Source organism: Pholis gunnellus, assembly GCF_910591455.1.
Source record: "Pholis gunnellus genome assembly, chromosome: 12".
NCBI lineage: Eukaryota > Metazoa > Chordata > Actinopteri > Perciformes > Pholidae > Pholis > Pholis gunnellus.
Genome location: NC_136539.1, coordinates 16,589,539 through 16,661,444, shown reverse-complemented (window position 1 = coordinate 16,661,444; position 71,906 = coordinate 16,589,539). Strand labels below are relative to the sequence as shown.

The 71,906-nt window shown below is 41.3% G+C and overlaps 4 protein-coding genes across 6 annotated transcripts; 1 reads left to right on the top strand and 3 right to left on the bottom strand.

The window, feature by feature from the left end:
• Positions 1–35,648: 35,648 nt before the first annotated feature.
• cUnh3orf38 (chromosome Un C3orf38 homolog) lies at positions 35,649–37,591 on the bottom strand. Its single transcript, XM_079169762.1, has 4 exons — positions 37,418–37,591; positions 37,137–37,312; positions 36,737–36,954; positions 35,649–36,453 (listed from the first exon to the last, which is right to left on the bottom strand). Exons 1-4 carry the CDS (start codon positions 37,542–37,544, stop codon positions 36,090–36,092), a joined length of 885 nt encoding a protein of 294 aa, XP_079025888.1. The 5' UTR covers positions 37,545–37,591; the 3' UTR covers positions 35,649–36,089.
• A 493-nt stretch (positions 37,592–38,084) lies between these two features.
• On the top strand, positions 38,085–45,863 carry LOC306704466 (uncharacterized protein). Of its 3 annotated transcripts, XM_079170831.1 has the most exons (12): positions 38,085–38,121; positions 38,209–38,286; positions 39,614–39,853; positions 39,988–40,114; positions 40,995–41,147; positions 41,247–41,432; positions 42,385–42,458; positions 42,586–42,783; positions 42,998–43,135; positions 43,238–43,327; positions 43,442–43,585; positions 44,202–45,863. In XM_079170831.1, exons 3-12 carry the CDS (start codon positions 39,614–39,616, stop codon positions 44,328–44,330), a joined length of 1,479 nt encoding a protein of 492 aa, XP_079026957.1. In that variant the 5' UTR covers positions 38,085–38,121; positions 38,209–38,286; the 3' UTR covers positions 44,331–45,863. The 3 variants fall into 3 exon arrangements, with proteins under 3 accessions (XP_079026957.1, XP_079026956.1, XP_079026958.1); XM_079170830.1 differs by having other exon boundaries at positions 38,091–38,286; XM_079170832.1 differs by lacking the exons at positions 40,995–41,147; positions 41,247–41,432 and having other exon boundaries at positions 38,091–38,286.
• A 235-nt stretch (positions 45,864–46,098) lies between these two features.
• LOC306704380 (zinc finger protein 654-like) lies at positions 46,099–55,688 on the bottom strand. The gene is made up of 12 exons (XM_079170700.1): positions 55,527–55,688; positions 54,217–54,362; positions 53,687–53,768; positions 53,239–53,374; positions 52,408–52,610; positions 52,103–52,239; positions 51,737–51,878; positions 51,265–51,549; positions 49,989–51,152; positions 48,998–49,752; positions 47,810–48,891; positions 46,099–47,710 (listed from the first exon to the last, which is right to left on the bottom strand). The coding sequence occupies exons 1-12, from the start codon at positions 55,650–55,652 to the stop codon at positions 47,706–47,708; spliced, it is 4,263 nt and encodes a 1,420-aa protein (XP_079026826.1). The 5' UTR covers positions 55,653–55,688; the 3' UTR covers positions 46,099–47,705.
• Positions 55,689–58,653: 2,965 nt separating this feature from the next.
• htr1fa (5-hydroxytryptamine (serotonin) receptor 1Fa) lies at positions 58,654–60,459 on the bottom strand (the record flags this gene model as incomplete). The annotated part of the gene is made up of 2 exons (XM_079170505.1): positions 60,349–60,459; positions 58,654–59,875 (listed from the first exon to the last, which is right to left on the bottom strand). The coding sequence occupies exon 2, from the start codon at positions 59,872–59,874 to the stop codon at positions 58,654–58,656; it is 1,221 nt and encodes a 406-aa protein (XP_079026631.1). The 5' UTR covers position 59,875; positions 60,349–60,459.
• Positions 60,460–71,906: the final 11,447 nt, after the last annotated feature.

The window sequence follows — 71,906 nt, the reverse complement described above, 5'->3', positions numbered from 1 at the left end:
TGAGTAGGCTACTAAGGGATGTTGCTTCATCAGAACTGAATTTGTTTAAGGTAATCCTCAGCCTCCTTTTTTGTTGTGGTGTTTTGTTTGCGAGAAGCAAATTGTCCCACCCTCTGTCACAGTTGTGTCCAAACATCGCAATGATGCTACTAGATGAGAGACATTGTGTCTCTGCCAACTTTTATTCAAAGAAAATGAATTCAATAAGAGGTGATTTGTGGTAGAACAAGCACCCAGATTCACCCCTGCCAACGAGTGGGATCATTCTCTCCCAGTTTTAATGTAATCACATCCAATTAGGGGAATGACAAAGCGGTCTTCAGCATTTTGACAAGAGGGGAAGTGTCATCTTACTGCCTGTCTGTTCATGGGGATAAGCTATTTCCATCGTCCTGTCTGCATTTTCCTTTTCACCCCCCCCCCCCCCCAAAAAAAGAAGTTGTAATTTCCAATTTTCCACTGGCTGTATGGCTAGATCATCAGAGAGCCCAGCAAGGGAAGCAAAAGTTCTTCCAGAGGAGGAAAAAGGCACTAAAACCTGGTAGTGAGCATGGATCTCTTTTTATAATAAGAAGGTGGAGCATTCTTTAGTTTTGATCATTTTAATTCTCAGGAAAACGGTAAAAACATATTGCCTAAATGTTCCACAAACTAACCATTTAATTACCCAGACTAAATCATTTTCAACGGCCATATCTCATTTTTGTCCTCAGAATTTCCCTTTACTTTGTAAATATGACTTTATATGTTTGTTTGAAGGTGTTCACGGTAAATAATAGGATGCAGGGACTTCCTCAGAGAAATCTAACACAAATGTTTCTTCCAACCTTCAACGGTTTCCATGAAGGTCAATCTGGTGTTCCCTTTAACTCTGAAGGTTTCAGTACAATACAAAAGCAACACAGATATTAAAGAATGGGGGGGGGGGTATGAAAGAGAAGGCCAGTTATGGAAATCAATCATAATGGTCAATGGAAATCAATGTTATCTTCATCAGGAAAATAATGGCAATAATTCCTTTGCATTGGAGCATACATATGATTTAAATAATGAGGGAGAGCCACAAAACTATAACCAGAAAATCTCATCCAAAGTAAAAGTGGAATATTGACTTCAAAAAGAGCAGTATAGCATTTGCTGAGGCTTTGATGAGCGGTTCACAAAAAGAGCCTTGAAAGCATGAGATTCCTTTTTAGACGGAGAACTGGCGCACAAAGAAGGGAGAGATGGGCAGCCAACATACACCGTCTGGTTCCAGCACCGGGTAGGCAATGAGCAGGCCAGGCAAGCAACAAAAAAGGAATGTGGATTATTCATGAGTCTACAATATTACTGAAAAGTTGGATTCGAAATATATAGAACGGAACACAAACACACACACAGCACAGGCCCGGAAGTTGTGTTATTGATGTCATTCATTGTTCTCCTCTCAGCACCACTACCTATGAACAACCCCGGCCAACAGGGGTGCTGGTGGTGAGAATCGACTGACCCCCATCTGGCAGGGGATTGGTCGAAGCTCAGAGCCAAAGAGAGAGGAGTATGAAAAGAGACAGACCACCCACCAGCAACAGCAGATCCGATTGGTTAATCCAATGCTCGGCCCAATTGTTAGTCATCTTTGTCAGTCAAAGAAGTTGGCCTTTTGTTGTTGTGGAGTGTCTCGGAAATGTGTGGGCTTAAGCATGCGGCAAGGAGGAAATTGAAAATTGCTGATCTCTGTCTGGTGAATAAAGAGCAGCAGCCCACAGCAGGCTGTCAGCTTGGTTATGCCACCCACTCTGACAGCTCTGCCTCTTCAGCGGAGCGCAGGAGTTTCACTGAGACTGAATTGGAGGCCGCCCGCTGGATCTGATGTAAGATTTCCGACCGCTTTGTTGCGTAGTCACGTGCCGCCATGTGTGCTTGCGAGGAAGCCCGACATGTACTGTATGTGCCTGTTTATATTCATATACTTATGTGAATGTCTGCTGATGTGAATTGAAACACTTCAGGGGTTCTTTGGTTTGAATAGTGGCTTTGAGAAAGCTTTACTCACATAATTGTATGACTTCTAGGATAAAATGCAAAATCAACACAAATAACCCATGTGATGCCGAAAAAGTTAATACTGCTCGTATAGAATATTTCAATGTTTTCCAGAGATCATAAATCCCTTTGTAGATCCATTTAAGCACACTGCTCCCAAACCACAAGATAAATCTGAAGTGTGGAACAAATTAATAAAAAAAAAAGGGGGAAAGAAGAAAATAAATGAAAATTAACTTTCTGCAACACAAAATCGTATTTAAATTATGTCTTTTCGATATATTTTGAAATAACAGCTTAATTGAACTTCAGGCCTCAAAAATATAAAAAGAAAAAAACCTTTTGATTTATAAATGGGGACAATTTTTAAAGGTGTCACAAGACATACATTCTGCTCGTTGCTAGGTGATATTATTAAAAATACAATCCCAAACAGCCATTTATTCATATTGTACACAGCTAAACTTCTCTCGTTGTTTCTTCGTGGTAATGTGCTGTTACGTGCATGTTTCACTGTAATGGTGTGTAAACATGTACGCTCTCTCAAGTACATGCATACTCTTATGTATGTGTGTGTGTGTGAAGGTGAGCGGTATGGACCATCCTGCCTGTGCAGTTAGCTGGCACTGTGACTCTGCTGTGGATCAGGAGAGGTTGTCTGAAGGTAGAGGAAGGATTAGAGCACTTCAAAGCAACGCTCACTTCTAAGCTGGCTGATGCAAAATCCGCTTTGTGTAAATGGACAGCCGGCACTCCAGAAAGAAATCCAAGCCCGGAGTCGAGGACGACTCGACCGTACTGTCCATACAGATATTACTTGAAACAGACTCAACTCAAACACTTCCAAGGAGGACGAGTGAGTATATGCTCTCCAACTTCAAATGAATAGACTCTGACAGAAATGATAAAAAAATGATTATCTATGACGACATTCACACACTTTTGCACACAGATTAGTTTTAAATAGCTGTTATTTCATACTATTTACAATGCAAACTTAGACTTATGTCGTGTTTGCTTGTTGCAAGAGAGCTTCTCAAATGTTTGTCAGGAAGCAGGATGGTAACTCGCGGTTATGCAACACATTAAATCCCATAAAAAATACTTAAGCATTGAAAAATAACATACTGCATCATATTCATCACATCAGACTGGACCAGATTGAGTTTTGGCCAATATCAGTCTTACTGTATATCAGTTTATTTTTACTTCAGAGATTTATATTTATCAGTATTGCTGATAAAACATACACATACACACACATCGAGAGAGAGAGAGAGAGAGAGAGGTAGAGGAATGGACTGAGCTCCCGGCCGTCTGTGTTAAGACTAAGAGGTGGGAGGGTGATGGAATGGCTGTGGTCAGAGTACAGCGGCTAGCAGGGCCGCTTCAGTAAGTCCTAAATCACCAGGAAACCAGACCGCCACTCTGATGGATGTACGTGGCCCGCCCCGGATCAGGAAACCTCCAATCCGTCTCTTTAGAAGAAACGTTTCAATACGGACACACTGGGCTGGGTCAAACACTTACTCTCTGCACAAATAACACAAAACAACACACTAAAATGCATGCATGCAAATATACATGAATAAAAACCACACAGCGTGACGCACGCCCCGATAAAAAGAGCCAGCAGAGCAGTCCAACAGATTTATGTGAGCAGAGGTGCTGTGGTCAGGTGAATAGATTGGTTAGCTGGCAAGGTGGGTGGGTTGTGTAGCCTTAGTGGCCAAGACAAACCTTCTAATCATATGTATTGCTGATTTATGCTGATCAATTCTATCTGGAAAGAAAAATCCATCCGCAATAGCAGTTCTGCCCGACCAGGAGATATCCACACTGAGGTTTCAAATCTTCTTGGAGGTAAAGGAAAAATAATCGGACCGCGAGAAGCCGTTTTTATGTCAAGGAGAAATCACAGTCTCCCTCATTGATTAGCAGCTGAGAATAACTTTACCTCATTTATTTGTCACCTTATATTTGTTTTTGTGAACAAATATTTAATTGCACGAAAATATTTCTCAAAATAGTGATGTTTTTTTTTCTTTTATGATTTTGAGTAGACAATGAATTGCAGGAAACTGACGAGTCACTGAACATCTAAAACATAATTATTATAAGTGAAATCTTTTTCGGATGCTCTTTGAAAAAAAAAGAAACCACAAAAACAAGAAAAGGGAGAGCTTTTAAATCTAGCCCTTAAATAGAACTGACCTTTTTCTGCATTGTTTGTGGCAACATTCCGGCAGTCCTTTATTGCAACTCGCTTGATGTGGTACAACGGGAATGTGTCTCAGAATATGGAGTCAGCTGTTACTGAATGTTAAAGATGAGGCACGAAAAAGCTGGACGTTGACCAGGCCCTCGAGAATATGTGTTGTATCGTATGGAGTCAATATGGAGGCGCTCTTGGCATTGTCCCCACTTGGTGCATGTTATGTTTATCCAAACAGATTAAATTTCTGCCAGAGGATCCGTGCCAGCTCCTCTCCTCTTATTCCACACTTTGCTTCTCCAGCCACAATAACTGGAAACTTCTTTGTGCACTAAATTATCCCCTCCGACTCAGTAAAGCTCCCATAATTAGTGTCGAGCCACAACAGAAAAGGTTCTCCAGTGCCCCAGAAAATGTGTCTTTAGGTCTGTACCATAAGTGAATCATCTTTGTGAACCATTAAACAGTTCTCTACAGCACCATTAGAACTATTTTGGTGATAAGTAAATTAAACATTGCTAAACTAGATTTTTCTTAATCCTAAAAAAAATGGACAAAATGTAACTCTTCCGCATAGAGTGGTTAGTGTGAAAATGGTTAAATATGCAACTATAATGACTCAAGAATAAAAAAAGAAGAGGAATTTCTCACAAACTTCTTGAGCGAGAGCAGCCATGCTGAGTCAGACCACAGTGGACTGAGCGGGAGCAGAACACGACAGCTGACCGAATAAAGAGAAAAGATGTCGGCACTACGGACTTATCACTCGACAATAACGTCACATAGCATGAAGATGACCACACAGCCTTTCAATTAGGAGCAATCGTTTTTGCAATGTTCCCCTAATCTGTGTTTAGCCCTGATGAATGATTAGTACAAGAGGAATGGAAATGAACATGTGTGTGTGTGTGTGCAAGAGTTTGGCATTAATACAGTCATTGGATGCACTTTTCTACAGTCAAAAATTGTATCATCCATAAAACAAGCTTCAACAATAGTGGATCTCATAATCGGGTATACAACAGAAACGGAGAACCATCTGCATTTCAGAAATATTTTAAACTCTGGATTCATTTACTTTTGTGTCACAGTAAATATTTTAGATTTCAGGTTGTCTTGGTGGTTGTTTGTCTGGGATTATCACCAAGTAGGCCGCAGTTTACCAACTCTTTAAGTCCTCTCTAAACTGTGTGTAGGTGTAAGTTTGTTTTTCTAAAAGTGCGTGTCTGGTTGTAGAGCCTGTTTGTCCCACCCGTCTGAACCGTCTGAGACAGCTGGCCTCTCTGAAGCAATCTGAGAGATCACTGGCCGTGTAGCCCTATTTTTCTTCATGTCAGGCCGCAGAATGAAGAAATCCTCGGGATTAGTGCTTGGTTTGTATTCGCTGACAGACTGGTGACAGGCCAGATCGAGAGGCAGGGTTTCACATTCAGTGTACCACGCCCGGCAGACGTGCACTATATTTGGGCTTTTAAAGCATTAACAACTGTATTTTTCGAAGGGAATACACTTTAAGACTTACTGGTTTTTCTTTCCCAAAATGATTAGAAACCCCATCATTCTCAGTTATATGAGCTCTTCATGACCAGATGGCGAGAGAGCTATGACAGCATTGTAGGAGCTGGGGACTAGGTTTCACTAAGATATATAATTCAGTTATGAGTAACCAAATCTATACCACACACTGACACTAAATGATTCAAGCTTCATTTATTTATTTATTTTTTAGTAATGAGACATTGTTTCCTGTAGTGGATAGTTTGAGTTTTAGGTTATTTTTAGTTTATTTTTTGGCACTCGGTTCTTCTTTGGAAAGTTTTACGGTAAAGAAATACAGAAAGGAGAAAGGGGTACGACATATTTAAAGGTACCCTGCGTGTGTTCATATAGTTAGCATGTTTACCACGAGGACGGAAAGACGCTCCTAACAGGGAACAAAATAAACACAACTACACCGTGGTCACAGGGAATGTGATCGGCCTTCTAAGGCCTTCCTTTGCCGTTGTTATTATTTTTTTTATTGTATGAATTGACACCTTTCCTGTTCCACTCAATGCTAGTAATATTGAGATATATAAGATTACAATGAGTAGGGCTGGAACTGTATGCTCATACAGTATGTACTGGACCATAGGCTGAGCACGGGTGCACTTTCCCATTGGTTTATTAAGGACTCCAAAAATCCTTAGCAGAGTAGGGAACCACTTAAAACACATTTTTGAGATGCCGCATGTCACGTTGATGACAACATAACAAAGACTAATTCCACTAAATGTGATTCTAAATGGTTGCAGATGTCACTTTGTATGATATTGATCCGCGGTGCCGCTCTGTGCTCTGCGTCTCAACCAGCAGGTAGGCAGCACCAACCTTTCCCCGAGCAAGTTTGTGCATGGCTGCATTGATTAGGTGTGACTACTCAGGTCAGGGGCCAATTTGGGGTTGCCAGAGGGTCAAGCGTGTTGTCCAATAAAACAGCGGGACCTCCAAAATGGATCCGGCCAGTATCCAGGCAACAGGAACCCCCCCCACCCCGTACCCCGAGAGCACCCGCCCGGTGGTGATTGAGACTGCAGGGCTCCATTCTCTTTTCATCAGCTTCAATTCATCTGTTCCTATACACTAGGGCCAGATGAATTAACCTGAACAATAGAAACAGGGGGTCAGTAAAGCATTCGCCATTGTCAACATGGAGAGCAATTACACAGAATGTTCAGAAAACAATTCAAATGCCAAATCATTTGTGACCGCATTGTTCAGTTAAAGCGATGTAGTTTGGTCCTTTCTTTTAACGTGAATATCTGATAGGCATGTAAAACTATGTGTACATTAAGTACACAGAATGTTTTTATACACCTCGCACAGATGGAGAGTATATTTGCAGAAGGAAATATATGCACGGCCTAATAAACAGTTCCACCTTGAATGCGCTGTGTGTGTTTGTTTGTCGACTCTGTAATTTATGTAATTATTAATCTGTGACTAAAATGTCACTGAACTTAATGAGACCTTATTGCATCACAGGTCAGTTCACTCACAGACAGGAACACTAAGAAAATGCAATGTAGCACCCACAAAATGTCCCGCTGATATGTTTTCAAGCTATTAAGTCATTTTATTAGAATAGCATGTGCCTTTTGGTATCTCATTATGTCAAGTGAATTACCAAGTGATTTTCAATGAAGAGGAGTCAGCAATTCCAGGATTACATGCTTAGTTGAATTCAATAAGGCGCTGTATACTGTAATAGGAAACCACAGGAAAATCCATACTTACCGCATCATCTGATCAAAATGTCTGCTTGCTGCTCTGCAGGACTCTGTTAAATCTATTAAAAACACTTTGTTCTCCCGCTAATTTCAAAATAATATGCTGATTACAAAAAAAGAAATAACAGGCAAACGGTGGTAAATTATCTTGCACCAATCAAATAGTTATTAAAAACTCCATGAACTATGGATCATTAACATTGTGTGTCTACAGGGACCAAAATATGAGAAACAGACCGAGGAGCGAGTGCATTTTTTCCCGATGATCTTTCCCTGCAGAAGGTTGTTGTTAAAGTCAGAGGCATAGAGGGCTTCAAGGGGAACACCACATTTACAATACCACACAGATTTGAAAGACAAATATCTAGTTTTCTCTGGCTCTATAAAAAGCTGTAGAAACTCAGGGACAATTATTGGCAATGCAGTGTTGCCTTTAACTCATTCACCAATTTTCTAATTGATAATAATACACCCATTTATGTCACAGTACATTTGTTTTTTTCTCTTTGATTACATATATGCTTTTTTAAACTTTTGATTTGATAAGCTTGATGGATGAAATTTTATGAAAGGTAGAAATAAGTGCTGATCATCTAAGGCATTGTCTGCTCAACTCTTCAGAAGCAAGGAGTTATTTTTGGAACCACTCAACACAACTCTGAAAAGTGCCGTCTGCGCAGTATGCAAGTGGTTTACGTGAAGTCAGCATGTTTTTTATACAGTCTATTGCTGTGATTGCCAGCCTGGGGGTTGGGACGCCCAAAGGTGTCACAAGAAATATCGGAGGGGTCACAAAATGGCCCATTAGATAACAATATTTATATTTTCTTTTTGTCTTTGTTATTTTATCATGGATTATTTGGCAATTTTATATCTTCAGGCCTGAAAAAATATTCAGATAAAAAAAAAAACACTGTTATGAACAGATCATAACCCATAGACTGCAATCATAACAATGGGTTGCTAGTTAATATTGTCTTTTTAAAGGGTTACAAGGCAAATGTGGTGAGAATGGTCTGTTGAGCCAATACATGTCACAAAAATGGAACTTGTATATTATTAATGAATAAAAACATTTATTTTTAATCCATGTATTTTACTACACTTGCATCATGAATATTCATATTTTTAGATGAATTATCTTAATTTTGTTAAGAACACATTTTAGTAAAGTTAAACAATATTGTTAAATGCTTCAGTTGCTATTCAGCCCGAACAAAAATAACACATTCTTCATATATGCAACCTTGACACCATGAAAGCCTAATAATAAATGATATGACGAGCAGTAAAAGTCAGCAGAGAATGATACAAGATGACAAGACAAAAATATGAATTCATTTTATTTTTAAATAGAATGGACATTAAGGAACAAGTCGTGTGTTGGTCGGATGAGGAATTACGCAGCTTCCTGGAGCTCCTGATGAAACACAGCCTGTTACAATTGTAGCCCAACATTTTCACGTTGAATGGGCGCCATAGTAATAACCATCAATGGGCCCACAGCAAAGGTAGTAAAAGCAGAAGCGAGACATGACACTAATGTCACTTGATATTTTTCCCAAGTCTTTTCCCAATTCATTTTCTTTTTTAAATGAAATACCAGCAATAAAACAACAACCATAACCTAACAATGCCTTCTGACTTGAGTAGAGTACTTTGTAACTTCCCGGGTGTAAAAGTTAATAAATCCTTCCCATGAAGTTGTCCCTGCTCCGTAGCAGCTCGCTTAACGGACAGTCCACAGAGAGCACTTCCACCACCTACAGGGACCCCTGGGGAGGGGCCCAATCGAGCACCAGGGCCTGGCCCTCGGGAGTCATGACCAGCATCATCCATCCTGTGGATCATGACACTAATGACTATAATGTGTGTCAAGTGGTTTACACAGCAACGACTGCATCCTGTCCCTTCATCCCAAAAACCTCCACGGCTGGAAGTAAGGACGGTCGTCCCTGGTGTCCACTTGAGGTGTGTGCTTGCGTGTGTGCTTGCGTGTGTGCTTGCGTGTGTGCGCTCACTGGATGAGTTACTATAACTGCGTAAAGACCGGGATTTACACTTCTCTATTCCAAATATTTGCTCTTCCTGTGTCTGATAATGAAGATTATGTTCTCCCAGTTTTCCCAGATTGTTGAGATTACAGCGTGACTAAGTATGTAACTTGCATATGTACTGTATGTGTGTGTGTGTGTCCATGTTATCCTCAGTAATTGGGCCAGCTCGGCTCTCCTTCTGAGCCCCTGGAGGTAGAAAAACTCAACGTGCCTCTACATCCTCCTCCTCGCTCCCTTCATTCAATTTGTCACACACCTCCTCTTCTCCCTGCAAGTGTTTGCATCTGTGTTTGCGTGTGCGTGTGTGTGTGTGCAAATATGCATGTTGAAGTTTGTGTATGGTCATGAGTTTATAGAGGCTGGTATATGTCCTCACCCTCACGTATGGAGTGTGTGGATTTGTTATTTGTGTGTGTGCGTCTCATAATGAAGCCATATGGTCTGTCTGTTAGTATGCGAGCTGCCAGCACTGGGAGCTGTGACGCTGGCAAAGAGTGCTGAGATGAAACGTGAGTGGCATACCCCTTTCTTCTTCTCTTTTCTCCTCTCGTCCGCCTTCTTCCTCTTCGCTGTCCGTTATTTTATTTTCCTCTCTGCTCCTCCTCCTTCCTCCTGTTGTCTTCTGCCCATCCCTCTCGCTTCGCCTCTCCTCTCCTCCCCTTTCTTCTCGTATCCTCATATGTACTTCCTGCCCATCTGCTCCCCTCTTCTTTACTCCTTTTCTTTTTCCTTTAACTTCCATCTTCTCTCACTTTCCTCTTAACTTCTCTTGCCTTTCCTTTTTTTGTGTTATTACACCCACTCCACAGTCCTTTTCCTCCTCTCCTCGCCTCTCCTCTCCTTTCCTCTCCCCCGTCCTTCACATTAGTCCCTGTTGTTTTCGCTTTTTCCCGCCCTCTCTCCCAATAAGATTAAGTAGTGTGAAACAATCCAATTCCCACATTTTCCTGTGATGCCCGGAGAGGAGAATGTGGCCTGACCTAAATTTACATGTTAGAGAGGGAATCTAGATGACAGCACACGGAGGAGGGAGAGTGAGAGAGAACAAGAGATGAGGAGGGGGCATCAGGGACTTCCTTTTGACAGTAAGAAATATATTCATCTATGTTTTTGTTCTAATGGATATCCTCACAAGGGAAAATTATGATTCCCAGTTATGTCTGTTATTTAATTGTCTTTCTTTTGAGAAAATGACTAATGTACTTCCTGTATTACATTTGGTATCAAATGTAGATGGATGACATTATCCAATAAATATTATAAAAGAAAAATAAAGATAAGAAAATGATTTATTCAGATTGGTTGGTGTCTTCATAAATTAATAAATCATAATAATATTAGTTTAAAAATGGTGTAATGTAACTATACATATTGTAAAGAAGAGAAACTCAAATGACGATGAGTTACTGTACAGTAATATGGTGAGAAACAATGGGAAATTATGGCATGTCATTTTTAAAAGACAAAGTAGAAACAAAAAAAGGATTTCATAAGATGCACACTATTTCATTTACTATGCATTTTTTTTAAATATTTTTGTTTAAACAATGTGTCTTTTGAACATATTAATAGTGCAGCACAGAGTTAAAAAGCACAAGATTTCGTCAAGAAATATTCTATAACAAAGGTAATAAAGGTGAGGATACTTAAGAGTGAGAGTTTTGCAACGGGACAATTCCATATTACTCTGACACAAACCATTCCTGTAATAATACAGCTGAGATGTTTTGATCACCTCCTTGTCTAACTTGTTATTTAATGACACATTTGATAAACACGTGACTTAAATAAAGTTTTTTTAATCTTTTTTTAAGTGTGTGGTGTTGTCTCAGAAAGAGCAAAGATCAATGTTTACATATTGGTTATCATACATCGACTGGGTTATTTTATGAACCGGAACAAGTATTGCAAATTTTGAAGTTATTTTTGGAGACCATATAATACGGACAGTAGCGCAATTATAACATAGGATTTTAATATAACGTAACATTACATTATTGTATGTAGAGAATTTTACATGTTAAGACCATACAATGATGCATTGCCGGTGGGTAATAAAAATAATAACGTATAATTAAACCCTACAGTAATTTTAGTAGTTTCTTTTCTAATTTTGTGCTCACCCGTTTGCGGACACAAGTCATCATATATCTATAGAATTTTTTTTTCTCACATATATCGGCTTGAACGACAGATTTTATGAAACAAAGAACAATTTCAAAATCACACCCACATACAAATGATGTATTTTTCATATTCTGATCTGGTGACAAATGAATTGAATTGATTGGGAAAACTAATCCCATATAAAAATATTTCCAGGCCCTTCCTGCTATATGCACGTGAAAGAGATGAAGGCTAAATATACAAGCATATACAGTTCACATACTGTACATGTTGAAATGATAACAAATTGAATTGAGTTTTTTTGCTATTTATTATGTCCTTGTGAGGTATTTTTGTGTGAAGAGAGAGAGAATAATTCAATAGTAGAACTTTATCCAGGAACTATTTCTCTCTTCATCTCGGGCTCTCCCTCTTCCTCTATTTTTGTCCTCCTCAGGGAGCAGTCGAGGTAGACTGCTTCCGCATGCATGGGTGTGAGAGGAAGATTCCACACCCCTTCTTGCTGAGACACACATGGATGGCTCAGTTTTGGTGTATTTGTGTGAAAACACTCACGCAACGGCACAAGACAGTTTGTCCCTTAGCTGCAGGGAGTGGGCCTTCCACTCAGTGTGTGTGTGTGTGTGTGTTGACCATGTGTTGGTATGACACTGCCCCTGAGTGTCTGTGCACGCGTGTGTTTCTGTTCCAGCTTGGTGGCATGAGTTAGGCCTCTGTGTTTGCCAGTGTTCCCGTATGTGGGATGGCAGCAGCTTGCGTGATCAGAACAAAGCAAGAGAGCATGACAGAAAATCCCTCAATACCCGGCCTTTAAAAAATGCAGGAGGCCAACGCACGCAGAAGCAAGTAAGGTAAATGTATAAATTATGGACTAAAAAAGTCTGCTTCAAAAAGAGGGAGAGATCCCCCACATGAGGCAGCAAACTTTATTGCATGCGAGGAGAGAGCGGCTGCAGCTGCAGAGTGTTTGCTGGAGTTCCTTCATTCTGTCTTGCTAAATAATGAGCCAGCGCCTTCCTAATAAATGGACCGTGTCGAGCTCCGCTGCCAAATATTTGGCATTAAGCCAGAATGGTTCGCTTTCAGGTTGGCTTGCAAAACCAAAACTGTGATGAGAAAAAGTTATTTTATGTTCATTTATTTTGAACGAATAAAAAAATAAAAGATATATATATATACTGTATATATGTGTGTGTGTGTGTGTGTGTGTGTGTAATGATCTCTCATGCATTGTTTTGTATTATTGAAATCCCACTGTAGATTCACACGCCATACCAATGACTGTTATACATTTCAAATATAGGGATTTATTAACAGTAAACACATAAATTAACAGAGAAGAAAAAAAAGAGAAATATGCATATCCACATATCACGCTATGACCAAATAAATTAAAAAATGTAAACATGTTTGAAACAAGAATGTGTGTTTTATTTTTAGTATCTGATTACTTTGATTGTATTCATATTGAAATAAGTGAAAATACTTTTTGCTTGATTTAGTAGTGCCAGGCCTTGTTGGTCATGTATTGTCTTACTTTTAATTATATATTTTTACTAAGATATTTCAACATCACAAAACAAAGTCATATTTAAACAGAAGAGTAAGACAGTTCCCTTGAGAGAATTTAATCAGTTTAAGACTAAAGTCAGCTTTACAAAGAAATATATAATGTACATAATTTTTATGATTTATTTTGTGCTTTTCTTTTAATGTAACATTTACAGAGTTGATTCAATGATAGAGCTATGCCAGGTTAATACCTTGTAGTTTACTTTTACTAGCCTATATATAACTAAACAGTATTACATATACAGTATAACTATGTTCATCAGTAAAACATTTTTTTCCCCATATAATATTATACCCTGAAATCATCTCTGGTACTGTGCAACTGTTCTGGACTTCCTTAAATCTAACTGTCTGTATGAATATAACCACAAATGTACCAGGACCAGTGTCTGACTCTAAACACCAGAACAGAAAAAAACAATCCAGCTTCACTGAGTGTCCAAAGAGACTACCGGCCTAATGTATGTCACATTTCAATGGGCTTTTACTTCAAAAGTGAAGAATTTCAATGAACTTTTAGGAGCCTGCCAGTAATTGTGTCAACCATCGTGTTTTAGCTTACACACATTTTAAAAGCAAAGTCATGAATAAAACAGTGGACTATAATATGATAGAATAAAACACGTGCTTTTTTATTGGCTTTGGAGCCTGTAATTCTTCATTTTTACAAAGGCTGTCCTGATTCTGTTGTGCTATTATTTAATGCCGCAATTTAGTTTATGAATTCTGCAACTGTTCTGAAGTCACCTCGTAGAAACACATAACCAAGGTTTCATGTCAGACTACCAAATGATGCAGCCGCTTTCCTTTTAGGCACTCAGCGGCAGTGTGTTCTTTTGTGCAAATGTGCAAAAGTGTGTGTTTTCCGTGTGTGTGTGTGTGTGTTTGTGTGTATGAAGTGCGCATGCGCATTCGTCCGGCTTCCTGGAGTCCTCTTTAAACTGTGCATCAATGCGTGACTAACAAGTCAGCACACAAGTCGGTCCTTGCCCGCTATGACATCGCAGCGTCATCGCTGGGATTTAGACGCCACCTATCGTCGCTCAGGCAGGGTCTGAAAATCTTCACCACACAGAGTTTGCATAGTAACATACTGTTGCAGTGCACTTTGTGCGTTCGAGGCATGTCGTTATTCCAGGTGGGAGTGAGAGGCTGCATCACATAAGCTGGTCAACTGAAGTCAAACTCTATTTATGTGTCTCAATCCCAAATGATAAGAATGCTTAAAATAAAAACAAAGAACATAGAGGCAATGCAAACAACCAATAAGAACACTTCAGTTCTTTTAAATGTATTGCATAGACATTACAAAAAAAGAATTTGAGACAATAAACATCAAAATCACATTGAAAAACAATGCATTATGTCTACATACAGTTACATGGACCGCCATGGAACTCGATGGAACTCTTTGGAGTCAACATTAGAGAAGTATAGCATATCACCAGCCGAGGCAAACGCATATTTTACTGTATGTTCCAGTCTATATTAAGGAGAGAAAGGAAGTTCTCCGTCAGTACAGTGATGCTCACGCTGCGCTGGACAGAGCGTACGGATCATAAACTAACATAAACACGTCACCACAATGTTGCATTCCTTTGGACTGAACACCGTATGGTACGGCAGCCCTCCCCTTATATTTGTAGGTGCAAGTTGCAAAAATATTTGTTTGATACGAAAGGGGGTGAATTATTCAAGGATTATTTAATAATGCAGAGAAGTGAGGGGGGAGACTCAAAACCATGGCAGTGAAAACTGCTCAGCCTAGCTGCCTGGAAGCTCCTGCCACAGATTCCGAATACGCATTGCCCTGTTTTGCTTCTAATTGGCCGCCTAGTCTTCTCAGACACACAGCCTTCATCTTTCACTTGTATAGTCCCTTACATATATCCCATTACTGAGCAAAGTAGTGAAAATGCAAATTTGCTCATTTGCTTTTCCCATAAACTGGAAGTCCCCAGGATGCACCCAGAATAGCACATAACTCAGTGACACTTAGTGCACAGATTGTTGAGTGTGTGTTTGCATTAATCTGGGCATCCTACGGATACCAGTTTGACGCACAAACAAGTGCTATCGTTAGAAAACAGCTGCACTTGTCACCAAACAGAGAAAGGCAAAGTATAGAACTAAAGCCGAGATGATATAACATCCCCAAAAAACACACACACACACACACACACACACACACACGCACAGTCTACTGGGCTGATCTGTTTAGATGAGTCACCACTTCTTAAAGAAGCAGTGGGTGGTTATGGCACCAGCTTTAAATAGACAGCATACAGAATAGAGTCAATCTGTAGAGTAACTGAGACTGACAGAGAGCGAGCGAGATGGAGAGTAAGACAGGAAACAGGAACATGAGAGAGAGAGATTGGGAGAGTGTATTTGAGTTGTGCTGAGTGTGTCGTGCTGAGCCGGAGGGCTAAGAATCATCTCACATCCGTCATGGAGGCTGGTTGCAGGGTCAAACTCGGTGCTGTGGCGAATGGCCCTGTTATCACACAGCTTTACATTCGCTGTGCTGCCTTTACTCAAAGGCAGCAAAACAGGGCTGGAAGACAACCAAAAATAGAGACGCCCAATTAGAACTGCTCCCAAAGCTTTGATGGAATTAGCAGCGAAAGGGGGCTTGCGTAACCCACCCTCCCAGAAAACGACAAAATGTGCAGACAGCATATGCAACGCTTGTCCTATTTTACTGGAAATGAGTCCCGGGTCAATTTTATGCTACCGTGAAAAAATAAATAAAAGCATAAACAAACAGAAGGTAACTTGTACCTTTCTTGTTTTACATTTTTGTACCACAGGTTTTTTGCTTAACGTGGCATTAAATGTGGCCTTGTGAGGAATTGTCCAAAGGTTGGTGCGTAGCCTATACAGATATGCATATATGTATGCTGGTATATATCCTCCACATCAGCAGCAGCAGCCAGCCCGCCTCAGGCTACACAGCCTCACACTGCAGAGGGGAGAAGCTTACAGTTATTTCATCAGGATACTGTACACCATGTTTTCTGAATTTGCCTACTGCCAAACACTGCAACTCAGTAGACCAGCATTTTAATTTAGTAAAACTTTGTAGAAATCCCATTTATAAATATTGAGTTATTGAAAGAGCATATTGAAATGATGGTGAATGCTCTTCAGGCTCGTGGGCAAATGAGTTCAAATCAAAACTGACGACAACCATACATTTGACCAAAGTCTTGCATCAAAAACATTCACCATATTTTCAAATAAGACATGTGCAACTGATGATTATCAAAAAATCTTTTTGAAAGCAACCCGATGAAACAAGCCATTGGCATGACATTTTCGAAAGATATTGTAAGCCGTGAAGAATGTCTGTTTACAGTTTACAAGTTTTTCTGCATCTTTATACAGAGTTTTCCTTTGTCTTAGCTTTATAATTATACATCTCTTAGTTCACAAAAGGAAAGGATTTTCTTTTATGAGGTGAACCGCTGTAAGTATAGCATTCTTATAGCTTAGCACATAAACGCATACACACGGTGTCGGTGGAGACTTTCTGTCCCCAGGGGTTTGATCACAGCCTAGCAGCCAATGGCTCGGCTGCTAACTGGACTGGAGCAGAAACACATCGGCCGTCCAGTTGTGCTGGACAACAACAAACGTGCCGACGGTATATCACCACTCTGAATAGTCATCTCTGCCTCATCCCTCAGAGTCATCGTGTTTATACAACATAGAGAATTTGTCTGACTTAAATCAGTTAAGTGACTAATGTGGAACAAATGAAAGAGCAAGTCACACACACACACACACACACACACACCATTATGGCCAGTCTGTCAGCAGTCTCCATACTTCTGATATTTTTTGACCAATGGATTTTGAATCAAATGATCAAATAACTGTTATAACTGTCATTTTTGATTGTGACCATTTTCCATGCAGAGAATTTTGATAATATGGGCCATTGCTTCATTTAGGTATGTCCACAGCTACTTAAAGGATATATGATTCTACATCTTTTGTTCCCTTGAAAGAACCAAAAAAAAAAAAAAAGGAACTGACCCTACTGGTCCTATTTCTTATTCCTCTGTGCCATAAAAAAACTAATAAAATACATCATGTTCCTTCATTATGATCAACATGGACGCTGTAGCTTTTTTGCAGTCCATCCCAAATATATCATTCGAATGTAAAAACTCTACTTCTCAAAATACTGCACTGAGTGTGTGTTAATCCACAGTTAAAAGTAGTCCCCAACAAATTAAATCAGACAGGTTTAAAAATAAAATCATCTCATAACACACTTAATAACTGATTTCAGATATTTTGACGTTCAAAAAAAAATGTTGTCAAGACAAATTCCTTCAAGAGGCTTATATGCTGAAAAATACTGCATATCAGTCTTACCCTACATATACTGTGATTTGCCACAGTGAGGTAAAGACTGGACAGGCCCAGGCAAAGGCCTGAGACAGACGGAATAGAGGGGGTGAGTGAGGGAGGCTTTGGCAGTTAATGAGTTAAGTCGAAGGAGCAACTCCCCTCCTGCTCCCTGCCCCAGCAGATAAAGAGCGAGTGAGGCTGGTGTTTGTCGGGAGCTTCCTCCTCCTCCTCCTCCTCTCACTAAGTAAGGAGTCGGATGGGGGCGGTGGAGGTGGAGCAAGTCGAGGGGACGGAGGGTGCCACAGAGCGTGCCTAATCGAACAGGACAGTTCCTGCTTATTATAGAACCAAGCACGGATAATAAAATCTGAATCAAACTGCCAGCTGAGAGCCACGAGAGAACCTCCTCCTCTTCAATTTTTAAAGTTATGGAAGCGCTTGACACTGAGGTGGATCAAATAACACCAGTTTGCGTGCAAATACTTACTTAGCGAGCCAGAGCGGCCCAAATCTGCGCAGCCGACACGCAGGTGAACGGCCCTGCAGCTCCAGCTAATTTCACCACAACTACCCCCCCCCCCCCCCCCCCCCCCCCCCATACTCACTCCCCCCACCACTCCCACGCCCCGCCAACTCACCAACTGTCATAATCACCCCCTTGAGTGGGCACAGTTCATTTATTTCTATTAGTTTTCATGGGTGCGTTGAGCGCAATGACAAATTCATGTTTTGGCTGCCAAGGAGTGGTAGCAATCAAGAAAACACTAAAACACCCAAACATACAGGAGAGAGAGAGAGAGAGAGAGAGAGAGAGAGAGAGAGAGAGAGAGAGAGAGAGAGAGACAGGGACAGCCAAGGAGAGGCTGGCATCTCAGAGTGAGCTGTAGGCCAACCTTTATCTCTTACACATTACGCTCATATGCAGCTGATTTGCATTAGCAAAATGCATTTGGGGGGGGAAATAAAATGCTGCCTGGATTAAGTTTTTCTCAGGCACAATGTTAATACTGGATATATCTGCCAAATTGTTACTGCCAAAGAATTGTTTGTGCCAACTTAAGTAGGTTAAGATGTTTTAAAGTTAAGTTCAATTTGGTTCAATGACTAAGTATAAAAAAAGAAGTCAGTGCCAACAAGTATTTGGGACTCAAACTTGGGTTGCTAGTGTTGAAGCAATCCACCTCTCCCGTCCACTAGCCAATATTCCACACCTGTACTTTTTTTCTGCTCACTAGTTACAGCACATTAAACATATCTTACAACATATATTTGCTACATATTGTCACCAAATAGAATGGAGCTCATGGTAGCACACGACTGCCAGACAACATGGCCTCCACTTCATTGGTTTCCATCAGTTTCTTGAAGTTACATCTTTTTCACATGGGGGTCAGTTAAGAAGGGCATTACCATAACCAGAATACTCCCGGGAAAAAAAGACTCTTTGCTACAACATCGTTGTAGGTGTGGCTACAAGTGCAACAAAGGACCCTTGTGACCATCACTGATGCTTGTCAGGGGTGAGACAGACTTGTAACTTCCAATCAGAGAATATAAATAAACACTGCTTCTCCCTGGTGTTAAGTTACAATATATATATATGCAGCATTCCTGTAATATCAGAGTTTGTTACCAAGCCAACAACTGCCGAGTACCACATTTTCTTCTCATTGACATGACCACCACATTTCTGTGTTTTCTCTTCTATCTTAAAAAACTTTTGTCCATAGTCACACATGTGAAGAACATAATGCAAGCCAGTTAGTATCATATGCCCCTGTCCAAGCCCAGAGTTTTTTATAGGATTCACTTGGGACATCCACACAGCTGTGGTGAGTTTTGAAAAGTTCATCATCTGGAGGATAAGAAGAGCAATGACTAACTGTATGGCATCATTCGGTTTGCGATGTTTGTGATACTAATGAATTTAGAATGTATTCATCCCTTTGGCTGAATACCTCTACCCCCCTCTTCTGGGTCCTTGCAAAGGTCAAGATCTGCTTCATGTCAGTACCCCAGCAAGTGGTGGCGATTAAATGTAAATCGCCTTTAAAAGGTGCTATCTACGGGATTCAGAGCATTAATGTGGAAGAAACTATTTGAATATAAATTGGAGTCATGTCCACTTGAGGTGTGTTGTAATCCGAAATTCTCTGTACTTGTTTTTTTTGTTCTTGATGAAAAATAAGAACAAAAATCTGCTATTGATGTAAATTATATTTCTCTTGAAAAAAGAACTCTTGGTATTGTAATACTATATACAAAGTAAACAAGAAAGTTATATATTACCTGCATACCTTAATGTGCATTACAATGCATCCAAATTTACATAATACATACATTAGACTCTCCAAGCCTTGACACCAAAAGTTTCAAATTGAAACTAAGGTGATTCTGCAGACAGCAGACGCTCTACACTAACATGATAATGCAAGACCCGTGCTTCCCAAACACAGACACACACACACACACACACACAGGAAGCACACACTCACATTGTGTCATCAACAGTAATTTAGACGTCCGTGATGAGATCTGGCAGGCCAACATGACGGGATAATGACTAGGCTGAGAATGAGCAGTACACGAAACAGAAATGGTTATAACAAAAAGAAGAGGATTGTGTGTGTGTTTTTATGTGTGTGTGTGTGTGTGTGTGTGTGTGTGTGTGTGTGTGTGTGTGTGTGTGCACATGTGGACATAGGAGGCTGTTAATTACTGTGATAGAGAGAGTGAGAAGGCTTGTCACGTTAGCCCCCAGGTGGCATTGACAATAGAAAGTGATTTACATGATGGATATGATGGAAGGATATGGAGTGCTCATCAGGTAGAAAGAGATGATTATTCCTTGAAAAGTTGTGTGAGTGTGTGTGTGTGTGTGTGTGTGTGTGTGTGTGTGTGTGTGTGTGTGTGTGTGTGTGTGTGTGTGTGTGTGTGTGTGTGTGTGTGTGTGTGTGTGTGTGCATGTGTGATTGTGACAGAGAGAGAGGGAGCACCTGGGCATTTATATAGACACATTCTCTTATTGTCCCTTGATGTTAACCTGTCTTTGTAACACTTCATTATGACAGACTTTGACTCAAATTGCCTGCATTTATTTTTTAATGTTATCAGGCAACACCATGAAACACAAGTAAAATATACAGAGAGAGCTGGTCCAAGTTCTGCAGAATTTTAACGAGATGAGTGTTTCAACGCTATTTAGGGGACGTTTTTTAAAGTCTGATTTAAAGTCTCCATGTGAGGAAAAACATGTAGATGAACAGTGAACAAATAATGGATTTGTGAAAACATCCATTCAAAGCATTTTCTGAAAGTTACATCAAAGGTAAAAAAAAAAGAGAAGGCAAGAGAAGATGATAGAACAACACAGGATGAGATATTTAGCAAATGTTGTGAAATGATTTGACAACATGAGACAAAATAGAATAGAAGATTTAGGTGATATATGAGAGGAATTTAAGGATGTCAAAGATTCCATCTAAAGAGAGGAGGTGAGACAAGAACAAATGACAGGGTTTCTAGATTTTTTTGTGTGAAACAGAAACAATATTACTCTTCCTATTGGGATGCAGGCCCGGTATTTGTTTTCCTCTGACACCTTATGAATGAAATAGGATTTGAGGACAAGAGGGGTCAAAAAACAAATTCAAGTCAACAGAAAATGAGACAAGATGAGATGATACCCCCCAAAACCAGATGAAGCAGCAAAAGGACGCGATGATTTTCCGACTCTTACAAGTTCACCGACCCCTTAGTAAATGAGATGAGATCAGACAAACCAATGAGACAAAATGAGAAATGACAAAAAAAAATGAAACAAGATTAACCAAGGTGTGATAAAAAGAGACAGATAACACAGCAAAAAGACCACGCCGCCGTGTTGAGACAGAGTCTTTTCGCTTTCCTATTAACCGAACAGAGCCTCCATGAAGCCCACAGATCCTTATCGGCAAACCGCGTCCTGTCCCCCTAATCACTGCAGATGTGATTACTGAATTATCCGTCTCCTCTGATCTTTCCATCTGATAGAAAAACCGCACTTCCTCCTCTCCGGGGCACAATTCAACTCCAGTGAACTGCCACCGTTTCCCAGCCTCGCATCTGCACCCCAGCTCTGATCATATCTCTGCAGTTCAGCAGGAGGAACAGGGGAGATCACACAGAGTCAATTGCCTGTCATGATACATTGGTTAAGAGTTGGCCTTGAAGGCCGATGGTTGTACTGTGTGTCATGGCTCATAAGCAGCACACGTATGAATCGGAGCATCACGGGGCTAAATGGTCAGAAGAGATCTAAGCAGTGAGCAAGAAAGGCATAAACATTCTTTTCAAGTCTTTGAAGATCATTCATGTAAGATTAGTACTTGAATGAATGAAAATAACCACAGATAATGTATAAAATCACTGGAAGTATTCACATTTATAAAAATGTTAAAATCACATTTAGTATGGCAAACGTGCCACTGAAAGAACATTTTAGATTTCTAGGATAAGGTAAAATATTATAACATAAAACGTAGTGAATAGGTGAGAGCAGTCCGTCAGCTTTATGAGTGGAGGATCTGAGGTGACAGGTTTCACCAGATAACACCTCATTATCAACGGAACATTAAACCAGTTACATGATGTATGCAGCAGCAACTTTCTTTCTTACAGCTGAACCAAAGAGCGCAGTCATGGCATCATAAAGTGATTAAAGTGGTCTTCATGGAAAAGATATGTACGGCAGCCAGAAACAAGTTTTCACTTGCAGCGTTTGACCCATTCAGATACCAGTCCTTGTCTCGCGATATTCGGAATGATCCGAACTTTTACATCTCTTTTGCTTTGGTTTTTAGTTCTTTTTTATTTTTTAAACTTGAGTTACTCTTCAGAAAAATACAGCCAGCCCGGGCACAGCACTCAAGTTCTGTCAATGTGAAACTTGGCGGCGGTAAGCATTTTTATTGTTTCCTTCCAGCACCGCAGAAATTCTATAGAGTTATAGAACTATACAGCAAACCTCTAAAGCTGTTCTTTACAGCACCGTGAAGAATTGTGAACAATGTTCTGTCGTGATGCTTTGATACAGAGTGTACATCTGTGCCTGACAGACAGCCTTTCAAAACACTGGGACTCGCTGACCTGCTTTGAGGTCCAAAAAGTTTGCGTTATTGAATGTTATTCTGCTCGGCTTGATAATAAAAATGCCACTGTCGTGCTTCAGGAAAATGGATTATTGCCACATAGCCCTCCACCTTTCTCATCCTCTGCACAGGAGAGATGCAAAATGATAACAGATAGCCGGTTAATGAAGCATGAATGATTAAAGAGCCCCGCAGGGAGCGGTTGTCTAACACTGCAGACAGTAAACCTTTTTTTATTTGTGTCATCCTCTGTTCACTTTCAGCTGGGGGCAGGAGATGCACAAAGAGAAGAAAGAAGAGGGAGGGAGATGTTGCTCCACAGGGTGAACTTAAAGTAGACCAGACAAATTAGCAAGAAATAAAATAGATAAAATAGAAACAGGATAAAAGAGAGGTTTCTCTCACCGTGAAAGGGCTCTAAAGTAGAATTACTAATTGCACGGGCATATTTAAAATTGCTCAGTTTAATGCGGGCCATTAGACCGCAACATTAAACCCCAACACACTCACGTAACCCCACCGCACACCTCAGACACACACCTACAGTGACTCAGCTTTGCACCTCTAAAACTTCCTCTTCTTTTTTTTCATGTCTCCCCCTGCGACCCTCCATCTCTCCCTCCTTCCTTTGATCAGGAACCCTCAGTAAACAGAGGAAGGATTTACATCAGTGGAGGCAAGCTGCTCTCATCACTTTGCTGTGCCAAAGCTTCTTTTTTTTTTCAGCAGAGCATTTCAGGCACCCAACATGAAGGAGAATTACATCAGCTCTTTGGGTGCAGCTTTTCTGTCATGGAGACTGTGTCTCAGAGCTAGAAAATAATCCCTAAGTGCTCCTTGTTTGACCTCAGATTGATTCCTTGGAAGTAAATCTCGTGGCTCTGCTCACGAAAAGGGAAAGCGCTCTAATTAAAGTGTGAAAACAGTCTGTTGTAGCTTAGTAATTCAGTTTGAGTCAACCAATCAAACATTAAGAAAACAATAAATCACTCAAACCTGTTTAGTAAGGTGTTCATTGAAATGAATGCAATCCCCTTGTGATATGGAGATTTTCAAATAACTTTTTTTCTCATGCTGTAGATCAAGCGCTTTTTACAGCTATTACGTGGCTGTAATTTAAAGCCTATTTAATTTCCTCACCATATATCTCATTCGCTCTGAAAATTCATCAAATATCCAGTTTACAGTCGTTCTTCACACGCCATGCTTGTTCATGTTCTTTGGAAAATGCTTCTCTTGTATTACTGTAATTGTTTAACCTTTTATCCAATTTGGTAAGGCTTAATTGAAAAGTCCTCTGAAGTTCCATCCATCTAGTCATCCAAATAACAATTGGCTCCACTTTAAGGGGGCTTTTTAAGATGGCTAATTCAAATAAACAAGAGTCTGCTAGAGAGGGTGGAAATGGTGACACTTTTAATTTCCAGAACTTTTAAATCCTCATTATGACAACGTTTAATGGCAGCAGAGAGATGATGAAAATAAGCAAATAGAAAAGTAATCACTCAAGTAATGACTCACAAAAAATGTATTGAAAATCGGTCCCTAACACTAAATCAGCAAACACCTAAATTTGTCTTGATAATACTCTAAAAGGAGGATTTTTGGCGATTCATCTGCGTTGCTGATCCAAGCGCCTCTAACACAGATGTGCCCCATTAATGTACAACGTTTAAACAGACTTTCACATAATGTGGGTATCCAAATATAAATACTGTAAGTGAACTACCAGTGCTATATAAAGAATGATCAGAATGTGTGCTTAGCAGAGCAGATGGTTGCAGTTCTGCCAGCGCTAACTAGCACCGAGCGATTATGTGTGATGATAAGTTGCTTCTCAGTTGAAAGCCTATCATTAGGGCTTTAATTAAAGCAGTAGCCAGGGCGGGTGATACTGCCACAGATTCCTTGTACCCATGGGGTGGTGGTGGGGAGTGTGTGGGGGGGGGGGCATCTCACACTCATTCCCTTTCTGTCAGAGCCACGTGGCTCACATGTGTGCCACATGAATCTCTTTTTCCTTGCGTGTAAGTGGCTTGGTATACACAGCACGCACATGGCAGTGTCTTCGAACTCGGGGCAACCAGTGTCGCCTTGTGTGGTCGAGCGTCTAGACTAAGTGGATGCCCGATGGCATTTATAGAGGGGATGGCTGGGGAGAGGGCAGTGAAGAGTCTTCTGAATTAAAGCGGCCTTTCACTGTTCTTTGGACACAAGAGCCTGTCAAACTCATTACAAACTATTTTGCCCATTACTGTTCAAAACTGAAAGTGCATAGTCCTATTGATAGAATGTGTATTTGAACAGCAGAGACATTCAAGCTCATTTTGTGCAGCCCATTCTTTGCTGCTCTGTGTCTCCCTGATTGGCAGCTCTCATTACAGAAATGACATAAGCACAGCTCTTTGCTGTAATAATGCCATCTGTACAAAGGACAAGTGGATAGTCTGGGCACTGTGTGACTGGCCTAGTTTTCGAGGATGCAGATGGATTAATAAAACATGGCAGGGAATAGATGTTGTGCCCCAGACCCGATTGGACAGTCAGACTAGGACAAAGTCGCCTTTCAACGCTTTTCATGTTTTGGCTCAAGACCCCACACCATCCAGTGTAAACACATACAATTTTAGAGCACCCTGGCTCTAGAGGCACAGTAATGATTATTATTCAAAGTACCTCTTTAAATATCTAATAACTATTGTAGGTTTGCCAAGCACACTATTATTCACATGAAAAAATGACTATTTTTACCTGCTAATGACCAAACTAAAGGCAAAAAGTCCCTGAACAAGCAACAAGTAGACTTGCGACCCTGCATGTAAGATACCAGGTGTTTAGAGGACATTATTAATTGCAAAGGATGTAGAACATAGTTACATTCTCTTCCAGTAAAGTCAACTATCTCTATTTCTTTCTGATATGGATACAACACTGTCAAATTAAAGCTGACAATGAGCACTTTAACCTCAAAGCCATTGTTGTATTACAAATCTAATGCCATGCAGTTCAGAGCCAAATGATAAAAATGTGCCTCTGCCCGATCACAGCATTAACCAAACCAAGTGAAAAACAGCCACTATCTTAAAATAATTGCCTTAGAGAAAGCACATCACTTAATTCTGACCTTCTTTGTGTCTCCCTCCCTTTCTCCGCAACTCACTGTCTCTTAAAGAGCACTTTGCAAGCCCCAGGCATCTGGCAGCACCCTTATTAAAAGAATATACAGTGAAATTGAATGCCATCAATATCACTAAACTGCAGAAGCTGTATAAAATGTCAATCAGCGTCCTTGAGAGGCCGGCCATCGACTGCTGCTCGAACGGGCTGATTTGAATGCTCCTTCACTTTGTTAGTGTCTCAGGATTTATGGAGGCAGGAAGGACAGTTGACTTCATATTAGACAAATTGAAAGGAAAAAAAAAGACGGCAAATAACAGTTCATCTCTTTTTTTCCAACAAAGAGTCTTTCATTTATACAAGTTCTGTTTTTCAGAACATCCAGTGCAGATGGATGGTGGTGGTGGTTCGCTCAATACCTGCCAGCAGAATTTGTTATTTGTGTCTGACCTTGCTAATGCAGACTGCAAAATTACTCAAAACATTATAGATCATTTCTTTACCGTTTATGTATGCTCTGCTGTTTATTTATATATATTCATAATAATGACAATAACAATAAATAAGATAGTATAGTTTAGAAGTAAATTTGTGCAAGATAGCATTAGCAAAACAATGAACTAAATTCCCTTATTTGCTGGTGTTGCTAAGTGTATTTGCCTGATGCTTTAATGGTTTCCGTATTTTATGTAGCTGAAAGAATGTTATCCCTGAGAGTTCAGTCGCGGTATGTGATAACATGAAGTTAACCTGAGTTTCGGCCATCGCAGCAAGCTATCCAAACACCTCGAGCTGTTTGAATTAACGCTGTGCAGCACAGTAACCACCAGGAGAAAATTGAAATGAATGACCCGGCTATGAAAAACATCCCTTGATCAAAGTTCAGACATCACCTCACATGCAGCCTCTGACTCTCTCAAACAACAATCCAGCATGCTAGCTTAAACTCAATACGGGCACAATCCCATTCAAGTCAATGTTAGAATTTAGCTTCGAAAGGGTGTTCCAACAGTCACATATTCAATGCACATTTAAAGCTTTTTTTGTGCCCCAAAGCCAGAGGGAAGATTTTATTTATCGACATCTCAGAGGGAGTAAACAAAATATCTCATATGTTTTAAATCCAATTGCATGTAATGCAGTCATGATCATCATCTCTGCCATTACCGCTGCTGCCCCTGAAATGAAATCTCAGAGTAATCTCATCGCCTATTAGCTGTGCATTAAATCACAGTTTAGGGAATGTCGAGGCAACATGTGTAGACTTGTTATGCTCTCCTCCTTGACACGTAGAATTAATTTATGGCAATAGCTGCAAAGTATCCTGTAATTTACCAGGAAGAGACATTCTGCTTGGGACTCTGTAGGGAGAAGTCAGACTTCACCTGTTCTGCCTCTTTCTTTATTTGTCCATATTTTCCCCTGTTACTTTCTCTGTGATCCTCATTAAAGGCAGTACAAACAATTACTGTCTCAAGCCTGATGATATAAAGCCCAGAGATGTTCCACTAAGGAAGATTCTGTTCTCCAAATTGCCATGATTTCCTGGATTCAAGCAAAGTGCTTTACACTTACAGTGCACTTTCGGGTCTAAATGAATAAATATTGTTAATTTCTGGTGTGATGATACTGCTTTGAACTGCAATTGCAAATTGCACTTAGCTTGCTGTGGAGGATGGATGGTGACATTAAAAAGATGATTGTATTGTAAACACAGTCAGAATACTGTTCGGCACACTTGCTTCTGGTTTTAAGTGTATGTGCTATGCTCTATACCTCCATACTGGCTTTTCGTAAAGCTTTTGTTACAAAGAGGAGACTAATAAAGTATGTCTCTATAGCTGAAGCTTCACATTGCCCCTTGTAGCTCCGCACACAAGGATTAAACTAAATAATTCATGTGCTACATTTGTACTGAAGGTGTATCATCCCATGAAAAGGTCGGTTTGTTCTCCAAACCGGCTAAAATTGTGTTGTCAGCACAGCCACATCGGACCGTAAGTGCTTACGTCTGCTTACTGTATACGCCTCCACCCGACTATGAGTCCACCTCTTGCACAAAACAAACGCTCCCCCATGTGTCCGTTCATTATCACAAATAGCTCTCCGTCACAGGAATGGGAAGCACATCACGGGCTGCTTGAGTTATGACCCTGCCTGTGAATACACAGAAGAAGAGTGTGTCCTGCAATGGATATTCAGTGGAAAGAAATAATAATAAAATGGAGACTGTTTTGCTGACACATCTGCAGCGGGTTACTACGCGGCCAACTGGCAGCTGTGACGATGATGACATATTGACAGAGGCGCCACGGGGACACTCCCAACTCCACGGCTTCGCTGGGCTCGGGGGCAAGAGATTTCTGCATCGGGGTTTCGTCTGGGGAAATCTAGACGGGGTTGATGACGCCTGCGGGCCTCTTGGATAAGGATGGATGAGGACATTGGCTGTCAGCAGTGAAGAGGCCTATCTGGCTCTGTCAGTAGCCCACAAGGGAGAAAGAAGACACTTGGGGCCTGGTCTCAATAGACAAATGTCGCCTTCCTCGCATGCATTCCTCATCATCCTCATCTTTCACTGGCTGCAATGTGTGGTATTTTGTGTCTCTGAGTTGCTTTCTAACACCAGAATGTCTTTATTTTTGAGAGAAATTAATCTCTCGTCAGTCATCGATTGGTTCGGCGCAGAACGTGCTTGCTGTTCCTCTAGTGTCTTTAACAAATCATGTTATTATTTTCAGTGCAGGTAGGTGGAAGTAGGTGCCGGGGGAGCCACTTTAGATGATTTGGAAGAACGTACTAGAGCCCTGTGTGAGACAGTCATTGATTTTGCTGTCTTTCTCTGCCTGTCTGTGTTGTTCAGGGCCTTCGGGGCAGCAGTCTGGTATCCCACAACAAACACACTATGGGGGGTGAGCAATCCACAGCCCAATCCACAGGGCGCTTTATCAATCAATATGACCTTCTGCTATAGAGCAGTGATTCTTCCCTTAGTCTTTGCCTTCACCCTCCAGCATCTGTAGCCCCACAGCCTACACTGCACTCTGGGTAACGTATAGGCTTTCAGCACCCACAGAGCTGAGGCAATCTCATTATCTGGAAATCCTTTAAAAAGATAGCAGTGGGTTAACATAATGATGTGAGGTACTTGTCACGGGATTCAGCGCAGCCAGGAGTATAGTATATTTGCAGCCCACTGGTATTTGAATTGTTGAGTCGCTCCTCAGTGGACCATTAAAATCAGTCCTAGAAAATCTCAGGAAGAGGGCGAAATAAGAAATGGATTAAATAAATGACCACGGCCATCTTGGGAATTTGAGTCCGGAATGTTTTCATTTTCTCCGACTGAGGACTGGTTCACTAATTGGGTTACGTGGGCTCAGCGAGGAAGTTGTCAAGCTTCAGGGGTTTTTATTTGTGCCTGGCCGTCAAATCACAGCCCAGGGTAGTGACCCTGGAGGCGGTGCCCCCATGAGGCCCTTTAAGGTACAGCTGTCTGATGAGTCAGTCCAGAAGCCCCACTTTCCCAGAAAATCCCAGGTTCTGAGGTGATAGGGTGACAGAAGGCAAGAGGCCACACAGCTTTGTATTATGGGAGGGTTTTACTGCCCCTTGGGTCGGCTTAGCGGCTGCTGAGGAGGAGTAGCAGCTTCACTCAGTACGTCACGCTCAACTTTAAAGGACAAAAAAAAGCAAGAAAGCTGATGACAGTACTGTGGATGATGCACTCTGTGGGCATCAGTGTGTACAGAAACACACACCTGCATGCAGCCACACATTTTGAAACTGTATGTGACTGTAATGTGTTATCCTGGAACAAGTGCTTCCTGTGGTCAATACGGAAATTGCTTGATATTTTTGTCCACACAGTTAGCTTGCTGTTTGTTCATTAGGGACAGGTTTTTCTCTCACCAGTATTGCCACCAAGCTGCTGCACTTTAGCTGATCATGCTGCATTTGCTGTGAGGAAAGTGTTTGCGTTTGAGCTTGAACATTTAATGAGTCAAAAAGTAATAATATGGTGTGACGTTGATTTTTCCTGGCAATTTTGAGCAAAGTCTGTAACACTGCTATAATTACTAGGCCACCCTGCCGGCCCAGATGTTGGGAGTTTACCAGATGTGGTCCACCTGCTGGGATGAGGACTATGACTTATGACCAGCAGGTCAGAACAACTTTCGTCTTGTCCCTTGTCTCACACAGAAAGATCAGCCGACGGATAGCAGACACAGCTACTAATGACATACAAACATGTGACACAGCGGGTGTGCCTGCATCTGTTTGTGCAATTAATGATTAATAATTTAGCATTCATTTAATTAAAAAAATACCGCATTAAAAAAAGATTTAAGATGACAGATATGGAGTGTTATATTTAGAGCACTGCTCAATCAAACTTGCCGCCCTAATGTAATTATTTTATTTTGAACCATAATTGCAGTATCACATGGGTTTGCCAATTGAGGAGAACATGCCAAGACAAATAAATCCTATTTAAAGAATGTGAAATAGTTCACACCGTTCATGAAATGCAGGGTTGTGTCCATACAAATATGCGTTTATGCCTGTCCATGCATATATGTGGGAGTAAGTGTGTGTGTGTGTGTGTGTGTGTGTGTGTGTGTGAGGGCAGCTACGGTGGTGGTGGCTTCCTGGGGAATTTAAATTAATGAGTGTAATCAGAAGCAAACAGCGAGCCAGGCAAGGGCAATTAATACAAGCAAGGCGAGCAGAGCTGCTGGTTTGCTCGGCCAGGCATGGTTGCAGCCGAAGAGATGGAGGATTAAGATGCAACCACAGACAAACTGCACAGCTTTTCCACACACAGCAGATGTCCACGGAGGGAAGGCGCTGGGAGCCTGGCATCGACACGCATCCAACAACCGGCCACTCGGTCAGCCCGGCCCAATACAAGCTGACAACCTCCTGGCAGCATTCTGATAACACCATCTTCTCTGTTTAGCTCGAGAGCCAAGGGAAGGCCCTCGTCGGGAGGCCCCTGCACTGCATACGAAAAGGGACTCAGTGCAAAGCTGCACAGTGGAGCCACTATGTGTGTGAGAGAGAGAGAGACAGAGAGAGAGAGAGGAACATAAAGAGATAAAAAGGAGAGATGGGGGGAGGGCATTGTGTGCAAGCTCAACTCAAGTACATCTCAATGTGAGGGACATGTTTGTTACCCCTGTGTTCCCTCCATGTTTTTCTGATTGAAACATCCTTGGCTGCATGCATTCCCTCAAACATGCATATTTGCTTCAGTATAAATAAACATATTGGACCCAGCTGCCTTCAGAAATGGCTCTGCTTGTTGTTTTCTTTAATTGATGCTAAACGAGAGTGTCACCGCCCAGGATCTTTTCACTCAGCCCCTCGCTTTGTTGCCTTGAATGGCGTTTGTTCCCTCAGCGGTCTCGCATTTCCACTGTTTACGTGAGATAATGATGCATGTGTAAGGATACACCGCCAGGCCAAGAGAGGGGCTGATACGAACTGTGACGGCTGCCTCGACGGTCCAAACCAATTTGTGTTGAAACGGAACAATGATGTCAGCTCAGACATCGGGGGATGTAATGAAGAGTGATGCTCTGTGATGCACATAGAAAGTAAAGGCTCGGGCGCACCTCCAACATGAGGCCAAACCTGATTCTACAGATGCCACAATGTTGTTGGACTCATAACCTCTTTGTGTAATGTCCTTAAAATGTAAATTGCACTACTTTGCTTGCATCTGGAGTCGAAGTAGACCTTTCCGGGAAATGACCCCTACTTTGTGGCAGGAAGGGACAAATTGTTGTGATGTAATGTCTTTCTCTTTGGGTATTCATATATTAGATATGGGCACACTCAAAACAGCAATACTGTTGTTAAGACCAATTTAAAATGTAAGGGTAATTAACTTGTGTATAAGTACAGCAGTAGAGCAATGTAAATCTCAATAGAATGTCCAATAGGCCTCCAGAACTCAAACAAAAAGTGAAGTCATAACCCCTCCTCAGCATACGATATGCTGTTAGGTTGGAGGATTGTGGATTGTGACCTCATTCCCTCCTCCCAGAGTTATGTGATTGTTTCTGTGCGGTTTTAGTGTGTACTGGTTTATGAAACACTGCTGGGTTGGAGGGCAAGTCTAACAAAGTGACAAAACAACTCTGTCAAACTTTGATTGAATTTTCCTCCAACATGTTTTGTCAGCAGGAGAAATATCATCGCCTATTGATTGAGTCGGTTCTTATTCATAAATCCCGTTCTTTATTGTCCAGAGAGAGAGCAGACTGCAAAGAACATTGTGTTAAAATTGTCTCTAAAACCTTCACAGGTATCGATAAATTACTGACACTTCAATAACTTGTGAAATACGTGCTCTTGTGCCCATGAAAGGCAACAGTTTAACATGTCCCTCTTTTAGAACCCCATTACTTTAATGGAGGACAATTCAAACTTGAAAAATTTACAGTTTCCCTCATGGCAGTGGCCAGCAAGAAATTGCCTGGTAACATCAGCTCACTCAGATTGCTCTGAGGAATTGATGAGTTTCCTCACGTAATGGTGTTAAATGGATTTTTACCCCCCACTCCTTCTCTTGGCCAGGGATCAAAGTCTTTCTTCTCTCTGGCGTGGCTTGTCTGCCCTCTTCTGGCCTCAAGTTGTCATGAGGTCAAGTCACATTGACGCATCACTGAGCAGAAGAAAAGAAATATTAACATTGTATATGAATATGTCATATTTTAAATCACATGGTAAAAGAGTTACATAGCTCAAACAAACCCATATGGGCAAATTTATACAGTATCAAGTTAGTAATATATATAAATCTAGACATTCTTGCAGGCTATTCGGGATCATTTCTAGAAATTAATAAACAGATGAACTGATTCTCATTCTGCATAAAACCACTTCAAGGACTCCTTGAACTCCCTGAGAGCCTGGGTGCCCCACTTAACGAATTACTGCTGTAGACATAAAAAATAAAACACTCTGGCAATAATGGATCTGTAAAGCCATCAGATTGTCAGAGAGAGAAAAATGGTTGTACCATGAAGTGTTTAATAAAGTAATCTTTGATAACTAATGGCGCTGTTTCTAAGAGCAGACCAAACATCCAATCAGTCACAATAAAAGTATAAAGTGGGAAAAAAACGGATTGACTATTAAGGCAGCAGACTCCATAGTTCACCACCCATAAGCTGTTTCAAAGAGCCACGGATCTAAGTTTTAGCATGATCTTTATGACAAACACACTTCCCTATTAGAGGACAGGAAAGAAAAAGAAGAAAAGTAAAAAAGCTCTCCACTCAGACGCCACTGCAGCGGTATTTTAGAACCCGTGCGTAGGGGCTGCGCCCGTGGCTAAACCACTTATTAAAACGCAGAGAAGCCAAGTGCCATAAAGACAGAAGGCGAGCAGCTTGTTATTATTCTTTCTGAGAGGTGAACAGGCTGAGATCAATGACTGCAGTGGTTTCCCCTCACCGCAACTATGGCACAGTAAAGCACAAAGAGCCACGTGGCTCCAACCCATACAGTCACAGATATTAACTATTCCAGGGGCCTTTTGAAAACAGCTGCCAAGAATAATTTCCCACATGTAACATTTCCCACCAAAGCCACACAGTCATACTGGCATATTCTGTGCCCCACCAGACCCTAAATGTGCCCTGACTACTATGACAGAGTATCAAGGGAAAGTCTGATCCAATTTATGAATAAGGAGTCCATTTGAAGCTTGTGAAATGTATTGTACATTATTTAGTTTTGTACAATTAATGGGGCATAAACCATATAGCAAGTGAGATGTGGTTAAAAATACCAGTGAGTGAGAAAGAAAAGCTGCTGTGGGGATAAAGTCCTTTTTTTTTTTATTAAAGCGGGTATAGAGTCTGTTAAGGCCTCACATCAGTTGTTGCTTGGCTGTTTTATAGTACACTGAGGGACCGTGTCAATGATGAAGAGGCTGAATCCTCTCCTTCCTCCTCATCCCCCCGATCTCTCTGCTATTTGTCTCGTGGGGCAAGAGACGTTGAATCTCCTGTACTGCTCTCAGGCACGCAGTGAGGAGGACGGACCTGCTGTTGTTTCCACCTTCCAACGGCTAAATGCAGAATTATTAGCTGTTTCGAGAAGGGCTGGACAAATACATCTATATGTCATGTGCCATTTTGGCTTGTAAAGAATAAAATGGAGGTTTATTTCCTGAGCACAGTTAGTGAAATTGTTATTTTTTTGTATTAGATGTTTGACCACCCTGAGTAATCATTCACGGGTGGTGTGGGAGGCTTTCAGTCGGTAATGACACCTGCAATGAAACCTATAGAGCATGGAGAAGGTCAAAGTTAGAGATATTGAATACTTGCACAAAAGGCTATATGTGTACACAATGTACACATGCTTGCCCTCTGCTGGTGTATGAGTGGTGAAAGTCACAGAAAATATTCCTGGTAAAACACCACGACGAACGATGAAAAGCAGGGAATTTGTCAGAATTAAAAAGGGATCCGTTCATCTTGAGAATATTTTGGTGAATGACGTGATTATACCAATTTTCTTGGGCATTCAAAACAGCTCTGAGCCATGGGGACTGCACAGCATCTGGTCCTCATGATCAATGAAGGAATTCAGTGTAATCCTTGTTCTGTTTTGGTTGAGGCCAAATGAGACTTTCATCCATCATGCAAATTTGGTGCAAAATGACTCTACGGCCCAGGATAAATAGAACACACAGGAAACAAATAAGCACTTAACCACTATGCTGTCATCCTCCCGCACAGCTGTGCTATCAACATGTGAAATGTTATGAGAATGATACTCTATATTGGAGCAGCTACACTACACTACTGCTGGGAATCACGGATAACTCACATTTATGCCACAACATTTTGCCAACAATAATGGCAGTGCTGCAACAAAAGGGATTCAGAAACAGTCATCATTAAGGAAACATCACAAAATTGTCAATTTAACTGAAAAGATTTTTTTTAAATGGCACATTTACACCAAAGGTTTGGTTGAAGATTGCAACCAACTAACTAACCCTTCACTCAGTCCTCCCTTTGGGACTACTTTAGGACCGGCAGCTGTCAGCAGGCCTACCACACGTTTGAACACTGCGCCTCACGTTACTGCAGATTCACAAGCGTGTTTGAGAACTACAGTGGCCTTCAGGTAATGTAAAAGTTTGTCCATAGTTTTGTCCATTCTGGGCTACTGTGGTGCAACACGGTGGACTCTGTGAAGAGGACGACACAAAGGGACCATTTTAAGTGAAACAAAACAAAACTGAAACTAAAGATTCTTAGTTTCAGGTGATGAAATGAAATGCTACACACTGGCTCTTTAAGCCCCAGTGTTTAAATGTATGAAAACTATAAAATTATGATGAGAGAAAGAACTCAACTTCTAAAAGCGGATGTATTGAAAGTATATCACATTATAGATATTGTGATATTATTTGCTGCAACGGACAGCCATGAGGGTAGACCGGAGCTCTGAGGCCAACCAGTTCAGCAACCAGGAGCTCCTCCATCTGTTCACTGCTCAGATATACCCACAACAGACCTTTGCATGATTACGTTCAGTTTGAGTCAATACTAATCAGTCACATCTATAAACATTATGGGTTGACTTTTACCCATCCCATGAAAGCACAGCGATCTCAGATTATGTTCAAAATTGTAATGGACTTTGTGGCGTCACATGAAAACACACAATATTCATTCTGTTTGCTCATAGTGACCTCGTCATAACAGAGCACAAGTACACACATACGTTAATATAATATTTATATTTAATATGATACATATTTACAAAACCACATCCACATCTGTATTTACATTCTTATGTAAGGCACAGGATGCAAAAAGCAAAACTTTGCATCAAGGTACAGAATATTTGAAGCAAAACATTCCCACAACAGGAAGCAGCTGAGACTTTTCTGGAAAGTAGAAAACAATAAGGGAACCTTTTCTCAAGCTTTGTCCTTTCTTTATGTTACATCAGTTCAGTGCAAATTACTTTAAGACCTCCACCTACCAGTACATCTTGACACACGCTAAAAATAAGGTAGGAGAGTGGTTTGTCCAGTACAAGTTGCCAGGTCCTGATCTCTGAAAACAACTCTCTGGATAAACGTGTTTGGGGAAGTTAGATGAGTAAAGAGAGAGCATACTCGGACAAAACATTCTCTGGGTAAATAGTATAAAAGACAAGAGTGTTATCAACTGCATAGAAGCTGCAATTCTGTTGAGTTGTAACTCAAGGCAGGCGCTACTATCTCTGTCCCGCCCAGAGCATCCTGCCCTCTGATCTTCAGGTTGACAAACTTGATCTTCCAGCTGTTTTTCTCCAGTGGGGAGCTGATGAGGCCAAATATCTGCTCAAAAATGCCCAGACAGGCTTCGTCTCTGTGGATGGTCCCAGCTACAGCCACCAGTACCAGGCCGTGTGGGGAGGCCAGCGTCCTGAGGCCATGAGGCTGCAGATTGGGACTGAGGAGGAGGTGCTCATCTTTGGTCAAGGCCAGCAGACGAAGGCTAACCAGTTCAGCCCCCAGGAAATCCTCCATCTGTTCGCTGCCAGCTCTGAGAAAGAGAGACACGGCTCTGTTACGGTTTAGTTTTGGGTCATTTCCCCTAAGTTAATCATGACTATTTTAAAACAAGGGTCAAGTTCAAGCCCACATGTGTACACATGTTCTTATCCCACCTTTCAAATGATTCTGAATGCATTTCTGTTTGCAGAACAATTGGTGCAGCCAAGTCCTGCCCCAGATACATAGCTAACTGATGCAAGCACAGAAAAGCTAACAACCACACATCACCAGCAGCTTCATTTCAATCCCTTTACTGTGAATGGCATTCTTACCTGGAGAGGAGGCGTAGCTTCACATCTGGCCAGAAGTGTTGCGGTCCCCAGTCCTGCGGCGGCTGGCCCAGCGAGGGGTTGTGACTGTTTAAGAGTTGGAAGAACCACTGGCAGAACTGCTGGCCGAGTACAAGTGGGTCAAAGCCCACCTCAGCCTTCACCTCTGTGGTCGGTCTCTGTCTAGTTCCATCCGTCTGTCCTGGAAGGCTTTCGTCAGCCTTAAAGAAACGAGACGTAGACTCAAATCATGCCTTGATTACTTTTTAGTAGACGTGTTCCAATAACACATGCTGTCAACACCTCATTATTGACATCCCAATGAAGTACCACCATCTTACCTAAACGATACCTCCAAATATTCAACCATGTCAACATGGCTGACCCGGCCTCCTGTGCCTACCTTCCCAGACGACCACAGCTCCAGCGTCCTTTTCACCAGCTGGTGTTTCTCGCTGTTCGGGGGCATCAGCGCGCCCTCTTTGGCCAGGTACTTGAATACGAGGTCGCGATGAACTTTCTTCCTTTTCAGGAGCTCCTCGGCATTTTTAGTGAAGGAGAGGATTGTTTCCGTGGCCTCTATATAAACAGATGGACATACTATATGCTTTAGGCAGATGTGATATTATGAAAAATAGTATGCTATCTAACTCGCTCCTTCATAAGATTGAAAGCATACGATACCTGTCACATTTTCCACAACAATCATCTTATTCGTGACTGTGTCACAAAGTGAGAGTACGTGGCCTGTTGACATTAACTTCAGTATCTTTGTACATCCAGCGCGCTCTGTTTCTGACAGGCCTGACATTTTCAACAACGCAAAACAAAAAAATCCTCTTCGTTCAAAAGATCCTCCATTCGCGTCCTATTAGAAATGTGTCCGTGTAGGAACATGTATTAGTAGCAAAACATTCCGCACGAAACCTTTAGCTATATCCGGCAAGACTTGAAGCTGCTTTTATGGCTATAGGATTTAATAGTTTCACTAGATGAAATACAAACGAATGACCCCCTTTTACCTATACATTGCAATACATGTATGTGTTACCAATACATTATTTGTAAGGGAACAAGCTACAAACGTTTAGTGGATCATGTAGTGTATTTTTTGAATTTGCAGCGGGAGGAATGTAAACAACAGCAACACATCGCTGGTGAATTCAAATAATAATATAATAAAACAATCATGATAATATAAAAAATGCTAGATAGATGGATAGATTACAGAGGAAATAATCATGATTGTGCTTTGAATTGATAATAGAGATTAATGGCTGTTAACTGCGTTTTACGAGGAGCACTTGAAGGCATCATGAGACAAGATAGCTAAAGCAGAATATCCATGGCTAGCATGCGCAATGAGGATGTACTGCCAGTGCAGCTGGGTCATTTACCTGCAAGATAAGCGACCTTTCAGCTGGCGTTACACATGACTTATTCATCAACAAATATGTTTTGATTAACGTTAACAGGACTGAGGAGGAGCAGCTGTGTGATTTGGAATTGTAACGTTACTGCCGAATTAAAGCAAGGGAGTCCATCGCTCAGAGGTAACGTTAACACTTGCTAATGTATCCACAGTAGCTTCGTAACGTCATCCCACTGATTTAGCCTGTGTACGTTTGACGTTAAATAGTGCTACTCGTATGTCACTGAACGAGTTATTAAAGTAACTGATTTTATAATTGTTGATGGTTTTATGTCTTGTATATTGCTGTTCAGTTATTGCAACAATAATCATATGTTATTCAGTTGCCGAACTCTATAAATAACTTTGGGAATTAAATATAAAGTCAGCCTCGCTTGTTGGTAACGATTAACGGCACGCCCCTTAAAATTTAACCAACAACTTTTTCTAAAACAATAAGGGACTTTCTACTATTTGGTATTCTCCCACAACCCTAAAGTAGCGTAAAGATTATTATTTTTTACTGCTTGGTTTATCCACCATAACATTTTGAAAGACGTTATTATTACTATGTGACTTGAATGTAATTACAAGAGGAAAGCAGTAACGTAGTAAAGCTAAACTATTCTAAAACTGTGTTGTGAAGTCAGTGCTCCTGAACTGTATGTCTGAACTGTAATATCCTCTCTGAAACTGCACAAACTAACGTTAGTGTTACTCCATTATGGACCGCTACATTGTTGAGAAATCAGGACAACGTTGTACCTTGACCTACTTGTATCAACATGAGGTGTGGTTTGATTCAGCCCTTGATGAGCCTCTAGAGACTAACATTGACTGCTGCCTTAAGCTGTGTCAAAACGAATGAGCAACTGTCATTGGCTAACTTCATACAAAATAAGGTACTAACATTTCACATAACTTAGTCTGCTTTCAACACAAGGAAATGTGAAATGAGCTTAAAGGAAATTGCACCAGTCATTTCCCAAGTCGGGTATATATAGTTGCTCAACTCCTAATAATCAGCTCTCTAGAAGTTATAAAGGACTTTGATGTTGCTGGTTTAAATCCCTCAACAGGAGAACACCACTCTACGCTACAATGAGATAGCATTCAAACTACAGAACGTGACGGACAAGAACTTAGTTCCTTCAGCATTTGTGGAATTGTATCCTTCCTCAGGGCACACAATAAGCTGAGAATAAATCAAAATATTGGTAACCTCTGATTTTACTCATCACATTTCTCCTCTGAATGTAGAAAAAGATAAATGTTTTCATGTTTTCAACTTGCGTGTATGCATTCATGAAAATACAACACACACACATGAAGACCAAAGCTGAATATTTCTCTCTCTGAGATCAACATAACTTGCAAAAATCAGAAATAAAAGAAGCTCTGCCAAATTTTCTCTGGACAAGCCACAGCCTGAAACTTTTTGCCCTCTTGTCTTCCCGTCATTGCTGCAGATGGAGGACTTTAAGAGCACTACTCTGGGCCGGGTAACGGTCTACTCTATCCAGGGCTGCCCACACTGTGTGCAGGCTAAAGCCACCCTTGGACGTTTGGGAGTCCCGGTATGTGACGTGGATGTGGGAAGGCATCCAGAGCTCAGAGCCAGAGTGAAGGAGCTGACGGGACGCAGCTCGGTCCCTCAGATCTTCTTCAACAACATTCATGTTGGGGGCAACGATGACCTGCAGAAATTGGTGAGAAGGAGTGGAAAACACCGGAAGATGCTACTTCCTCATTTGAGCTCTTGCCAACTTAGTGTAATGTATTTATTCTTTTAACGGGGTAAAAACGTATATAAATACGTGATTGGTCTACTTCACTCCCTCAGGCTCCCGAGGAGCTTCAAAGGTTGGTGAATCTGGTGAAGAAAGAGCCTCTTCCAGCAGATGCTCCACCACTACCAGAGGAGACTCAAGCAGAGGACGTGGCTGGGGAGGCTGGGGAGACTGATGGAGGTGAGGGATTTATTGATCCGACACAAACTAGAGAGTTTTTTGCTTTTTCCAGATCACTTAATTGCCTCCAAATGGGGAAACGGAGAATTCTATAATCTGTGCAAATTCGGTGCTGAAAAAGACTTAATTCTGCCGTCTTTTAATGCCTTAACCCTTTCCTAATGCATGGTGTGTTCTTATTGTTTACACTGTTTTCCGGGTGGATTTTCTGCTTAATGTTTAGCCATTTGTTTCAGAATGGTTTAGCCTGCTCAAAAATGGGTTGTCAGCTGATGAAATGAACCACGCCGAAGGGAAAACGTTGATGAACTACGACTATAGTTTACAACTCGCGCTGATACGGGCATGGTGGTATGTTCGGGTAACAGCAGATAGTACCTCATCATGTGTGATTATCAAGCTCCCTTCTGCTCTGTCCAAATGACAGACACAGGCTGTTGTGGAGAAAGATTATGAATTCAGTGACAAATACAAAATCTATTACCTCATATTTCATCTCATTATGTTAATTTAATTTAATTTAATTAGTCCTTGCCCCCTCCGCAGTCTTGATTATAACTCTTCTGATGCTACATTGGACGTTGTTTCAGCAGCACAGGTGCATACGCCACTGTATAGCCCAATGCTAATGTGGTAAACACACACTAAAAGTTGTCCAGTAAGAGTTGTCTTAAAGACCCATGTTGAACAGCATTTGAATTATCATGCTCATGAATTGGTCCTTCTTCCTGACTAGCTATAATTCTTTATTCAGGTGCTTCCTTTTCCACCAGCCACATGTGCTTTTTGCACATATTCTTTCATACATGCGGGTATGAACACGTGTATTTGTGTGTGTGTGTGTGTGTTTGTGTGGCTTGGCACGTTCCTGCCCTCACAGAGTTTGTGTGTGAGAGAGACGAGTTTGCAGACCTGGTAGAGGACCTCAAACATGGCAATGTGATTGCCGCTCATAGGAGGGGACTGACATTGTACAAAAAGAGCTTCTCATGTGATCAACTGGTTGACTGGCTGCAGAAAGAGAAGGGCATGGGTAAGTGAGGCTGCAGAACCTGCGGTGCAGCTTTTCAGCTTTCAAAGTACAGTCACATCCAGATCTGTCGTCTCTTGACTGTGGCCGTGTGTGTGCTAGCCAGGGCCGAGGCCTGTAGTACTGGCCAAGCACTGTTGCAGAAGAAGTACATGGTCAGTGTCCGTGGCGTTGGGCAGCAGGATGGCAGTTTTGGAGAAGGGAAAGACGCTCTGTACAGGCTGCTGGAGGATGACCCTCATTCAGCCCTCAACGCAGGACAGACGGCAGCCTGCAGCCCCATCCAGGGTAGGTCAGGTCTGGATCAGGCTTTGGGACATGCACACATTGCCTTCCAGGTTCATGCTGACTGGTGTCCCCCCCCCCCAATGCTCTCTAACCCCTGTCCTCTCTCTGCTGCTGCCTTGGTATATGAGGACCCTTCTGGGTTTGTGTATTGCGTCAGTGAGCTTCGTGGTGGGAAGATCTGAAGTAGGACTTAGTGATATATCTGTTATATGGCCTCTGATCAAATGAAATAAATAAAAGTAAATCATTCAAACTTTTAGCAACTGAAGAAATGAAGAAAAAAACGGCCTGAAAATATATATATATCACTGAAGCCCTGTTTCAAAACCTTGTTTTCTTTTCTGCAGGTTTGGTGTCATCTTTTTGACCGATTCATTTATCTCTTAAACGTTTCTTGTTCTGTGGTGGTGGTGGTAAGACACTTTGCCTGGCTCTGTATTGTGTTTCTACCTGAATGTTGCACACCTCTCGAGGCTAACTAACAAGCTAATCTGTGCTGTACAACACAGAGGGGATTATAATCTGTGCTTTTCTAAGTGTTGGTGTTGTTACGCTCTGCTGTTTTCTCTCTTGGATTTATCAGCAATGCTCTCTTTTCTCACGGGTAATATCTTCCAATAATAATCTAATTTGTACAACATCCAGGTTATCATTTCATGGGTTTATTTCACAGCTACTTTAAATATGCACTTATGTTATAGCGCCCCATTTCAACCCCCATATTCTGTCCCAGCTCATTGTTAATGTTTTATAATCCGGCTATGAACTGTGTCGATTTTACATCACACCAAAACATTGAGTTTGTCTTTTTAAATCGATCCGATCTTTGTCAAGGTTCTGGGGCTATGCTAACACAGGTGCTCTTAACATTCAGATGTTAGTTCATCTCACCAGTGAATGCTAGTGGACTTGTCAAACATTAACCATCTCTCTCTCTCTCTCTCTTTCTCAGCTGCTGAACTCTCTTTGATCGTACGGGAGTTGATCCTGAAATTGTTCTCTGAGCATCTCTCTGCTGATGGCAAGGTAATGTCCTCATCGCCTCGCGGCCTCTGACGCAGGGTGTGTTCGTCTGTACTACCTGATCTTACTGTACATCGGTGTGACTAAACTAAATTCAGAAAATGGGTCTGTGTTGTACTCGTTCCCGCAGTCTGTGGACTACAAGGGCATGTCGGCGAACCCTGCCTTTGAGCGCTACTGCGAGCTAGCCGTTCAGCTGCAGAGGGTGGAGCTGCTTTCACTGAGTCGGGAGGAGAAGCTGGCCTTCTTCATCAACATCTACAATGCCTTGGTCATCCATGGGTACCTGCGCCTGGGGGCCCCCACCAACATGTGGCAGCGATACAGAGTAGGCTGCGCTAATCCCCCCAGTCCTACATTCCACAGAGTCCCAATAGAATTTTTTTTTTTGGTGCTGATTTACATTAACATACATTATTTTACATCCAGATTGAAATATAAAGATAAAACATCTGTACTAAGTGGCATGAATAGTTGTGTTGTCTTCAGCAGGAATGTATAAGATTGCATTCAGGATATTTCTTTTCCTGTCCCGTTTATAGTTCTTCAACTACGTGAGCTACCTGATTGGAGGAGAGGTGTTCACATTGCAGGACATTGAGAATGGAGTTCTTAGGGGGAACAGGAAAGGCGTCGCACAACTTCTAAGGCCCTTCTCCAAAACAGACCCACGACTACAGGTATTCAGACATTCTGTTAAAATCACCGCTGAGCATTTCACTGATTCGCCAATGGCACCTTTAATGTGATGTTGAATTCCAATTCCCTTGTTTGTCCTCTAGGTGGCCCTTCCAGATGCTGAGCCCCTCATTCACTTTGCCTTGAACTGTGGCGCAAAGGGCTGCCCGCCAATTAAAACGTACACCCCACAGGTAAGCGGATTTCAAAATGACTTATGGGGTATATTGGGTATCTACAACATCTCTGGTGAATATTAGGAGGTGGAATGGGTCCGACATCACTTCTGATCTACTCAACCCCATCAGGACATTGACAGCCAGCTCCGCACAGCAGCGGAGGCCTTCTTGGAGAACGACGACGCCTGTTTGGTGGATTCTGGGAAAAGAGAAGTGCGACTCAGTCAGATATTCAAGTGGTACAAAGCTGACTTTGGAGGAACTGATGAAAAGGTAGGTTTGACTCCCAATGACCAACGTTGTGGTCTTATTCACAGACATAACAGCAGCAGCGGTGAAAGAAGTATTCAGATCTTTTACTCAAAGTAGCAATGCTTCAGTGTGAAAATATATGTATATTAAAATAAATGTATATTTATAAATGTACCTGCGCAAAAAGTAAAATTAATCATTACGCAGAATGGCCCATTTAACAGTGATTTATATGATATTACTGGGTTATGATTAGCAGCATTAGTGTTTAAATCACTTTATGTTGCAGCTGGTAAAGTGGGGGCTGATTTTATGACTTAATATACAGCTTTAACGATAAAACTCATCATCTATCATATAATGTATTTCTTGATTTAGATGTTGTATTATAATCTGAATGTGGAAAGTGATTAGCAACTGAAGTTATAAGTGAAAAGTACAACACGTGCCTCCAAAATGTAGTGGAGCCGAAGTAGAAATGATCCTAAAATGGAAAAAACATACTTTCATTAAGCCCAGGACTTGACTCATACCTCATGTCACAATCCATGATTAAAAATGACAGACGGTGATCTAAAAATACAAGCGTCACCTTCTAATGACGCAAACCTCACGATCCACCTTCGCTCTCTCGTAGCTGCTGACGTGGGTGGTGGAGCACATGGGGGCCTCTCCGAAGAAGACCAGCCTGCAGGATGTCCTTTCCGCCGGGAAGACCAAAGTCAGCTTCCTCCCTTACGACTGGAGCTCCAACAGTTCCCACTGAGCACGCACACGCACACACACACACACACGTCCAGCTATATGCTATGTCTCTCTGCATCTGTCCACTTTCTACTGAGCTGCATCTACTTAAAAACCAGGTTGGTGATGATGATGATGATGATGATGATCCACTGGTCCTCAACCATGCAAATGGTTTTTATGCAATACAAACTGTAAATCCAAGTGGGGAGAGGGGCACATTTGCACTGTACCATCGAATCATACTTCTCTTGGAGGCTGATCCTAGCTTTACGGTCTTGCTGAGCGCACCTAATCCCTATGTTTGGAAGTTGTATACGAGTTTTACATTCAACTTTTATTGGAGAGCCGTCGTAAATTGTGTTTAGAGCTCAGACTTTTCCTCGTCTCGATGAGTTTTAATTTTGAACTCCTTCCTGTGAAGCTACACGGTTGTTCTCCCCTCCTTTTGATCAAAGTCTTCCATTGTCAATTGGAAAAGAGCTTCTGGTGTTTTGTAAAAGATATAGGAATATTTATTATCAACATTTTTATTAAATCTACATCCCTGACACTTTGCATGTTTATCACCAAATTTGAATGCTGTTGACACATATTTGTTCTTCTTTCCCACACAAACAATGTTCACTGATGGTCAGTGTCTGCGGGAACTGAAAACATTTGTTTTCCTTCAGTAGTCATGAGTGAAATGTAGCAGTTCATGTGTTGATTAGTTTGTAGTTTCTTTGGTGTGTTAAGTGTGTGCCTGGCTTACCACAGACTTACCAAACTGTACAGGACCTTCATTTCTTTTTCCGTCATTGAATTTCAACTGAATCAGTTTTCCATTTTCCCTGGCCTTAAAAGTTTGTAAGACTTCCTGTTTTTAACACAACTCTTCCAGTGTGATGACCACACATTTACGTCATATGATTAGAGTGTTTATTAGTGTGTGGCTTACAGAAACCCTTCTTTCTGCCGCCTCTGTTTCCATCATGTTAAGGATTTTCTTATCTCAGGTCAAAAGAAAATGTGAGTAGAAACATGATGCATGTTGATCAATTTCTGCACAGTCTGCACAGTCCAAACTCTTTTGAAAAGACATGCACATTACTGTAACTGTCCGTTTGTTTATTTGTCCATAAGCTATAAGCAGCACCAAATCATGAGGTTCAATGAGCATGTATTAAAACTGGAATGCATTTGAATGGTGGCCTGTAGCAGGAGTCGCTGCTTTGTTTCTACCCTCTAAGCTCAGCCATAACAACTCGTCGGCCCTCAACACTCATCCTCCCAGTTAGACGATTCGAAGTGTCAAGTGTGACCCGAACGTCACCTCCGGCTTAACTGAAGACAGTGAAAGTGCACCCTCGGCTTTACGGCACGTTGTGGGATGAAATGGACAGAAGAAAAAGGCTTTTGTTTCCCTACGTTGATGATCCCTGTACTTACATTACCTCGTGTATCAGGAACATGTGATGCAAAAAGTTTTTTAAACAAGCAATTCTAATATTCTATTTTCCTCTTTCCTTGGGGTTAACAATAAAGCAATATGTTTATGAATGGTAAATATGCAATGCTGAATTAAAATAAATGTGTCTGCTGTCTTTTACTGTATTCTCTCATTGCATGTAATATATATATATATATATATATATATATATACATATATACATATATATATATATATATACATATATATATATATATATATATATACACACACACATACAAAAGGGTTGATCTACAGGAATGATGTGCAACAATATTAACTAATACAATAATTATCATCGGCAACAACAGACTTTTAGTTTAATTTGTTTATTCAAACACTTTCTTTAAGAAAAATAGATAGGGAATCATCAATACCTTTACAAATCCAATATATTAACATTTGTACATATAAATAAGCAGGTTCAAGTGTGCAGTCCCGTAAAAACGTTACATTAAAAAGTTATTAAACAGATCAACCATCTCAAAAGTATATACATAACTAGATATTCTACATATCGACAGGCGTGGAGTTAATCTGAGTAAAAAGAAAACTTATTTAAAGCAATCTGGCACAGTATGACAGATTTACTGTTCATCTTTAGTCCGAACACTGATTAAGTCTTGGCACAAATGCAGTGGTGAATCCTTTCTACTGTATATAGTAGAGAATGATCGTGTGACAGTATGAAGGCAGATTTATATGGTTTCAGACATTTTGGTCACAGCTTAAATACGTGATTCCAGAGTTAACAAAAGACAAACCCAAACAGCAGCCCACATCAGTTCAGCTGAAAACACCTCAGACGGCTTGAAGACCTGCTGTATGAGATAGCGGTACTAGAGACTCAACCAGCACATCTCTCCTGTTGAACACATCCTCTCTGAAGAGAGCAAAGCTCAGGGATGTGCATGATTCATTAGGAAGACTACATTACTTTAACACATGCTTAAACAGAAGGCAACACACATCGAGCACATCTTTCCACAATATTTCATACAGTTGCAAGGTCTGTTTTTGATATGCTGCATGTGATCGACAAAATTTAGACAGGACTTCGAAATTGAGCATAATGTTGAACACCACAGCTGGAAGAAACAGATGTTCAAGAAGTCCCTTTGGGAGTGTGAGAGGACACCCTCTGCCACCAGCAAAGCATGAGGAGAAAAAAAACTACTCAAAGCCAAGAGCTGCCAACCCATCTTTCCCCCAAATACCTGATTGACACGGTAAAATAAATTGTCCATTTAATACATTTTGGTGACTTTTTGCCTATATTCTTAAAAATCAGAGGCTTACACTAGATGTAAGAAATATTTAACTCCACTTGATCTAAAAAGAAAACTTGTTAGTGTCAATAGGTCGAATAACAATAATACAAATACTTATTTCAGTTACATATACCATGTGTTACTATAACTAAACCACGTTATAGTGAGTCCAGCAAATGTTTGTCATTAAAAAAAACCTGTCCTTCTGTGGCCTAACAGGAATACTGTGATTACGACGTATCTTAAGGCGGTACTTAACAGAGAATGTGGCTCTAGGGAGGTTGTCTTCGGCCAGAATTCATTTGTCGGTTCCCAGACATTTCTTCAAGTTACTTTTAAAATTTGGTGAGAAAACAAAAATTAGTGTTTTTATAACCAGTGTTTATTGAAAAGGCAAATAAATATTAATTCATCCTACATAATATATATATAAATATATATTCCTCACAGATTTGTGTTTGTTTTACCTTCTTGACACACTGATGTTTCTCTCAATTTAATTAAGAGACAAAAAAAATCCCCAAATACATAATTTTGGCACATATTTCCCCTTTGTTTACAAACTGGTATGTAGTACTGTGTGGGCGTATAAAGAAAGGGTTCCAGTGTTCCGTTATCTCGAATGACCTGAGCCAGCTCACAGCTCCTCTCACCACTAACCTAAGAAAGAAAAGAAACAAGTTGATTATCTAGTGTTAGAAATATCCACACAATAATGGCTCGATACACTTTACAATCAGGGCATCAAGTATTACTTACTGTCATCGTCTGAATCGAAGCCAAAGAGTGACGAGCAGGTGTTGAGGGCTTGGTGTTTCTGGAACTCTTCTAAGGGGCTAAAAGAGGAAAGACATTTGTCACAGCGATGCCGGATCTTCTGCGCGGAGGCCGCGTCATCCACCGGCTGCTGCTCTTCTGGGACAAGCTCCCTGTATCTCTTGTTGCTCCAGTAAATATTTTTCCTCGGAGCGACCTCATCGTTGGACCGCCTCTTGCGCATCGAGAGCCGGGACTCGTCCAGGTAGGTGGACGGCGGTGGCCGGATGAAGGGCGCTTTGACAAAGGTTGCATACGCGGGATCTTCCGGTTTGAAGGTTTTGTGCTCGGTTATGTGCGGCTCTCCCAGCGTCTTCTGCACTCCCTCGGCCAAAGTGGACAAATCCTCAAGGTCCCGGACATTCAAGGGGTCCCACTCGATGGGCGTTCGCTTTCGACAGCTCTTACTTGGAGTTGATGTAGCAGCACCGGTATGGGACGTCTTTCCCTCTAACAATTTGTGTCTCGTCTCATCCTCATGTCCATTGACGGCGGCTTTGCGGTCGTCTGCGGGCTCATGACCGACTGTGTTCTCTGAACAATTAGGAGGTCTAGACGGGTCCGGATTACTGTCTGGGACATTTACTTTGCCAGGCTGGTCTTGGGTTTTGTTAATTTCTCTGAAACCCTCATGATTAGAGGCCTCGGCGGGATCAGGGGTCGGACTTTCTCTCTGCCCCTTTTTACTCTGAAGCCATATATCTTCAACCTTCACTCTCTGCTTCCACGGAGCTTCTGGGTTTTGCTTCATCTGTCTGCCGGGTCCCAGCTCGAGTTCCTCTTTCTGAGGCGCCGGGATGTAGTGTCTCCACTCGTGGTCGTAGAGACCTTGAAAGTTTGCGAACAGCTTCTCACAGTCTGTGACTGAACACTGAGGTCTGAAGGGCTGGTGAGTGTTGACGTGGTCCTTTAAATCCTGCAGCGTGGAGAAGCGCTGGTCACACTCCAGGTGGTAGCAGAAGTGCTGGAGAGCGGTGTCGTGGAGCTTCATGTGGTCCTTATAGTGCTGGAGGAACTGGATCTGCCTGTTGGAGGAAAGCACAATGAGCCCAATAACAACCTTTCAAAGATGTAGCTTGCAATAAAGAATCTTTAGCAAAAAGAAGTTTGTGATGCCGGATACACTCTTACCTGAGGCATAGGGTGCACTTGTGTTTGGCCCACACAAAAGTCTTCTCCAGCACCTTCTCTTCGCTGATGTGGCATTTAATGGCGTGCTTTGTTAGCGTGGTGCTAATCCTTAAGAATACTCTATCACAGGACTCTGAGGGGCACAAGTGATACGTGTCTACATCGAAGCCATTTTCTGCTGCTGGCTTCTCCTCCTCCATCACAGACGGATCTCTTACGACCACCACGCCGTCTTTAATGACTACCTGCTCGTCCTTGAATTCGACCAGCTTGAAGAGCTTCACGTCGGGGTTCTTGCACTTTTTGTGAAGCACGGATGTCTTTTTGATGAGCGTGCGGAGGTTCCTGAGGATTCGATCTTCCCTCTTGAGACTCGACACTTTAGTTTTGCCTCCGGGTTTCGGTTCAGAAGTTTCCTCAACGGAAATGGAAGCGGGATCTTCATTCGGAGGTTTCACATTGTGTACTATTCCATTAGCGGCTGGACTGTCCTCGTTGCACGGCTCCTTATCGGGGGGTTTCTGCTTGCTCATCTCATCGATGTGGTCCAGAATATGCTTTTTGGCAAAGGGGAGCTGTTTAAAGCGCTTTCCACAGAGTATACATTTCAGTTTCCTGCTCTTAAGGTGCGAGAGAGCATGCCTCATAACATTCAAGCCTTTGTAGTCTTTGTGGCAGAAGTTGCAGTGGTACATCAAGTGGGAGTATTGTTGAGTGCGGAGTACTCTGTCCTTCCACGTTCTCTTGGCTTTCACCTGGAGAAAAGACAACGAACCACTGGAATAAGTCACAAGTTCAACAGAACAAGTCAGCAGAATATCAAATACAATTCCAACGACTGTGTGTACACAAGCATTCCACTGCAGTATAGTGTATTCAAAGCATAATGCATCGAACAAATAAGACAAGATAAAGATATATTATGTGCCCAGTAAATATGAACGTACATTATGAAATTAGTGGGAGGTTCATTACAGAAAAAACAACTGACCTCAGTGTTTGACTCCTCCGTTTCTACGGTGGGTTGGGGCTCCTGTCCCGTGTCGCCATTCACCTCATCTTGTGCAAAGGATTCTGGTTTCTCACCGTCGGGCTTTTTGGATTTGAGAGAGTAGTTGTGCAGCACTTCTATTGGGCAATCCAATAACTCCAAGGGTGGACCGTCGAGCTCAGGATCAGCTTCGACAGAAGGAACAGCAGTTCGACCGTCACAGATCTGCGGTTGAGATTCCTTTTGGGTTTGTTCATTGAGACCGCTGCCGGAGACCAAGTCAGGATGTTTCTCAAGTTCACTTTCCCTCTCGAGATTATCCATCTGCTCAAATTGGTTCTCTTTCGGTTCGCTCTTTTGTTCAAGTTCGTTCTCCAGGTGAGGCATGTCCGGCTCTCTGTCTTCCGTGTCAGTTATCTCCTCAAAACCAGACTCTTCCTCGGTGAGGGGTACTTCGTTTTCAGGGTAGGTGAGTTCCAGTTTCTGTGAAGGCTTCCGTCCCCGTTTCTTCCCCTTCACCTTGACCGTCTTCCCTTTACCCGTGACCTTCTTCTCTTTAACCGTGACCTTCTTCTCTTTGACTGTCTGCAGCTGCTCCAGCCTCGGGAGACCCTGCAACCATCTTTTCTTCCGACCCTTCCGTTTCAGAATTTGGCTCTTCACACATCTAGACAAGTATTCCCTCTTGCGGTTTAGCGGGGCTTTTACAATAGCTGAATTTTCAATGTTAGCGTGAATGCGTCTTAGTGAGTACACAGGCTTGTTGCCATAGGAGGATTTGAGATTGTATTTGAACTCTGGATCGTCGCCGCGGTCGGCCTCGTCGTCAGACACGGATCGGTTTCTCCTTCGTAGGCTTTTTCTCCATTTCCTCCTCTTCAGAAGAGGTTTTTTTGATGGGGCGACACACTTCTCGGTCTCTCCCTCCACAGCGCGCTGGCAGGAATTCAAACCTTGAGCGCTTGAGTCATTTACACACGTATTTATTAACAGCTCTTTGCTGTTTTCCTTCTCCTCTTCCTCGTATTCCTTCTCCTCTTCCTCCTCCATCTCACTGAGAACAGCAGCCTTCATGACCTTGTCACTCATCAACCCCAGGCAGTGGGTCCGGAGGGTCAGGAGGTTCCAGAACTCCGGGTCAAAACACAGGCGCTCCTTGAGCATCTAGAAAACAAAGATGGAAAAGTCTTAGGCATAAATCAGAATGCTAATACATCCAATACGTCATTACATCAGATCACATGTCCCCCCCGTCCCCCTCTCCACCACCTCTGACCTGCAGAATATGGAAGCGAACGTTGGTCCGGACGGGGCTGTTGTGGAGGTGCGGCTCCTGGTCAGGGTGCATGTAAAGCAGGCAGACGGTTCGGTAAGCGTCCAGGGTGCGTTCCTGGCAGAAGACCAGCAGGGCACACGCTCGACAGATCTCCAGGTCATGAGGCAGCAGGAAGGCGATGGTCTTGCAGACGAGGGACCGGGTGACACTGTCGGTCTGCATGTCGCCCAGCTGCAAGGCCCTGGCACAAAGCTCCACACAGACCTGGACTCCTTCAACCCCCAGCTGGCCAAAAACAAAGTGGTTAAAACAAGGGAAAATGGTAGATAGGAGAAGCTTATTAGGGTCAAGATGATGTTTATTTTGACTCGATGACACAAAAACGGAAGCCGTGTATTTCCAGCTGCTAAATATATCATTCGTCCTGAGAAACACAACATGGAAAAAGAAGATGCTGTGACTCCGGTCGCACCTCTGTGGTGACCAGTTTGATGAAGGGGAAGATGGCTCTGACGTTAGTAGCAGACGAAGCCAACTGCAAGCACTCGGCCAGGAAACCATGTCTGGAGGGATGGGCCCTGAGATGCAACCTGCTCCAGATGAACACCAGGTCCCTGCAAGAGGCAGCAGAGAACAAGCCAAAGACGCCACTTATACGTTTTGATTACAACCGTTCTTATTCCTAAGTTAACAGAGGGGCTATTATACTAAATCAAAAAATATAAAACTGTGTATCTAGACAACAGCTCCCCTCGCTACAAGATTGATCACACACATACTGTGCGAACACTGGGTAAATGACATGAGGAGGAAAGTCCGATCGTGTACTCATTCTTACCAGATGTAGTACATGTCTCCATTGTGTAGCTGCTGGGTGAGGAAAGCTTTACACAGCGACAACAGAAGCTCATCTTTCTCAACGCTCTCCGTGTTGCAGATGATCTCCACGGCATCACGGCCATTTATCTCTGCCATCTGTGGAAGAAGATATGTAGAGGCACATACATGCATAAAAATATACTCCAAATACGAAATAAATCAAAATGCATTACAATCAACAAGGTATACCAAATTTCAGTAAAGAAAGATTCATCTATAAAGCCCCATGATGCCTCACATCCTTTGCCACTCTTCGTCTCTTACCTCCTTGTGAAGGTGCTCATGCAGTGAGGCCTTGTAGAGGCAGGTCAGGTAGGCCTGATGAAAGTACAGATGCTTTCCAGCCTCGCGATTCTCCAGGCAGCTTTTAGCCAGGGCCATTGCCTCTTGCATCCGTTCACAGGCTCGCAGATAGCGAATCCGCAGCTCGAAGAACACGGGCAACTCTGAGCTTAAGTAGTCCTCAACTGCATGGGGGGGGGGTACATGAGTTAATATATATGATACAAGGGTATTTACATATAAGTGTTGGCTAGGGTAATGCAGAGTAATAACACTGATATTGGGGTCATCACAGTTCTTCACTGGCCCTTCGGTTTTGTGGTTCTCTGATATGATGATGAAGGGATTGATGTGTTGTAAAATCTTAAGCAACATTTTCAGATCAGCTACTAGTTTTGCTGAAATATTTTGTAATTTGAAATACATTTTTAGGAGAAACTGGACATAGCATTAAAATTGACTTTACATTTTTACCAAATACTGTAAATGACATGTCTTATGGCCAGACAGCCGAGACAGCCTGCAGGAGAAATTCTCTTCAACAAGTCCATAAAAACCGCAGGAGCTGAACTCCATTTGTGTGTGATGGTACGATAGTGAGAAGTGAATGATACACAGGAAGGCAAGTCTGTGTCACACTCCCCATCAATCAGCACTGCTGCTCCACAAAGCTGTGTGAGCTCACTTCTCCTCTTCTACCTTTCTGTTAAACTGATTACGTTGACTGCTGACACAACCTCAGTGGGTCCAATCAATAGCAAGTCTGGTCACAAGAGTGGGGTGATCCAATTGAGAATGAAGTCATGAGCCTACCTTCTTTCAATGGTAAGTCCGCCTCTTTCAGGATTCCTTGCAGCACTAGATTCTCCCACGGGCCTCCTGCTTTGATGATTAGCTTCACATGCTGAAGGTAGATGTTCCTGTGCCTCAGGAGCTGAGAGTGGCACTCCTGCAAAGAGCAGTAGAAAAAAACTGCTTAATTTAAATGTTTACTTTAAGAACAAAACACTTTTTTGTGAGATGACCTATCACAACAATGACTTTTAGGATATGTTGGTTCATAATTACTTCCTAAATATGGATTGAGTAGCAGTAGCAAACACAGGTAGTTGTTATTTTGCTAAAACATTTGGGGTAACGCTGGCTGTTGGCTGGGTGCTGGTAACTTTTAGTGAACACTCACAGCAGGTACGGCAGCTGGGTGTAATGAAAGTGTGAATAAGAAAACTGAGGATTGAAATGGTGTGTCAGTTTTAGTCACCTGAAATGAATCCAGAATGTCTTTTAAAGGCTCTTCCACGAATTCTTCCTTGCTGAAAAAGAGCATCAGTTCAAAAAAGCTCCTGCAAGACAAAGAGAGGAACATTAGTTCGCCAAAAAACATCCCACAGTAAATATATCTTAATCTGTACAAAAACCTTAGCGGTCCTTTTCTATACAAGTGCTATCAAAGACTAAATAATGACCAATACGTAGCAGCTAATCCAAGCAAAGGGCTTTTTAACTGTAGCTCTACTGGTTTGCAAACATGGGCAGAAAAGATAACATGTGTGTGCTATTGCTGTGGGACAGTGTACCTAAAATGGTTAGCTCCAGTATTTCCCTAAAACAACAAGAAAACAAGGCTGCCATGTTCACTGCGGTACGGCATATGGTTGAGTTTTAGATGACCAGTATGCCTATCCAACGTGTAGGCTAAGAATTCCTCTGCAAAACTCATATCATGAGCTTTACTTGCCCTTATAAACGTCAACAAACAATGTCTCCCATTACATGTTACAGAGTACTTACAAGGCCATACTGCTGAGGACATAGTGGATGTGCTGACAGTCATCAGGGAAGGCCGCGGTGGCTTTGGTGAAACTGCAGAGTGCGGTCCGCAGCACCTTCAGCTGAGGGAGAGGAACTTGCCATTGCCCCGTGTACTCCTCAACCAACTGTGCAGGAAGAACACAGACACGGAGAAATATGAAATACATTTCAATTGATCACCACAGGGGTTTTTTTAACACTAAAGCACACCGAATAAATAGCTGCTTTCAAAATTAATAAAAGTAATTTCGGGACATTTGTATGCAGTGTGCATAAACTGTAGATAATCAAGTGGTTGGTACATCAAGCGTGCCTACCTAATAACAATAAAAAGCTAGAAATGTTAAATCTACAGGACCAATCATGGTGTTCGAGGATGAAAATGCAACACTGTGTCCGTACTGAGGTGGTACAGTCAGCCCATTTAAAATCATTGTGTATTGTAACATTGTTACAATAATTCCTGTGCACAACATGACACAAACTAGCACTTACACAACACTGCCTCAAACAGAGAGGTAATCAGTGTTTGACAATTGCAAAGCTTTGCTGGTTGAACTGCAGTGTGTGTGTCTAATGTTTTAGTGTTCAGTTATCATGCTTTAACTCCCACATCGAGGAAAGGTGGGACAAACTGATTGTGGAGAGTGTAGTAAATTAGATGGAATACGGGATTAAATAACTAGCTTACGTTATATCTTATAAACAAGGCTGATATCACCCTGATGCAAGACTTGAGCATACAATGATTTCACAGTGTTGTGGTTTACAGAAAGTTCGATTTGTAACGTTTTATTATTTAGCTTTGAGTTGCCTGACATGGCTTTTAATCATAACAACTGTGATTTGAGAACATGGAACCTAGTGTTTCCCTTAAATATTAAAAAAAAGTTTTAATAATATCCAATAGTTAAGCTAAACACAGCTTGTTAGTAGACCTATGTTAACCTCGTACCTTTAATAAGCTCAACTTTACTGCTTTAAGTTAACGTTAGCTACAAAGCTAACTAGCTATGCTATATCATACATCGGATAGGCCTATTTTGAGGAACTCGGGTAGCCTACTACATCAAGTTGCCTAGCCAGGAGTACAGTTTATACCTCTCTTCCTGTTAATAATCATTTATGTTGTGTTTAAGACGCGCTATGCCACAGTATTAGCTTCACAATGACGCCAAAACATAACGCTACATGGTCTGGGGACTAACGTTAGCTAGCAACGCTAGTAGCGTTAGCAATAAACAGACGGCGACTATGGAGACCGTTTTACAAAATAGAGACCAGCATACCTCACAGAACTCAGAGCAATAGCCTTTGCTCTTCAGAGACGACTCGTTGTTGCAATGTCTATCGCACAACGTGTCCAGGGCTAATTCTAGCCCGTCTGTTTCCAAATCACTTTCGCTGTCCGCCATACTGTCTGCTGTATCCAGCGCATAGTCAAAGTTGCCAGGTTTGAAAGCTAGCGTCCTCGTATCCCCCACGACAAAATAAAACCAACCTGGCAACCCCATAATTACAGCGATCATCAAGATTGATGTGCAAACTTGAGTTTGTATTCATAAGATGGCAGTTACATTTTTCTAATACTCATACATTTGGTCTGTGAGGGTACTTTTACACTGATCAGATTAGTAGGCTATTGTCATATTGATTATTGCATTAAGGAAAGTCTTACCAGTAGAATTAGTTTTACAAAGTTGATAACATTTTGCTAACTTTTAAAAATAAGTAGTTGACGTTCAAGTAAAAGGTGTACAGCAAGTTTAGCAAAATTTGAACAAACTATATAGAGGAGATGAAAGTTTGACTTTTGCATATCTTGTTCTTCTGTGAAAGAGGGGTTTCAAAGCTCTCTCTAATGAGTCCTTTTTTTAATAATGTCTTAAATTGATGTCAAAAAATATTACAGGTAACAAATCATCAGAAAAGAACATTTCCCCAGATGCCTCCTCAATAACATTTAACGATAGTACATGTAATGTACTGTTGGTGAGGAGGGATTTGGGGCAATAACCCAGTGATGGCAGTGTCGGCAGCTGGAATCGGGCCGGTGTATTTGGTTTGATTCTGGAGCGTCATTCATCCCGAGTCTGCCCGACGTGTTTCTTCTGGTGTGCCGAGTTTAGGCCAGAGCTGGGCCAGGTCATTTTGGCAACCTGGAAACCTTTTACCCTTGAATACAATAACCACTTATTTTTTTAGGGCCTGGCTGATTCAGTGAGAGGTATCCTCTTCTCGTTGCCACTTAGGAGAAAGAGAGAATGCTCTGACTTGTGCTGAAAGTAGTAATTAATGTGTTCCAGTGAACACAGTGGGCAATAGACAAGAACAGGAAGCCCCTGTTTTCGTGATGCCCACTGGTTGTAAGCTTTTCCCGAACGTGGTGCCTTGATGAAGGAGGGATCATTTTCTTCCCTCATTTTCTAAATAGACAACAGCATCCGGATATGATGGTCACAAGGTTGATAAGACAGGGTAAAAGAAGAGGCTTTGATGGGAATTGCTGGGTAAACCCATATAGGCTAAAGTGAATTCAGGCATTTAGTTTCAGATTTTCTGTCCTCTTTTAGAATATTTTTCGTCTATTTTTTAAATTAACAAACATATATTTCCCATGAAACATAGTCTATGTGACACATGAATGCAGATTTTTTTTCTTTACTTTTATTCATTTAATTGATGAGGCCAAAAAAATGATTCCAGATTTCCAGATCCATGAATCTCTGTGTAGAAGCCATAGGTTGAAGCTGTGAAAGACAGTGATGCAGTTCATCACAGCCAACTGGAAAGACCGCAGTCTTTCTGACAGCCACAAGGGGGCGTCATCATATCAGAATATGGAAAATATCTTTAAATATTTAACAGTCGGCAGACTGAAATGTGGGGTTGCAGTATATCCTATTAATGTTCATTTACACATAAAGCTCATCAGTGAGTTATCATGCACGTTATAACTGCTCTCAATCTCTCCATACACACACTGTACTCATAGCACTCACATAACAAACCTTCACAAAGGGAAATGATCAGTAACTCGAAGAAGAACATCATTCATATGTGGGCTGTTTATTATTGATTATTGAAACAGTGAGAGACAAAGACAGAAACAGTATACAAATACTGTTCATATTGTCAGATGTACAGTATGTGCATGTATGACACACTTTATCGCTCTGGCATACTGTACACCCTCACACATGACTCATCCACAATATTTCCATCGACATATCGTGTACCCTCTTGGAGGCAGTAAAGAAATAGTAGTTCTATTCCAAGTACTTGAGTGGGATTCATGTAATGAGGATTTCTGCACTGGTGGTTCTTTAATTCATTGACCTAATGGTGGCTATGGCGTGGGAGTCAGATGTGGTGGGGTGTTTAATGGCTCCAGGACATATAAATAAATATCCCAAGAAATAACTTAAACTAACATAATGGTTGTGTAAAACATCAATTGCAGTGGCACTGTCTTATGGAACATGTAACCCCAATACCTTAAGCCCTCTCCAAAAATGAATCTTTTGTACTGACAGTTGAGACAGGTTCCATTGTTATATTGGTCCCCAAGTATTTTTTCTTTTATAATTCAGAATGTGTTATTGATGGTATGATTTGGTCCTAGATCATAAAGCATTTTATTCACATTGAAGGCATTCTTAGCTGTTAATCCTAAACATTTAAAACATGATAAGTTATGTTCAGCACTGTGAAATTTCTGAAAGGCAGTCAATAACTTTGCGCTTTCGGACTGTCAAATGGATTAAGACAGTATCATTGCCATTACCTGACAAAAAGCTTTAACAATCTACAAATATACAACTCATATTTGTTGGAGGGTTTCGCTGAATACATATCACATTCAACAACAATTTCTGTTCACAACCACTGCGGCAGTCAGTCAGATACAAGTCACCCTCTATAACCATAATCATGGCCACAGGAAATCACAACTTGGTATGCTGTGGTACTTTACACATGTTAGCCAGCAGCTTGCACTAGATAGAAGGGAGGTCATTAGATGGAAAAGCCTTAACGGTCGGCTATTTCAAGGCCCTTTAATGGGGTTGATCAGTAATGTTCAGGCCTCAAAAAGGTCAGCGATGGCCCATTTTCTAAAAATCAATATGTCAGTGTCCTTTCAAACACACCAATTAACATCAAAGGAATCTCAGGCTGTTCTATTAATAGCAGGACTTGGATTTCAATGTGGAACTTTGCTGCAAAGCTCGTTGCTCTGCTGCTGCTATTTAGGCTGTTGGAGTGCCTGGTGGAGCATCTGGAAATGGTTGTCAATCATTATTGTCTCTCAGGCACATTGAGTCAGTATTCAGTCAGTTACGCCAGCCTTTAGTTTGTCCCCTCCTGGTTACACGTGTTGTAAAGTATGGGTTATGATTGTGCGTAATTGATCCATCAGAGGTAATGACTGCACCGAACGAGTCTTTGGAAAGCTTTTTTGAAGTCTTCATTAAAGATGGTGTAGATGAGGGGGTTGATCAGCGAGTTTAGGTAGCCCAACCATGTCAGAAAGTCAGCCATCTCCATCGAAGTACTGCAAGAATCGCAGGTGTTGACAATCACTTCCTTGACAAAAAATGGCAACCAACAGATGACAAAGGCCCCTATTATTAACCCCAACATTGATGCCGCTTTGCGCTCCCGTGAGCCCGAGATCCGTGGTCCTTGGTAAAACTGACTCCTACGTGATTCGCTACGTGACTCACTCCGTGACTCACTACGTGACTCTTTCCGGCGCGCCTTGCACTGGAAAGCCTTTACCGATGCACGCACCCGTTCACGGGGCGGTTCCTCAGTTGAGGGTTCAGAGAAAGACTTTTCTGGTGGACTTATTGGCTCCGGACTTCGAGGTCCACCATCGTCGGCGCCTTCTCCAGCAGGGTAGGATGACGGGATCATGCTCCCATTGGTCATACATGAGTGACGGCTTGCCCGGCTGGCTTCCCTGCGCATATACAGGGTCTGAGCAGCACGGTAGATTTTGTAGTAGAGGATGAGGATGAGCATCAGGGGGATGTAGAACGCTCCAAGGGTGGTGTACAAGGTGAAGGTTATGTGATGGTGCATCATGATGCACTGGTCTTCCTGCTCTGAATCCCCACTGTAGTGCCGCCAGATTAGAGGAGGAAGGGAGATGAGGATGGACAAGAGCCACACCACTGCCACCATCGCCCCAGCCCTGGCCCCCGTGCGTTTGCGAGAGTACTCCACTGCATCAGTAATGGCTCTGTAGCGGTCGATGGCGATTGCAGCAAGGTGCAGGATGGAGCATGTGCAGCAGGTGATATCCACACTCAACCAGATGGTACACACCACCTGGCCCATGAGCCAGGTCTCTTTCTGGATGTACATAATACTGAAGGGCATGACCAGCACCGCCACCAGCAGGTCAGTCACTGCTAATGAGCAGATGAGGTAGTTGGCCGGGTGGTGCAACTTGCGTGTGACTGCGATAGCTGTGATCACCAGGCAGTTGAAGAATGTAGTCAGGATAGCCAGTACAGACAGGGTCATTGTGAGCGGGATCTTACTGGGAGGGAGTTTAGTGGTCTCCAGTGAGTCATTACTACTGCAGCTTGTGGCAAACACCCCTTCAGTGCAATTGAGGAAATCCATTCTGCAAGCAGAATGGACAGGGAGTTGTGCATTAGACATAACAGGAGATTAGGGACATTTTATTTTCAAAAATGTATTTTCAGAAGACGACAAATCATTTGGAGTCAATTCTTTTTTTTTTGACTGCTGTGTATATTATTTTGTTGGTCATCTTGCTGGTCATAATCTGGTGTGGAATTTAATCAGCCAGTCAGCATTTCAGCGCAATAAAATGATTGCAAGAATTGTGCTATTATTCCTACATCTTCTTCTTTCAAACAGTCATAGCCAATGATTTTGCTTTCTGCACTTCAAATACAAAAAATGCCAAAGCTGATCAAATGAAAGTCTTCATTCAAAATGTGCTTGAAAGATAATGGACTTTAAGGACTGTGTCCAAGGTCTCGAAACCTTAAATGGTTGTAAACGCTTTGACATTTTTATATTTGAACTTGTCCACAGATTTTTTCCAAAACTTTAGCAATCCACTCCTACCTGTCTAGGCTCTAACGCGTCGCATCCAGTTGGTTCAGTGTGCAGCAGACCGTCGGCTCGGTTCTGTCCTGCCTGCTTGCTCTGCCATCACATCACCTCTGTCACTCATCAACACCTGGGAGAGAGAGAGGGAACAGAAGAGAGCTGTTGAAGACGGTACAACGACAAAGTAAAGAAACAGCCAAGGACGCGTACACCTACACAGCAGATGCAGTGAATGGTTTAGAAACTCATGTTTGCATGTCTGTTTCAATTCAAATGAACTTGATTCTTGAGGACAGCTTTCTGGATCATTGGGTCTTATTATGAGCTGATCAAGTAAGTATTCACCGATGTGACACCTGCTGTTCCAATTTGGGTCAGTCTAACATAGCTCATTGGCTTGCTCATTGATGCGATTATCCTGAGTTTAACGATAACAATTAATGTTGTGTCAGAGGCCTTTCGAACTCCAAAAGATTCAAAATTGGTGGATAACTTTTCTTGGCATTGTTGGCATGTGAACATACTGACACTTAAAGACATACAACATCAGACAGAAATATTCTGCGTGGCCTGTTTCAATCCACACATATCACTCTCTGCATATTGGGCATATTTATATATTTGTCTACCATTAATTTACCAAAAGCCTCTATGATTAAATCAATATACTCAGGTATGACTGTCATTGCAGCGCTCCTTCACTCTCCGCATTGCACGGTACCCCCGAAGACATGAGTGGGAACTGTTGCTATAGAAACAACAAGTAGCACAGTACTTTTACTTCGTTTGGCGATGGAGCAAAGGCAGCCAAACCCTTGACTCCCAGGTCTCTGCGGAGACTGTTCGATTCTCAGAGTGGGTCCACCGGGGAGTGGGTGGGTGAGCGGTGTGGCAAAGGTACATGACAACTGAATGAGATAAGAGATTTCAGTTCACTGAACCTTAACACTTGGCAAAGTGCCAGGTAAAACAATTCACCGTGAAAACTTCCAAAGCCCCTTCTTGTCAAAAAGGGTTCCATAGAGCCGAAGGTATCTTTTTTTTACTGTTAGACCACGATAGATAAACTTGTACAATATACTACCCTTACTACCAGGTAGCATCAGATGCAGGTGAAATTGTGGCATAATTAAAATATTGAGCACATTAAACAGTGTAAATGTGAAGTGGCAGTGCAGAGGCATATGATGAGTATTGTTTCACTACTTCATTCAAGGTGTGGGCACTGCCATCCCTGAGCCAGCCTGAGTCACATTGGTGCTCTTTGCTTAGTGCGGTGCTTTTATTGTATAAAAAACGACAGATTATAAAGCATGAAGACACAAAGAACCTTTAGATTATTAAAGAGCCATATAGCACCGTCTTTATACGTTTACTTAGTGTTTTTCCTGCACACACAATTTGTCTGCTTTTCCAGCTCACCATTAACAGTGTCGGAGCTAGTTTTGAAAACAGCGGCTCTGACCTGTTAGCATATGTTTTCTAATAGATTTTCAGGGTCGGCGCAAAAAAATGACTTTCTTAAGTGCAGTTTCACCAAACTCTTTAATAAGGCTCTTTGCTGAGAAGAGTCAGGCACAGTTCGTTATGCTGCATTGGCTGCAAAACAAAAAAATACAAATAGTTTCACAGATAGTCGAAGGCGAATTTCTTTGCTGTGGCATATTTGTTTCTTTACACCTGTGATTTGAGTCTTTTAAGACAATACGATTGTCTTTGTCTGTGTGATGTTGCAATTATACTCTCCTTCCCATTCACCCTTGAATTCATTTAGACGAAAACCGACAGAATACTTTGCTCAGATAGGTATGATGATAATTACTGCTGCACTTTTGTTGCACTCTGTCACTGTGTATCTGAAAATAGTTTTTAATTTGTGGACAAGCCTATATTTTCGATATACAGTGTGGGCAGAGTGGACGTGTTTTTAAGAGCGCGTCTGAGCATGCACGCATGTGTGATAGCATGCGTTAACAGTGTCAGCCTGTCATTATGTGCACAAAGAAAATCATCTGCTTTTGTCTCAAAATGTTCAAAAACACAGGCTTTCTGTTCAAGGCCATCTGAAGATAAGCGCCAGTAAGCCAGAGTGAGTCTGCTCTCTGCTTTATCCAGAACAAAACCCAGTGCCCTTTCATGAATTCAGCAAACAAGGAAACACAGCTTAATTCACTGACTGTTGGCCACATTGTATTGAAATTATAGAGTAGCTTTCAAATTAGTTTTTTTCTGGAGTTGCTGCTACAGTACATCATTTTCTCCATTAATTATCTACCCATTATGGAGAGGGTGATAAGAGATAAGAACCAGCACACCCTGATACTGTTAGGCTCCGTGATCTGCGATATCAGCAGATTTATCAAATAACTGTCTGCATTTTTACAACAAAAAGAAAAAAGAGTTGTTTATTATGTAGCTGCGATACCGAGCTACAGACGTATAGTATGATAATGCTTCTGCAGTCTGCAAGTAACAGATTCAGGTTGTGCAGATAACAAGGAGGCTGACAAAGCAGAAGCATGTTGGAAATATTGCCTCCACATTCAGTGACAAAGATATAGAGATTAGTTTAATCCATTCTCATCCAGTTTCTCTCACTCCCAGCTCAAACACATACGCAAGCACTCTTAAGTAATACTGTAAACAAACACAGATACACTGTATGCACACACATACAAACACCATCTTCACTCTAATTTCAAAAGGTTTGCAGTCACCAAAACGAATGTCAACCCTCTGACATTGAACAGGGAAGCTGCATCCGTCACGTGGAGTACAATCTCTGAAACACAAACAGTTTGGCCCAGGCAGGACATCAAGCTGCCAAGTGTTGTTGTGAAGGAGAGTTGTGAAAAGCTGACTGACAGCTCTGGAAAGATGCAAATAGATGACTAACTGCAACACCACAAGACGGCACAACAACTCTGATTCATTTGCTGGTCTGTCTCTTCATCCCGTTTCATCTGCTTTATCTATTTAATTTGGTGGTGGAGGTTAATGGGAAAGTTGGCAAGAAGTATTACTGTTAAGAGATCCCTCTAATGAGATTAAATAGTTTTTGTTTTCTCTTAACATTAAAGTGGAAAGAAATGTCATACATCGGTGAAAGTAAAGATGAATTAATAAAAAACAAAAAAATAGTGACCACTATTTGGGATTATAATGACAATTGACTAAAAGACAATAAACGTGCTAATTGCATACTCGTTCCTGCGTTTCACAAAAGGGTCGATATCATTTATTCCAATTACCCTGAATGGGCTAAACTGCTGCCATGTCCACTCTGCAGCAGCCACTGTTCTCACTCATTGAACTGTGTTCTCGTTTCAAGCCTGAGTGGATCACCTCATGCATGTCACAGCTGGTGTTTCACTGCACAAGCGGATAGCTCCATGCTGATAGAAGTAGCTGAATTTAATGGAACTGGTTCAAGCGCTCACCAGAACCAAATGGGACAGAGACGCTGGATCTTTTATTTTTGTTTTCATAATCCTCAACTACATGTATTGTAATGTTGTGCACAGTATATACTGGTGGAGGTGATAATAGGTCACATAAAGTAAATTATTCTGCTGGTGTCAGCGTCTGAGTTGTGCTAACCAGCTTTAATTGCTATAGATGATACGCTGCACACAGATTTTCATATTTACATATTTACCATCGCTTTCAGTGATATCTTGAATGATATCATTGTAAGACTCATCAGTGCATCAAATCAAAGGCTAGTTTTAACTAATCCTTTGCATTGTGTGCTGTGCTGTGTGTAAATATGTGGTATTTAACTGTCAAAAATCCTTAAGCATCATCAGTGCATGTGCACTGGAGGCCTCTAGTTACATATTGCACCGTGACCATGCTTGTGCATACACCTCTTACACTCATATTAAAGTGAGGATCATTTCTTCTAATGTCAAAGTCTGCACATACACCATTCTGCACGGTGAAACATCCAAGTGAGGGAACAATTAGGAAAACATATTTTTGAGTGGAGAGGGACTTAGCTGAAACTTTGAATTATCTATCAGTATATAGTGCTGGAAAGGATCCATCGGTTCTTCTTGTCTAACATCTTTGGGTCTGAACATCTGGTCTGCACCAACACTCAATCTTGGACATGAAAGAGCTTTTAAGATGGAAGCTCCTTGGAACTGAATGCAGTATAGACTTGAACTTCACTATTGTGCACTTGTGGGCTGAGGATACAATGACTCATATGCTGTAAAATACAGCTTATGTACAGAAACTAATGTCTCAGTGCTTCAGATCATGTGTGTTTATATATGGAGGGAAAGAAGATAAAAAAGGACATTTATTTTGAGCTTGAATGCTGGAAAGCCGAGAGATGTATTATTAATATTTATTTTGAGCTTATGTCACCTGAATTTCTCCTTTAAAGTCGAATTTCTCCTTTAAAGTCGACACTCTGTCAAAGCACTTCCATGTAGATGCAAAATATGATGGCAGAATTGACCCATTTCTTGTATCACTATAATCACTATACTTAACACAATGAGCACTGAGAAGGCCTGTATCGCACTGCAAAGACAACTGAGATTGATTTTTTTTTTTCATTCAGTAATGAGGACAGGATTAACTTTAAATATGTATGGTAATACCTTTACAAAGTAACTTCCCCAACACAGCTTAACATGTTAGTGAATTCACTGCCAGGCACATAGACTTTAGCATGTAGTAGGCCTACAGCAATTAGACAATGTGAAAAAAACACTCCGATTAGATGTTCTCTCTAATTATAAGAAAAAGAATCCGCTGAAGCCTTTATCTAGTGAGCAGTGAATTAGAAACATTCTAAAACCAGTACACATATTTTGATCCACAATAACAAAACTAGTTGTTGTACTAGTTGTACTAGCAAAATGTGCAAAGTTTAAGTCTGTACTGAGTTTAAAATCAATGGCTAATTGTTAGCCTACTGGTGTCTGTCTTTTAGACTCCATAAAGGCACTTCCTTTCAGCCGATTGAGTCTCTTTGAAGTCAGCATGTCTGTATGTTTGATCTGCGCACTTTAATTGGAAAGCCCACCGCCATGAAACCATTTACATTGATTAAAGCCCCTATAAGATATTAAAATGTTTGACTTTGTAGCAAACAGCAATATGAGGGTCAAGTATTACTGACTCTTGCGGCACTGGACACACACAGTTGCATGGAAGTTACTTCACTTGAAAACACAACTGGTCAGTCCCACCACCAATCCACTGTCTGTGACCTCATCCAGGTCGCCGGGTTACTGTGGGAATCAGCTGTGTGTCATCAGTGCCTCCTGTAGATAGACTTCCGCTGCCATCCACGTATAATGGAGACCTATTGGGCCTATTTCAAAGCAGTATTTTTCATTTCAATCTCATAAGGAGTTGTTGTGATTGTGACTGTCAATGGGAAAAGCTGTTGTGATGAAAGGAAAATATACTTCATAATAAACTCCAATACAACTATGACATATATAAATAAACACATTTATTATAATTACAACAATTAATATATCATAATTAATAGTTGGAATACCACTTAATTATGAAATAATTGTGATATATTGGCTTATTTATAATTACTTTACTCTGCTTATGCATACAGCATGGAACACTATATGATGTGCTATTTATTTAATTGCAGTCAACAAGGAATTTTTTTGTCAGCAATTACTGTGTTTATTGTGTGTTGAAGCAGAAATATAACTACTACTAGAAAGTGTGCAGCTTGGTGCGAACCTAGAAGAGTTCAGTGTGATATGGATTCACGGTTTGCATTTATCACATAGTGTAAATTAAGATGATTTCTCCTAAAACGTACATCCTTTCCTACACAAATCTGAATTAAATATTTCAAATCAGGTGTCCTTGATATATTTTTTTTTCTGGAAATAATAATAAAATGTGTCATGTCATTATCCACAGCCTTTAGTATAGTATTTGGAGATAAAGTGTGGGTTGTCAAAAGACAAACGTTTTCAGAATGCTGAAACTGGAGTTACACATCTATGCTCTTCACTTGAAAGACATCCGTTTGTCTACAGCAGCTGCCAAGAAAAAGCAGAGGTTGATATCTCTCACCAAATAAGGGTTAAAGAGCTACGACATTTTGCTACGATTTATATTTATTATAGTCATAGTTATGTAACGAATGACTTGATCCCCAAACATTACAGCTGTTAGGGTCACTAATCATGATCATGTCTTAATTAATTCCCCCCCCGGAGAAGAAGCAAGATTAGAAAACTCCTGAACAAAATATCTGCAGCCAAAAATATTAAATGAGCAAATTGTTTGCCTCTCTTAATTGCATGGCCCCTTCACACTGAGAACCATCAACGGCAGCTGCCAGATAAACAGCAGCCACATATCAGCTAATGAAGTTGTTTGGGCTAATATGTTGGCAAAATATGCCACCGGCTCTCAATTAAAATATCTGATCAAACATGTCCACCGGCTAGCTGCTAACTTGATCTGTCTGCTGTTCAGTACTGGGCTGGCAGCGTGGAGGACGGTTTGTCAGATCTTGCTGCTCAAAACAGCTGCAAGCAAGAGCTTTGTTTTCCGACAGTGTTTGCTTTTGGCAACTAAGGCATGGTTTGCAATTTTATGGCTTAGAGTACTCTAAGTACTTGTGGTCTTGGTTAAATATTGGAAGGTAATCGCCAACTGGACGCTCTAAACGTGTTTGGCATTGCAACAAAACCAATGTCTTTCCCAAACATGACATGACTGAAATCTAAAAAAACAGGTAGGACGCAGGAAACATATCATCTCCCATTTGGAAGTCCTGTGCTTTACCATTCAGCCTTCCCAACTTCTCCCCCATTACTTTTTTTTATCGATTGATGTCACAAAACGACCTGTATTCACATCTGTATTATACAGGGCATGGCCTATAGAGAAGGGAAATGTGTATCCTGCTAAATAATATAGTATTATAAGCATTTCAATGTTAATCATGTAACTTATGCATAAAAGAATGGTCTAAACTGACACATCAAACAGTGAGTCTGTACAGCAATGGTTCTGTCATGAATATGTATGTTAACTTAATCACGTGTTAGGATTCTAGAAGACTTGTCAGATATTAATATGCACATGCTAAGCATTTTGCTTCATTTAAAAATGTCCTATACATTATGTGAAAATAATGAACCTAAATACTGAAATAATCAGCGCATCTCATGCATAGCTCCTCAAACCAGCAGGGGCTGATATCCTCTGCCAATGTTCACTTATTTCCACAAGAGGTTCCTTGTAATGAGGGCACTTTAGTGTAAATGGACTGGGTGGAGGCAATGAAGCAAATGGCTAAACTGATGGGAGGTCCATGTAAAAAAGAAACATAATTCATGCGAGAAATGCAATTCAAATGTCTTTTAATGGCATGTCCTCTTTTGTCTCACTACCGCCACCTTCTTCTGCTTTATAGCAACATCAAACAAACAAATCAAGACTATAAGGACGATAGTGGGACTTTGTTTCGTTAATTGAAAAGTTGCTGATGTCTTAGAAGCAAGGTTGTCCTCGAATGCATAAACAGCATTGCGATCAATATCATAACTTTGTTGTATTAATATGGCTGGTGTTCACTGTACTCCATCAGAGTTTGCTTAAAAACAGACCCATCTATTTAGTAAGTCTCCTTACAGTTTTTTGGAGCAGATCAAGGTTATACAGTTCTGGCACACTCTCGTTCTGGTAATAAATGTTTCAATTAGAGTGATGTTGGGAATGTTGGGAGATATAAGCAGTTTGCTTGGCACACGTTGTATGTGATTGTTCAAGGTGGATCTATGGGAGAAGTCATAAGGAGAACTTGGTGTGCAGGTATTTTCGCTATTTCGCATGAATTAGTAACATGTTCATCGAAATAAATTATAAAACCTTCATTACTCAACAACATTACTGAATTTTCTTCTGATATGCTGCTGACTTGAGCCGCGTGCTCTCCGCTGTTGGAAACCGATGTGTGATTAAAACCTGCAAGGGGAGAGAAAAGGCTTTGAGTGCAGCAGCAGCATGCAGCTTTATAATTTACATTTGCTTGAGAGTAACATAGCTGCAGGGGTTGAATATATTACAAATTACCAATTGAATTATGTTATCGAGTGTTGAGATTAAGGGCTTTCAAAACTAATTTTTTTTCAGCAGGTCTATTAGCCTTTACTCAACTCACCACTTACAGCTGATAATATACATAAAAAATGCTCCGAACATAGATGAAAAGCTATGGTCTGACATGGGGGCACATTCACTTATGCTACGTTACACACATACAGATTCATGATGTACATATGTTTTGTTTTTTTTCCTCGTTCCAAAGTGTTGACAAATGAAGCTCTAGCGTAAGTTCAGACAGGAAGACTATACTCTTGCATGCCTTAGCCCGTGGTTTATTTTCCATACATCTGCCAATCACTCCTCATGCACGCACACATTATTTCCTGGCTGTTATGGTTCGGGGCTGTCAATCATGATATCAGCTGTCTAGATGAGCTGGTCTCCTGGTATCCAATAGCACAACGACACAATTACATCGTTAGCCTATCATCTTGCTGCTGTCTTTCTTTAAATATGATTGTCTCTTCAGTACGTTCATGCCGCTGTTACGCAACCCTCCACCTCCCCATCTCCGCCCAATCTCCGCAGATTCATCAGCTTCATCAACTCATCATTCCATCAGCCTCATCAGCCACCATCACCACCAGTGTCTGGACTCCACGGGGGGATTTATATTGTTGCCGCTCAGGGCAATCACAACTCGATCACAAATCTCCTCGTCGAGTTCAAGCGCCAAAGAATTTCTGTGTAACTCATTAACGCATCACCTGTCATAATAAATGATAACTACTAATCATTCACCTGTCTCTCCTGATTGAGCTGACTGCAGTTTTCACAAAAACAAAGGCAAGTAACAGAATTTTTAAAAGTGCACTTAAAACTTGATTTTTTTTATTGCTAAAAGTTAACTGCATAAGTAATGGATTTCGTATGCTTTTAACAGTAAATAAGTAAACAACATGATAGTAAAGATAGGATGGAGGTGTAGGAATCAAGCAAAGCTTGTTATATTATATTTTGTCATTTATTTACCTCACTATGTTTACAATTTGTGTGTTAGTGGCAGTTGCTTGTGGGCTTCCTTACTTGAAACCTTGCTGAAATGTGAGAACTTGGGAAGTTTTATATAACACCCAGCAGTCATAATTTAAACCAATTACAGATTAATCTAAAATGATTGTGGCAATATTAGATTAGTCTTATTAAAAGACAAACAAGAAGTCAGTTAATTGAAGATTTGTGTAAACCCAACCTTGACCGACCGAACCCTTTGTGGTTAGAAATTAAATTTCCTAATTGTTAAAAGATGTCAGACAGCAAGCTCGCAAAACTTTATACACTAACTTTAATCTAATGCTATCAAGTCTAGTTTATCCACTAACCAAAACCAAACTATTATTAGTTTACCAAATTCTTGAAGTGAAGTGAAGAAGTGTTAGCAGTACTTTGGAGTTTCTATTGGTGATGTTTGGGTTCGAGTAGATTTATACATTCATACCTTCCAGAACAACCCCAGTGGATTTGCTTTTGAGCCAATGGGTTTCCAGATCACTTCTGTGGATGCACTGCACGAGTGTGAGTCATTTCAAACGTATATTAAGAGAGCAATACAATTGGGCCTATAAAGTTCAGGGGGGAAATTTAATACACTTTGGCAGAAAACAAAACAAAAAACTGTTTGGGGAACTTAACAGCATCATTAGACTCAATTTCAATCAATCAAACAAACCCCCAAATGCCCCAAAACGCACACCATACAAACATGTTGTTCTTTTTGTTTACTTATGCAGTAAATAATTTAGGTTTAAATAGAAAAAGAGTGATGTGGTGAATATTGTAAGAAAATTCACAGTTCACACAATCACATAAACACAAGACACACAAATACTCATACAGGCATTATCCTGCCTGCATTTACAACCCTCCCACACACAAGGTTTTGAAAGTAACTGGAATCAGTCTCTGAGGTCACTGCAAGTCCTCATGGGATGAGTAATGGACAAGTGCTGCACGATCAAATCCATTTTTTTTTTTATTAAGTTGTACACGTTCAAATCAGTTTAGGCACTAAAACTGGGTGCATCGATTTTGCCACATGAGATCAAGCACCGCTCCTTTATCAAGTATTCAGAATAAATTCAATGCTTTTACCCTCCATGATCGATGAAGAACTGGTGAATCAATAACTTGTGTGCCAGTCCCCAGCTGAAACTAAGCTAAAATGGGACCACCAGCAGAGGAAGTCAATAACCGGATGTCAATCCTAACCCAGAGAGAGCCACTGGGAAATTTACATTCAAGCCTGTTGGCCCGTATGTGCTGTCTGGATCCCAAATTCACCAAGCAATATCCAACCATATTAACTTATCCCACACATTCAGACTATAAGCATGCAATGTGTTGTGGTCTTGGAAGTGGCTCTGCTTCCTCAAAAATCAGCACAGACATAAAAGTAATCAAAGTCACACAAAGAAGGAAAAATCTACCTTTTCATCAAACATCAGGATATTATCTGAGAGGGGGAAATGAGCACATACAGTTTTGTGTTTAATAATGAATGCAAAGGGGTGGGATTTTAACCACCATCTTCCACAGATGTCAAGCTTGTGATAATGGCAAACACTCTGAGATGAGTCCTTTGTGTGGATCCTATTTTACTTAAAAGCATATAAAGGCAAAATAAATGATGTACACTGCCCTGCAGCTATAGGTCTGACAAATTCAGTTTTTGCCATCCTAGCAGCTTTAACAATGGTGATGTTGGTCGGTCACTCTGTCTGCCCTTCAAATGCCACAGAAAAGTGCATCCACAAGACACTTTCTGCTTTGTGTTTGCTTGCGGTGGTGATCTATTTTTAATAAATATATCAGAACTTGACAGATGGGAAAGCAATTGCAGGATGAAAATATGGAAGACATAGACTTCACTGTTTGTCCTTGGTAGCATCTTGGACGTGCTGGTAATGACGGGGTGTTACATTGGAAACCAATGGATTAAGACATGAGCCTAGTCTGTGGATACAATACACAAACAATCCTGATTAGTGAGTTTAATTAAAGGCAGAATGAGAATTATTTTCCTAAAACCCTATGCATGGACTCATACAAAAAGAATCCCTCTCAATCATCAGTGATAAGTGTGTGTCTGTATATGCTGAGGCCCTACCAGATACTAAGCAAAAAAAAAGCAAATATACCAAGGCTAACCGAAAAGCGGACATAAACTTCACAACAAAAGTGAATCTGGCTTTCAAAAAACACCGTAACCCTCATTGAGCCGGAGAGGAACCAACTTTGAATGTTTGGTTTACAAACTGCAACAGACAAATGCTACTCATTCTACCTTTAATGTCACAGGATTTGTCAATAATATTACAAGGAGGGATAGCCTTATCTTTGAAAAGAAAAATCCCAATGATAGATTAAAATGAGCTCCCAACGAGAAAGACAGCATCAGACATAAGTCACAAATTCTCCTAGTGTCATTAATTATGATGGGAGCAAAGAAGGTGTCA

Coding starts and splice junctions, on each gene's coding strand:
- cUnh3orf38 (XM_079169762.1), bottom strand. CDS start 37,544: ATGTCAGGCCTGTCAGAAACAGAGCGCGCTGGATGTACAAAGATACTG. Junction 37,313..37,417: donor TGTTGTGGAAAATGTGACAG/GTATCGTATGCT, acceptor CTGTTTATATAG/AGGCCACGGAAACAATCCTC. Junction 36,955..37,136: donor AGCTGTGGTCGTCTGGGAAG/GTAGGCACAGGA, acceptor CGTTTCTTTAAG/GCTGACGAAAGCCTTCCAGG.
- LOC306704380 (XM_079170700.1), bottom strand. CDS start 55,652: ATGGCGGACAGCGAAAGTGATTTGGAAACAGACGGGCTAGAATTAGCC. Junction 53,375..53,686: donor ACATTCTGGATTCATTTCAG/GTGACTAAAACT, acceptor TGCTCTTTGCAG/GAGTGCCACTCTCAGCTCCT. Junction 48,892..48,997: donor AAGTGCACCCTATGCCTCAG/GTAAGAGTGTAT, acceptor TTCCTCCAACAG/GCAGATCCAGTTCCTCCAGC.
- LOC306704466 (XM_079170831.1), top strand. CDS start 39,614: ATGGAGGACTTTAAGAGCACTACTCTGGGCCGGGTAACGGTCTACTCT. Junction 41,433..42,384: donor AGCCTGCAGCCCCATCCAGG/GTAGGTCAGGTC, acceptor TCTCTTTCTCAG/CTGCTGAACTCTCTTTGATC. Junction 43,586..44,201: donor TTGGAGGAACTGATGAAAAG/GTAGGTTTGACT, acceptor GCTCTCTCGTAG/CTGCTGACGTGGGTGGTGGA.